Source organism: Choloepus didactylus, chromosome 2 (genome assembly GCF_015220235.1).
Source record: "Choloepus didactylus isolate mChoDid1 chromosome 2, mChoDid1.pri, whole genome shotgun sequence".
Lineage (NCBI taxonomy): Eukaryota > Metazoa > Chordata > Mammalia > Pilosa > Megalonychidae > Choloepus > Choloepus didactylus.
Window position 1 is genome coordinate 153,558,500 of NC_051308.1, and position 72,089 is coordinate 153,630,588.

General features: G+C 37.3%; 1 protein-coding gene across 2 annotated transcripts; it reads left to right on the plus strand.

Annotated features, from left to right (window-relative positions):
- The first annotated feature begins 9,741 nt into the window (after positions 1 to 9,741).
- On the plus strand, positions 9,742 to 49,630 carry LOC119527059 (guanylate-binding protein 6-like). 2 transcript variants are annotated; one of them, XM_037826693.1, is made up of 11 exons: positions 9,742 to 9,907; positions 13,250 to 13,445; positions 16,688 to 16,818; positions 18,574 to 18,683; positions 18,856 to 19,052; positions 30,688 to 30,933; positions 31,666 to 31,946; positions 32,630 to 32,842; positions 45,477 to 45,579; positions 45,916 to 46,109; positions 47,617 to 49,630. In XM_037826693.1, the coding sequence occupies exons 2-11, from the start codon at positions 13,256 to 13,258 to the stop codon at positions 47,836 to 47,838; spliced, it is 1,887 nt and encodes a 628-aa protein (XP_037682621.1). In that variant the 5' UTR covers positions 9,742 to 9,907; positions 13,250 to 13,255; the 3' UTR covers positions 47,839 to 49,630. The 2 variants fall into 2 exon arrangements, with proteins under 2 accessions (XP_037682621.1, XP_037682622.1); XM_037826694.1 differs by having other exon boundaries at positions 9,748 to 9,907; positions 16,691 to 16,818.
- The last annotated feature ends 22,459 nt before the right edge of the window (positions 49,631 to 72,089 follow it).

The following is a 72,089-nucleotide window of genomic DNA, read 5'->3' on the forward strand; positions in this document are numbered from 1 at the left end:
AAACCTTTATAAAATCTTATACTTATAGATATCTCTTGTTGGTTCTGTTTTCCTAGAGAACCCTAACTAATACAGTACCAGTGTGGGTAATTATAAATGCCTGCAGTATTGTACTGTATTGTTTGTTATGTAACTCCACTTCTTGCTTCATACAGGCGCTAAAATGCAAGTGTATAAAAAGAATGATATACTGATGGTTTTGGACATACAATAAACATACAAAGTTATCATTGTCACAACTACATAAAAAGGTGGAGGGATTTGAGGTAGAGGAACAGTGTATGTGTATGTTATTGAAGAAAAGCTGATATCAAATCAAATATGATTTAGGATGTCATATATATGTTTTAAGGCATTTTTATTGTGAACTTTAACATATATATATACAATAATGATATCTTTCAAAGTATGATTTAACAAGTAGTTAGAGAACAAATTTCAAAGAATGTCATGGGTCACAGTTCCACAACTTCAATATTTCCATTATTGTAAAATATAACATACACACAGAAAAGTGGTAACTTTCGATGTACAGCTCAATAAGAAGTTATATAGGTAATTTCAAAAATTGTTACAGGTTACAGTTCCACAGCTTCAGTTCTTTCCTTATTATGCAATATAGGGTATATACAGAAAGGCAGAAGACTTTCAAAGCATAATTCAACGAGTAGCTATAAAGCAAATTTCAAAGGATGTTATAGGTTACAGTTCCACCATGTCTTTTGGTCAAGTAGGCATTTTCAATACCTTGTTGCCAGGGCCAGGCTCATTCCTGGGAGTCATGTCCCATGTTGCCAGGGAGATTCATTCCCCTGGGAGTCATGTCCCTTGTGTGGTGGGGTGGTTTATGAAACCTTCTAGGTATTTCAACGCCCCAGCATATATATACATATGTGTGTGTGTGTGTGTGTGTGTGTGTGTGTTTCAGTATTCATAGGCCTTTGTTAAATATTATCCTGTTTGTTACTACCCCTTCCTCTCACTTAATCTCTTTCTCCATCTTCAGGGATGTCTAGGCAGTGAGCACCCTAACTTGTTTATATTGAAAGGGGGTGTCAACAGTTTTGGGAAGGAGGCTGCATCTGATTGTTGTTCTTAAAGAGGCTGTTGTCTCTGGGTTTTAGGACTTGTCTGGCATAGGACCACTCCGGTGAATTTAAGTTTCCAAGAGATAGAACTTAGTGAGTGAATATTTTATACAATCTCAGGTAGGTACTTAGGTTTTGGGGACTAATTTTGCTAAGGTCATGGCATATTGTGACCATTTTGGATGTCTAGCTGGAGCTTGCATAAGAGACACTTCCAGGATAGCTGCTCAACTCTATTTGGGATCTCTCAGTCACTGTGAAATTAGTGTGTTACCTTTCTTTTTTCCCCTCTTTTGGTCAAGTAGGCATTTTCAATACCTTGCTGCCAGGGCCAGGCTCATTCCTGGAAGTCATGTCCCATGTTGGCAGGGAGATTCATTCCCCTGGCAGTCATGTCCCTTGGTGGCGGGGGGGGGGGGGAGGTTAATGAATTTATTTGCTGAGTTGGGCTTAGAGAGAGAAAGGCCACAACTGAGCAACAAAAGAGGTTCCCTGGAGGTGCCTCTTAGGCATAATTATAGGAGGGCTTAGCCTCCCATTTACAACCCTAAGTTTCAAAAGAGCAAGCTGCAAGTCAAAGGCTTGATTTATTAAGTAGTGGGTTCCTAATTTCACTTAATACATATTCTATCCCAAGGTAAACAGTTTGTTACATTATCTTCATTTAGTTGTACAATCCTCATCACTCTCAACTTTAAACAATTATCATAATATAATACATCCCAGAGCTCTTATCAGCTGCTAATTATTCATCCCTAGTATTAGTGTCTGTTGGTAAGATATTCCTATTAAATACAGTCTTTAATATGTAATGGGTAGTTTTTCCATATACCACTCTGTTGTTAACCCTCTGCACCAAATTCATACCTTGTAAGTATATCATACTAACACTTATTTAGGTTTGTGGTGCTACTCTGTGGGTTATATACCTTTAGACAACCATTTATGACCATGTTCACCTTCAATGTGTCGCTGATACTTATAATGCCATTAATGAACCATAGACACACCTGACCATTCCCATATCATTAAGTTCACCCTCATTATCATATCTGTGCATATTAGATTATCATTCCCTCTTCAAAAACTTCTGTCTATCTCTAGATCCCATATATTCTACCTTATAAGATACTTATTTTACATTTTTCATGGAGTTCACATTAGTGGTAACATACAATATCTCCTTTTGTGTCTGGCTTGTTTCACTCAGTATTATGTCCTCAAGTCTCATCCATACTGTCATATGTTTCATTACCTCATTCCTTCTTACTGCTATGTAGTATTCCATGGTATGTATACACCACATTTTATTTATCCACTATATGTCAAAGGACATTTGGATTGCTTCCATCTCTTGGCAGTTGTGAACAATGCTGCTATGAACATCGGTGTGCAAATATCTGTTCATGTCACTGCTTTCAGATCTTCTGGGTATATACTGAGAAGAGAAATTGATGGATCATAGGGTAATTCGATATCTAGTTTTCTGAGGAACTGCCAAACTGTCTTCCACAGTGTCTGTACCATTATTCAGTAGGATGTTATATTTTAACTATGGTAATCACAAAGAAAATACATAAAAAATATACTCAGAAAGAAATGAGAAGGGTCTCAAAATGGTACAATACCAAAAAGCCAAATAAATATGGAAGTAGTCACAATGGAATAATTGAAGCTCAATAAAGGTATAAGACTTACAAACACAAAATACCAAAATGGCAAAATAAAGACTGCATTATCCATAGTTATTTCAAATTTAAATAAATTAAACTCCTTAGTCAAAAGGCAGAGACTGGCAGAATGTATAAGAAAGCATGTCCCAATTATGTGCTGTTTACAAGAGAATCACCCTAATTCAAAGACACAATTATGTTAAAAGTGAAAGGATGGAAAAATATACAAAATAAGTAGTAATCAAAAGAGAGCTGGGGTAGCTATACTAATATCAGATAAAATAGACCTTAAGTCAAAAACTGTTATGAGAGATAAATAGGGTCACTATATATTGATAAAGGGTAAAGTCAACAAGAAGATGTAACAATTATAAATATATATGCACATAACAACAGAATCCCAAAGTATATGAAGCAAATATTGACAGATTTGAAGGGACAAATAGATGGCTCTATATTAATTGTGGGGATTTCAATACATTACTTTCAATAATGGATAAAACAAATAAACAGAAGATCAATAAGGAAGTAAAATACTGGAACACCACTCTAAACCAGCTAGACATAAAGACATATATAAATACTTCACCCAACAGCAGCAGAATACACATTCTTCTATGGGGCACATGGATCATTCTCCAAGATAGACTATAAGTTATGTTAAGAAACAAGTCTCAATAAATTCAAAATACTGAAATCATACAATGTATCTTCTCCAACCATTATGGAATGAAGCTAGAAATCAATAATGAAAGGAGAAATGGAAAATTCACAAATATGTGGAAATTAAACAATGTACTCTTAACCAATGGGTCAAGGAAGAAATTACAAAGGAAGTTAGGAATATCTTGACCCAAAAGAAAATGAAAATACAACATACCCAAATTTATGAGATACAGTAAAGGCAGTGCTGAGAGGGACATTTATAGCATTATAGTATATAAATGCTTACATTAAAAAGAAGAAGATCAAATCAAAGACCTAACTTCAAAACAAGAGGATCTAGAAAAAGAAGAAAAATCTAAACCCAAAGCAAGCAGTAGGAAGGAAAAAACAAAGATTAGAGCAGAAAAAAATGAGATTGAGAATTAACAAAACAGAGAGAATCAACAAAACCAAAAGTTGGTTCTTTGAAAAGATCAATGAAATAGATAAACCATTAACTGGAGTGACAAAGGAAAAAAGAGAGGAAACAAAAAACTGAAATCAGAAATGAAAAGGGGGACACTATTACTGACCCCACAGAAATAAAAGAACTCTAAGAGGATGCTGAGAACTGCATGCCAACAAATCAGATAACATAGATGAAATGGAACAAAGTCCTAGAAACTCTCGAACTACCTACACTGATTCAAGAAGAAATATAAGATCTCAACAACCAATAACTAGTGGAGATGAACTAGTAATCAAAAACCTCCCAACAACAAAAAAATCCAGGACCAGATGGTGAATTTTACAAAAATTCCAAGAGGAATTAACATCTATCCTTCAAAGTCTTCCAGAAAAACAGGAGGAGAGAATACTTTCTAACTCATTGTATCAGGTCAACATAACCCATATACCAAAGGTAGATAAAGACCACAAGAAAAGAAAACTACAGACCAATACTCCTTATGAATATAGATGCAGAATTCCTCAACAGAATACTAACAACCCAAATCCAATAGCATATCAAAAGAATTATTCATCAAAATCAAGTAAGATTCATCCCAGATATGAAAGAGCAATTCACATAGGAGAATCAATAAATGTAATATGCCACATTAATAGAGAAAAGGGAAAAATGATTATCTCAAGTGAAACGACATTTGAAAAATCCAGCACCCTTCTTGATAAAAAGAAAAACATTTAGAAAAATAGGAATAGAAGGAAACTTCCTTAATATGATAAAGGGCATTTATGAAAAGCCACAGCTAGCTTCATATTCAATGATGAAAGACTGAAAATTTTCCCTCTAAGATCAGGAGCAAGACAAGGATGCCCACTGTCACCCTTGTTATTCAACATTGTACTGGGAGTTCTAGTCAGAGAAATTAGGCAAGAGAAAGAAAGAAAAGGCATCCAAATTGGAAAGGAAAAAGGAAAACTTTCCCTATTTGTAGGTGACATGATCCTATATAAAGAAAATCCTGAAAAATACACAACAAAGCTACTGGGACTAATAAATGATGTCAATCATCCGGTGGGATACAAGATCAACACCTCAAATCAGTAGCATTTCTGTATATTACTAATGAATAATCTGAAGTAGAAATCAATGAAATAATTCCATTTAGAATTATAGCTAAATAATCAAATATCTCTAAATAAATCTAAACAATGATGTAAAGGACTTATACACAGAAAACTATGACATTGCTAAAATAAACCAAAGAAGACCTAAATAAATAGAAAAGTAGTCAGTGTTCATGGATTGGAAGACTAAATATTGTTAAGATCATAAACCTACCCAAGGCAATTTACAGATTCAATGCAATCCCAATCAAAATTCCAACAACCTTCTTTGCAGAAATGGAAAAGCCAGTCATGAAATTTATATGGAAAGGCAAGGGGCCCTGAACAGCCAAAACCATCTTAAAAAAGAGGAACTCTCACTTCCGTATCTTAAAAACTTATTATAAAACCATAATAATCAAAACAGCATGGTACTGGCACAAAGACAGACATATAGGCCAATGGAATCAAATTAAGAGTTCAGAAATCAATGATCACATTTACAGCCAACTGATTTTTGACAAGGGTGACAAGTCCACTCCATGGGGAAAGAATAGTCTCTTCAAATAATGGTGCTGGGAAAACAGAATGTCCATGTGCAACAGAATGAAGAAGTACTCCAACCTCATATACAAAAATTAAATAAAAATGGATCAAAGATCTAAACATATGAAACAGAACTATAAACCTCCTATAAGAAAATGTGAGGAAGTATCTTCAGGATCCTGTGTTAGGCAATGGTTTCTTAGACTTTACAGCCAAAGCATAAGCAACAAAAGAAAAAAAATAGATAAAAGGGACCATATCAAAATTAAAAACTTTTGTGCATCAAAGGACTTTATCATGAAATGGAAAAGACAACCTACTCAATGGGAGAAAATATTTGGGAACCATGTAACTGATAAGAATTTAATATCCAGAATATATAAAAAAATCCTTCATCTCGACACTAGGAAAAAAAAAAAACAATCTATTTAAAAAATGCGCAAAGTACTGGAATAGACATTTCTCTAAAGAAGGTATATATATGGCCAAAACCCACATGAAACTATGCCCAACATTAGCTTTAAATACTGTATCATATTATTTTATAATAGGAGTTCATGATTACCCACCTAGAGATTATAATTTCTAGCTGCTCTTGCAACCAGGTGATTAAATTTGCATATGGAATATAGGCAGAAATACGTGCCACTTGTGGGTCTGGGCCAGAGAACTTTGAGTCTCTTCTCTCCCAGTCCCTCTTTTCCTTTCTAACTACCTGGATCACAGATGTGGCAGCAGTCAAGCTCTGACCTTGCAGATGAATACAATGCCGTAGAAGGTAGAGAACAAAAGGATGGAAGTAACCTGATTCCCTTCATGTCCCATGAAGCAATGCTTCCACATAAGCCTGGAGGGGTAAGACTGTAACATGTCTTCTCAGCTGAAGCAACCAATAGCCTCCTTTATGATCTCCACATCCAGTGTCCCCTCTCCCCTCCTGCCATCAGAGCAATGGAACTCAAGCACAGCTCTAAGCATGCCGAGTAACCTTCAAAGACTAACTGCCTGTGGCAAGAAAGAGCCCATGATCCATATCCTAAATGATTTTTTCAACCTCATCCTCAACGAGCCTGTTACACTGGTGATAGTGGACCCTATCTGATTCTAAGCATTAAGTCCTACCATTTTATATTTGTTCATTTACTTCTTTTGTTCTAATACATTTGCTCCAATCTCTTTTTGTTGAAATTGAAGTTACCCTCTAAGGGTGAAGAGAAATGGTTTCTCCCCAGTGAAGTCATTTATAACAAGCTTTCTGAATTTAATTAACATAATTATAAGAGAATTGTTTCTTTTGTACAGGCCACCCATATTATTTGTAACATCATTTTAATACCCATTACTTTATAAAATTTGACTCCTTCAAGATATATGTTTGCCAATTTGAGAACCTTGCTTTGTTCATCTTTAAATGTCCAATAGCAAAGGGTCTCACATTTGGAATACATGTATCAGTAAAGTGTACCCCAAAGTGTTGTCAAAAAAAAATTGCATTGCCCAAGTTTAATAATACAGAGTAAAGCCAATTTTAAAAACTGACCATATAATTTTACCATGGTTTCATAAAATCAGAGAACATTTTAACTGTTAAAATTAGAAAGAACAGGATAAAACCACTTATTATAAGACAAACTTTTTGTTGGAAAACATTGGGCAGCTATAAATAAACTTGGGTTTTAATATCTAATTTTCAGGTTTTATATTAGGTTTTAACAGTAGGAAAAAAGGCAAGCACAACTATAATTCTGAGGAGGAAGTGAAACAGGCTGGGTATGAATATGGCCTCTGCTGTGGAAACAAAAACAAAAACAAAAGCTTCCCAATAAAAATAGTAGCATTACATCATCACATATCAAAGAGAATGTGGGGATTTAGAATTTTCAATTAGAAATTTATTTTCTGACTCATATTCTATGTAACACCTTTCTTAATACAAGTTTCTCATTTTAGGAACCTATTTTTTGATAGTGAGGCAGGCTAGAATAGGGCACTCTGGGCAGGCCAGGGGCATCGGTCAGTTCAAGTGGAGAGTCAGCCTCAGGCCATAGCTGAGATAGCCAGATGGAGAGCAGGAAGGAGGGGACTGAGCAAAAGGAAAAGCAAACCCTTATTTTCAGAACCAGCTGAGATAGACAGGCAGAGGGAGAAAGGAGGGGCTGGGTGGAAGGAGAACCAGATCCTAATTCCCAGAATCAGCTGAGATAGCCAGATGGAGGAAAAGGAGGGGTTAAGCCAGGGTGAGGGAGAATGGGAATTTCCATCCCCAACCCTGTCCTAAAGCATTACAACAGGCTAACATATAAAGCCTGGACATAGCTCAACCTGGTGCAGCCCTTCTCTTGGAGCCCTCCCGCGCTGACCTCTCAAGCACGTATTCCTTCTTACCAACCTTTGCTATTTCCCTGTGTGTGCTGGCTTTTTCAAACAAACTTTACTGCTTGCTACCATCCCTCTTGTCCCTGAATTCTTTCTTGAGACAAGAAAATGAGCCCGTGACAGAGCTCACCTTGGGTGGCAACAGGCTCTGGCAACACTAGTGGTATAAAAAGTGAATCCAACTCTTGGTACTTGTTCCAGTTTGGATGTAGTATGTCCCCCAAAATGCCATGCTCTTTAATGCAATCTTGTTGTGGCAGACATATTAATGTTGATTAGGTTGGAATCTTTTGATTGAGTGTTTCCATGGAGATGTGACTCAATCAACTGAACTGAAATGTTTGATTGCAATATTTCCATGGAGATATGGGCCCCACCCATACAGGATGGGTCTTGATTTAATCACTGGTGTCCTATTAGAAGAGCTCACAAACAGAAGTTGTTCAGAACAGCTCAGAGAGACATTTTGGAAACATCCATTAAAAGCAGACTTTTGCTGAAGCTTTGGAAATGCTAACCCAGAGTTTGTTCCAGAGAAGCTGAGAGAGGACAAAACGCCCCAAGAGCAACATTTTGAAGAACACACAGGAGAAGGAACACAACCTGGGATCAGCAGACACCAGCCACATGACTTCCCAGCTAACAGAAGTTTTCCGGACACCATTGGCCTTCCTTCAGTGAAGGTATACTCGTGTTCATGCCTTAATTTGGATGTTTTCATGGCCTTCAGACTGTGAATTTGTAACTGAATAAAGCCCCTTTGTAAAACCAATCCATTTCTGGTATTTTGCATAATAGCAGCATTAGCAAACCAGAACAGTACTTAAAAATTTTATCACTGTTATTGTCAAAAAGCCCATTTCAAACAAACATATTGGTGAAATGGAATTAAAGCTCTTAACTCTTTTCAACTAAGAACATTTATGTTGAGAAATGCAGCCAATGAAAGAAAGTTTACAGGTGTTCCAGTAACACAGCTCCTATCTGTAGCCACCCAGAAGGCAAAAGATGTAGCTAAAGAATAATTTGATTATACAATTTTAGTTCTGTAGCTCAATATAACGGAATGCCTTTCAATTCATGCTTTTTTTCCCCAGAATTATTGCTTATTCTAAAATTCAAATATGATAGGAAGTACTCTAACAGAAGAAAAAAAAACGCTAGCTTTTAAAATACTGTTACTAATGCTTTCTTTACTCCTTTAAAATAAATATTCCCTTTTGAATTTTGAATTCTTATTTTTATATTATTTTACTTAGAGCAGCCCGCCCCCCTCCCAAATATAAAACTGAGGGTCTGGGTAATCTGTATCTACCCCAGAAAAACAATTGGAAGAATATGCTACAACATAATAGTGACTATCTCTGGAATATAAAATTATGAGGGTCTACACATTTACACATGCACACATATGTATTTTTACTGCTAAGGAATAAAGTACTTATGTTAACAAGCACACTTTTAAAAAGAAAAGAAATAAGCAAGTGAATGATGGAAGCCAACAAAATCCTCTTGCCTGACAAAAGTACCCATAAGAGGTTATTGAAATATTCCCAACCTATTGTAACCTTACTAACATTTACCCCTGGTGCTCTGTATTCATTGTAGGAGACAAGGAAACTATGCCAACTGCGAAAAGAGGGACAAGCCTGTGTTTCAGCAGCAAAGTGTGGAACAAAGGCGACCTTTACACCTCTCCTCAGCCCACACCCTCCGTCTCTTGCCTCTGTGAAAACAGTGAATATCCTCAACAATTACTAATTCAAAAAGCGCGTATACCTTCGATTCTGGTTCTCTCTATCCTGCCCCTTACTTGCGTGATTGCATATCCGGTTACAGAGTTCAGTTTGTAGAACAGTCCGGTTTCCCAACGCAGGAGTTGAGCGCAATGAGTGAGCAAGACGCGGGAGGAGAGCGCAAGGAGTGAGCAAGACGCGGGAGGAGAGCGCAAGCAGCAAGCAAAAGCAGCTGAGAAACCCTCCTGTCCCTAGTCGGTAGAGCCCGCGCCAGGTAAATTCGCTACTAAACTTTGTTTTCCATGCAGATTTCCGTTAAACAAACAGACTGACCGACTAGCGGTACCAACACATTTTCAAGAGCAGACTCTGGCGCAGGGGAGCGAGAGGAGCGGGAACACTACCCGGGGGGCCATACGCCGTCTGCCCCGCGGGTCTGTTCAGGCTGCTCTGCGTCTCCGCTTGGATCGGGGGGTGGCTGGGTAGGCAGTATGTAGTTCCAACTGTATCCCATGGATCCATACTGGAGTGGAGATGTGTTGGGTGGATTTAAATCCAAAGTACTCAGGGAAAATCAGAAGTGCTTCTAAACTGATGTTTTAAAAGGGAAGCTCAGTAATCTTCAAGTATCTCAATTATCAAATACCATTTCTTTCCTAGAGATGGTAGCTTGTGGATACAGAAGGCAAAGATAGGCTTCGTCTAAGAGTTCACAGACAACTGTCATTGGAAGAAATATTTTCTTATTCATCTATTAGTCATGCTTTATTTATAGAGAGCTCTATAAATCTTTATGTAGGAATGGATTTAGTCTCGTTTAGTACATCACTGAACTTTATTTAATGGTTGAAAAAAACGACTCTTTAGTCAGCACTGATCTGGATTCTCAGGTACATCAAAATTTGAAAACCTCTTCTAGAAAGGATTAAACGGCACCAAATAGTTAATTTGAAGTTAAAAGTTTGTGGTTTAACCACAGCTGAGACAGGACTGGTCTGGTTTTTATGGATAAATTTTGCAGTAAAATTCACACCTTCTTCCAGTTTTCCTTAATTTTAATCTCTGAAGAGGAGACTAGAAATCCAGTGATTATAATGTGGCTGTTAAGGGCTCATGTTTTACCCCCATATTCCTAGTTCTCCAAAGCCTGAAGAATCCAACAAAGGGAGGTTGAACAGAAGCTGTGTATTTTCAGCTGATCACTGTTCTGTTCTGATGAAGAATTATTTTCATACCTTGCATCTTTGTAATTTATAATTTACAGATTGATATATACTATCTAATGGACCAATATGCTCATTGTAGTTATCATAAACTAATCTTCATTTAATTCAACAGTTACTGCAAGTGTATTTTGGGTTGGACTCTGCTAAGTTAAAAGCTCAAGATGAAAAGAAAAAGATTTTGCTTGAAAACTTTGAATTTAAATTTAAAACATCTTATTTAAACCTTAAAACAACCTCTAGGTCTGTAACAATGATTTTATCCATAATACTCATTTAATTACTCAAAAATGTAACTTAGCCATCTTTGGCTCCTTTATGGTCACATGGTCAATTGTAGAGCAGCAAAGTTTTTAAAGCAATAGATACATCTTAAATATTTAACATATAAACTATAAAAATTAATATTTGAGACCTTTTAACCTAATGTTATGCTTGTATATTCTTATAAAATATAGTGATATCATAGAGAAACATTTTAATTTAATGGTAATCAAATATTTTCCAAGAGACCCATGAAATAATTGTACTTTCAATCTTAACTATTTCAAATTAAATCTTAATTTTGAAGATAAAGTAAGCCAGACACAAAAGGACAAATACTGTGTGATCTCCCTGATTTGAACTAATTATAATAAACAGACTCGTAAAGTTATAATCTAGAATATAGATTACCAGGGGATAGATTGGGGTAGGGAATGGGGCGTTTATGCTTAATTTGTAGAGAATTTCTATTTAAATTGATGATAAAGGTTTGGAAATGGATGGTGGTGATTGTAGCACATTACTGTGAGTGTAATTTATGGTGCTAAATTATGTATGTGAATGTGATTGAAAGGAGAAGTTTTGTGATTGAAAGGAAAGTCAGAAGGTAAAACATGGGACTGTATAACACAGTGATCCCTGTTGTGGATAATGAACTGGGTTAACAGTACAAATGTAAGAATGCTCTTTCATGAATTGTAACAAATTTATGACACTAATACAAGGAGTTAATAATAGAATGGTATGTGGGAAAAATACACCTAATGTAAACAACGGCCTATAGTTAATAGCACTATTTAAATGTTCTTTCATCAATTGTAACAAAGGTTACAATTACAAAGTGTCAACAATGGGGGGGGGGATATGGGAACATTGTGTTAATTACATGAATTTTCCATAAGCCTACAACTTCTCTAATTAAAAAAGGACAGTATTGGGACATATGAAAAAAATGGAATATAGACTATAAAATTTATAGCAATGGTAAATTTTTAGAACTTGTTATCTGCACTTAAGGTGGTTATAAAAGTAAATATCCTTGTTGTTAGGAAATGTATATGGCATTATTTAGTGTTCAGAGAGCAGGATATGTACAACCTACTCTCAACTGTTCAGAAAACGGATTAATAAATAGATATATAAATGGATGAATGGATAGATATATAGATAGATACAATGATACAACAAATTTGGCAAAATGTTGAAATTGGTGGATCTGGGTTTCTGGTGGGGAAGTTAGGGTATATTGCGGTTGTCTGTATGGGGAGTGTATTATTTTTGTAACTCTTCTGTAAGCTTGAAAATATTTCAAAATAGAAGGTTTTTTAAAAGTAACACCAAAAAAAGGGTGCTCATCTAATGCACTTAAGTAAGTAAAAGACAATATTAATAGGACTGGATATCAAGGAATAGAAACATGAAAGCATGTTTCTCAAGATACAAAGTGGTCTGGTGTCCCCGATGAGGTGATGGCCATCAAAGAGAGAACCTGGTCTAGAAACTGCTCATTGGTTTGTAGGATGAGGATCTGACTCTGAAGAAATAAGAGCAGCCCATCTGATGACATTAATATATTATAGAGTGCACTGTAGGTATAGGATAGTCAATAGAAAGCTCCTGCAGTTTCCTGACCAAGGAGTACTAGGGTAATCAATGCCACAGAGGAAGGTTTTTTTTGTCAGATAAATGAGTGTAAGGCATGGCATTGTGAAACAGACCATCAAGGTTTCAAAACCTGGGCTTACCACTTATTCACTGTATACATTTGAGCAAATCCCTCAGCTTTTCTGAACTTCTTCTGCAAAGTGGCTATAATAAACCCAAGAATTTTGCACATATCAATGAGGTCAGGTATGCAGAGCTCAGCATGTAGTAGACTCTCACTGAATGATAAGCATTGCTTGAAATTTATGTTTATCATGGAAATAAAAGTTTGGAGAGTGGTAATTACCCCTGTGTCATCGCTACCATCATCAGAGATTATGATGAGTAAATGCCCTGTGTGGCCTGCCAATGCTAGCCTACATATTGTGCCATAGAAAAGTAAAGACATTCCACCAGTCTTCAGCTGGTGTACACATATTTTGAGGCAGAGAATGAATTTGTGAGCAGTTCTTTTGGATTTGCAGGTTACCATGGCATCTGGACCCACCATGTTGGTCCCCCAGTGTCTGGTGGAAAATAAGAATGAGCAGCTGTCTGTGAACCGGAAAGCCTTAAAGATTCTTTACAAGATTTCTCAGCCCGTGGTGGTTGTGGCTATTGCAGGGCTGTATCGTACAGGAAAATCCTACTTGATGAACCGTCTGGCAAGAGAGAACATTGGTGAGTGTTGTGCTGGTGCGGGGGCCATTTGTTTTATCAAACAAACCTAATTCTAATTCTCACCAGAAAAATTGAAAACTTACCTTTTTTCCGTTCCCATATGTTTTTTATTTACTTCTATTATTTCTGCTTCCCATGAGAGAAAAAGCTCCCATATTAGTGCTCACAATCCATTGTTTTCTAATCTACTCAACCTCTAAGCTCTTGCGGATATGCCTGCTCTCTCTTGCTTTATGTGTTGCTTTCTCTAGTGAGTCATTTCAATCAATGAACAAACATGTTCAAATAACTTAAAAACAATCCCTGTACTTCTATCTCATTGTGTCTACCCCTGCCACCCCCATTTTTTCTTCTTTTCAAGGCAAAAATCTATTGTCACAATTTCCTATTTGCACTTCTCTTCCCAAATCTCTCTTTGTTGGACTCCTCTCTATTTTAAACCCCACCTTCTCTATTTATGCCCTCTTTTAAAGTGATATCATCCCAAACTCTGGTCTTTAAATGTCATTTTTATTCTGATACCTTTCTAATTTATATATTTTTGCCTTAATCTCTCTTCTGAGATTCAGACTCATAAACCCAGAACCAACTTAATTTTGCTTTTAAAAAGTTGTCATCTTAAAGTTGTCATGTTCTCAAAAGAACTCATGATCAATCTCCACTCCCCAAACCAAGCCAACTGAGCAAAATAACAATATGCCCTCTGCATTCTCACTCATCTTCTTCTCAGCAATGTATATCATCAACCTCCTAGTCTCAAGCTACACACCTAGGAGGCATCCTTCAAACTTCATTTGATGTATCGCTTACATCCAATTCATTAATTAGTTAGTGTTCTTATTCCGCCTACTAAATGTGGTAGACTGAATTATGTACCAAATTTTGACATGTTCTTAATCTTAATCTGTATTCCCGTGGCTGTGAACTCGTTGTAAATGAAACCTTTTAAAGATGCTATTTTAGTTAAGGTGTGGCCCAGTTGAATGAGAATGGGCCTTAATCTGGTTAACTGGAATCCTTTATAAGAAGAAGAAATTCATACAGAGAGAAAGCCACGGGGAGGCTATTTCATTTGTACCTTAGTCTAATCTACCATCATTTTTGGTAGCATCCTAAGTGGCTTCCTTATTTCCACTTTGAACCTCTCTAATCAATTCTTTTCAAAGCAACCAGGATGATATTTACTATAAATGCTTTTAATACCTTCCTTGAGCTTCCATTACACTTGTATAAAACGCATACTTCTTGGAGCCCAATATGATCTAGTCTTGCTTATTTCTCCAAAATCATCCATTTTATTTTCTCTATATGGTTCATCTACAGCCACACTGGCCTCTTTTTTATTTTTGTTAAATGCTGGTCCTTTATTATCCACAGGTCTTTGCATCTGTTTTTCCTTCTGTCTGCTTCCCAGTGCTTACTGATCCTTCACAGAGTTAGCTCCTTTTCTTCCGTCAAGGCTCTGCACAAATGTCCATCCTGTCTCATGTTGTCCCTCCTATTAAACTAAATGGAAGATGCAAATATTTTGTATATTTTATATTTCTACTCATTTATTGTTTGTCTTTTTATATTAAAATACAAACCTATAGAATTAGAAAACTTATCTGGAATTTTTGGCTGCTAGGTTTTCAGCAATAGGAACAGTGTGTAGAACTTAGTAGGCACTCAATAAATGCTTCTTTACTTGATTATAAGAAAAACTAACCAGCATATTGGTATTTTAACTCATTGTTATCTTTATATGGGTTTAGCTAGCCTTCATGAAAAGTCTTACTAAGGTGTAGTCTCTTGGTGTTGCAGAATGTCTGGTAGACTAGGATATCCAAATCTTATCAGTCTCTTGCATGTGGTTCAATGCACAGAGTTCTTGACACCATGCATGTAAAAGTGAAATGTTAGGGAAAATATAGGACATTGTGGTACTAGGTTGAATTATGTACCCCAATTTTAGATGTATTCTTTATCTTACTCTATGTCCTTATGAACCTATTCTAAATAGGACCTCTTGAAGATGGTATTTGTGGTTAAGGTGTGCCCAACAGAATGAAGGTGGGTCTTAAGCTGGATTGCTGGAGGCCTTATAAGGAGAAAGCCATAGGGAGAAGGAGAAAGTCAGGGGAACCCATTAGAGAAAGGAGAGGACATCACCATGTGAAGAGAAAGCCAAGGAACCCCGAGGATTTCTGGCATGCCAGCACCAGAGCACCACAGTCTTTGGGGAGAAAGTGGGTCTTGCCAATATTTAGATTTTGGACTTCCAGCCTCAAAACAGTGAGTCAATAAATTCCAGTATGAAAGCCAACCCATTGTATGGTATTTGTCATAGCAGCCTGGCAAACAGAGACAAATGTAGTGATCATTATGGGCATACAATGAGAATATAGAAGTGGCATCTATCACTCACCAGCACCTCTTCTATCCTGGTCCCACAGCAAGGCTTAAAGAAGTTCTGTTTTGCCTCAACAGAAGAAACTGACTATGAATGTAATATTAATGTTCCTCTTATAATACATTTTAAATGGTGATGAAACCTCTTGAATTAGTTAAGTTCTAAAGCTTCTTCAGAACAAGGAAGAAGTGAGATGCAGCAGCCACAGCTTTTAATGGTATACTTTTCTATCCATTCCTCCTTCTCCATACTCTTGTCCATCAAGATCAGACCACACCAGGCTGGCCCATAAACTTACAAATTAGCAGGTTAACATGCATTGACTGTAAGAACCGAAAGGCAGGTTTTTCTGTCTATTTTAGTTACTGCTCTATCTCTTTAGCTTTGAACCTATCCCAAATACTTGGAACATAATGGGTACTTAATAAATAATTATTGAGTGAATTGTCGTGTTTATTGCTGAGTATTGAAAGACCCTGATCTAATTACAATAGGCTCAACTAGCTTAACTTGTTTAGGTGTCACAATTGTTGAAAAGTTAAAAATCAAAGCTTTCTTCTGTGCAGCCTACCTTTCCTCCTACCCGGCTCATTGATAGGCTACATAGATGTGAAAACAGGCTTTTTACTCTGTAAAATGGAATTAGCAGTTATAAATAAATAAAACTTTGTAATGTGGAAGAGTTTGTTAAAGGCAGGTGAATAGATGACACAAAAAGTAGGACATCCTTGATGAAATAGAGAAAGCACCATCTTATATCCTTGGGCAATTAAATCCTTACAAGTCAGACTTTGAAGTCCCTGGGCTTCCTGGCCTAGCTGCTGTCACTGTACATCACACTTTTCCCCAGCAGGCTTCCCTCTGGGCTCCACGGTGCAGTCTGAAACCAAGGGCATCTGGATGTGGTGTGTGCCCCACCCCTCCAAGCCGAACCACACCCTGGTCCTTCTGGACACCGAAGGCCTGGGGGATGTGGAAAAGGTAAGGCACAGTGCATGGAGAAATCCTTTTTACTCTGGATTTTCTCCTGAACTCTTCATGATCCTTTGTAATTTAAATACTGCTATCTATTCATGAAACCTCAAAATCCAACTACAGAGGATGAGGCACACTTTGGTCTCTTTGGGCCTCACTTTTAGGTAAGATTGGATAATGTGATATTTTAGGCAAAATCTTTTATTTCTGAGCACTGAAGGGAATAATTTCATCCAAATTAATAAATCTTTTATTGAGCAGCTGTGTTCCAGGCCCTTGGGCTTAGTATTGGAGATATTACTGAGCAAGGTAAAGGCCCTGCCCTCAAACAGTCTGCAGTTCAATTGAGGAGACCACGTGAATGCAGTCTGATATAATGCCATGTGATCGGTGGTTTGATATGGAAAAGCAAGGTGGGATCCCTGGAAAGGGATGGTAGGTTGTTAATCTTTATATTATGGCTAAAATGAATAATCTCTCACTCTCTTACCTAACATGAAAAATAAATTGGAAATATATCTATATTTGTGTAAATCCCCATTTCAACCCAAGAGGAGACATACATTCTGTCCTTACTTTAAAAAATGATATATCAAACACAGATATATTCTTGGTGTCAAAATCTATTATGATTTTTTCATAAGTCCAGCTTCTTCTGTTCCTGATTACTTTTAAATTATTAGAATTTAGGAAATGGGTTATATCAGGAACATATTCTTTTCCAAATTAACATATAGAATCTCCTAGGTTTAGATTTAGAGTTTGCATTTCCTTGGGGACCCTCAAGCACATATGAGATTTTACTAAACTAATTGCTGACTTCTGCAATGATTTAGGTAATATACAAACAGTTTAGCCTGCCTTCAAGGCTCTTCATCATCCTCTACCAAAGCTTGCTTCTGAGCCTTATCTTCTGCTGCTGTGCTCCAGCTAGACCAAGGAACTCTGTGCTTATTGTAGTCTAACTCCAGAAAACTTGAGTTTGAATTCTGCAGGTCTTTCTACTTGCATGCTCCTTTCATTTCTCCAAGTTGAAATTCTACAAATCCTTTACACCCAGCTTAAATTTTCCAGGAAGTTTTCCTATCAGACACATACTCTTTCTCTAACATCAATCGCTTTTGTTCCACCTTGACAGACAGCATTTTTGTTCAATATAATGGCTATTGGTTTTACTGCTTAAATCCATTACAACATGTAAACCCTTTGCACATACTATCATCTTTGCTGCCATTTGTTTTTTAAATGTTTGTCAGTATCATGAGATAGCTATCTTGAGAGGAACTGTCATATGTATATTTGCTTCCATGTAACTAAGCAAGATGGGTAACATTTAGTAATAGCCTATACGTATTTAATTTAATTGCAAGTGAGTGCTTAATTGTGACTAGTGCTATACAAATCATGTAACACACTTAGTGTTAAATGAATATGTGATATCAGTACTGAACTATTAATTGCACATCAGGTGCTCTATTTTTTTTTCTACACTTATGAACTTATTTCATCCCATTCAAGGTGAAAAAAATCCCTTTGGGAAAATGTCATCAGAATCCTCTTATAGATGAAGAGACTGAAGTCACAAGAAATGTAAATGTAATTTCCAAAGCTGAAATATGCCTTTAATTTTTTTCAAAGGTTTTTTTTCTTTCTTCCAACATTATACTATTCGAAATAATAAATGAAAAAATGATAGAACAAATAACTGAATGAGTTTCTGAAGAGTGCATTGCTAAGTGCTTGCTCTAATACATTCCCTAGAGTGACCCCAAGAACGACTCATGGATCTTCGCGCTGGCCGTGCTCCTGAGCAGCTGCTTCGTCTACAACAGCATGAGCACCATCAACAATGATGCCTTGGAGCAGCTGCAGTATCCTTCATGTTTTATTGAGGACTTTATAGGAATGGAGACCAAATCAGATTCTTACTCCTTGTGGCTGAGTTGCCTTTGGTAGAGGAGGGGACACGGGGCAAAGAGAGTCTTTGTAATAAATTTTATAAGGGAATTGTTGGTAGGAATTTTTTCCTTAGCCAAGTCCTAGCTATGTGACAGAGCTCACAGAACTAATCAGGGCAAAGTCCTCCCCAAACCCTGGTAGAGTAGAAGATGCCCCAGAGTTTGCAAATTTCTTTCCAGACTTTATTTGGGCTGTACGGGATTTCACCCTGGAACTGAAGTTACACGGCCATCCTATCAGCGAAGATGAGTACCTGGAGAATGCCTTGAAGCTGATTCCTGGTATGAGAGCTTGATCGGGGTAGGGGATGATCCAGTAGGGTTTGGTACCTGGCACTGTCCATCATCTCAGGGGCTCCTTATTTATTCGAGGACTGGATTGAGACCCATACAAATGGTGCCTGGGAGTCAGGTTGTTATTCCTTGGTAAGTTTTATTGAACTGTAGTTAATCTCAACCAGGAAGGGTAGGGCCTAATGTAGAGTGAAATTATTCAAAATCTATTTGCAACTAAGGTAATTTGTTTCTTAGTATTCACATTGCAATGGATGCTAAAGACCAACTAGTGTTGCTTATCACACTACTCCCTTTAAGCATTCAGGAAAACAAATAATTGTTAGACATGAAATCACAATAAAAAAAACATGTGTCACTCAGTTAGATCTTATTCTTAAGGAGGGATATAGCAGTCTCATACTTGGATAGTTGTATCTTCTACAGGAAGTGACTTTACATCCTAGATGTATTTCTAGTATATACTTTTACAATATTTCTAATGTCATAGAAAAAAACAGCACTGTATAATGTTAAACAGGCAAGGATAACTTTATTCAGGGGGTGGCTATAGTGGTGGAGAGAGTAGAACTCAGTTCTCAAGTATCAAAACAAAGATAGGAAGCTTTTTATTTATTATCTTTATTATTAGTGAAGTTGTACAGAAAAACTATGCATAAAATACAGAGTCCCCAAATGCCCCCACTCAGACTCAGCTGTCTCTATTATTAATAATTTGCATTAGTGTGGTACTTTTGTTAAAATTGATGAAGCAATATAATTGTAACTATAGTCCATAGTTTATATTATATTTATATTGTCCAGACCTATTTTTAATTTTTATTCTTTTAATATGTATGCACCCCCAAATTTCTCCTTTTAACCACGTTCAAATATAAATATCAATGATTATTATATTAACATTGTTGTGCTACCATCCCCATCATCCATTACCAAAACTTTTCCGTTATCCAAAATAGAAACTCTGTACCAATTGAAGATTAATTTCCCATTCCCTGCTTTCACTGTGTCTCCTTGTAACAAGGTTTCTAGTTTCTGACTCTATGAATTTGCTTTTTCTAACAATTCCATATCAGTGAAATCATGCAATATTTATGCTTTTGTGTCTGGTTTATTTCATTGAACATATGTATTCAACTTTGTTCCACATTGTCATATATAGCTGACTTCATTCCTTTTTACAGATGAATAATATTCCATTGTATGCACATACCAAACTTTATTTGTCCATTCATCCAAGGATGGTCACTTGGGTTGCTTCCATCTTTTGTTAATTGTAAATAATGTTGCAATGAGAACATTGGTCTGCAAATATCTGTTCAATTCCTTTAGATCTTACCTAGAAGTGGGATTGCAGGGTCCTATTGCAATTCTATATTTATCTTTCTGAGGAACTGCCAAATTGTCTTCCACAGCAACTGCACCATTTTATATTTCCACCAACAATGATCAAGTGTTCCTATTTCTCCACATCTTCTCCAACACTTGTAATTTTCTGTTTTTTTTTGTTTGTTTGTTTTTGTTTTTTTAATAGTAGCCATTCTAAAGGTGTAAAATGGCATCTCATTTTGGTATTGATTTTTATTTCCCTAATGGCTGATGATGTTGAGCACCTCTTCATGTACTTTTTGGTCATATGTATGTATTCTTGAGATAAATATCTATTCAGGTCTTTTGCCCATTTTTAAATTGGGTTGTCCTTTTGTTTTGAGTTGTAGAGTTTCTTTTATATTCTGGATATTAAATCCTTGTTGAGTAGCTAGTTTTGACATATTTTCTCCAAATTTGTAAGTAGGATCTTTTCAGGAGGCTACTTCAGTTAAGGTGTGACTTCCCTCATTCAGTATGGGGCTTAATCCTATTACCAGAATCCTTTATAAGCAGAAAGAATACAGAGAGAGAAAGAGAAAGCCAGGGATGGAATCAAGAAGCTGAAAGCAATAAAACCCAGAAAATAAGGAAGAGACCAGCAGATGCCTCCATGTGTCTTGCTAGGTGGCAACGGAGCCAAGGATGGCCAGCAACCAGCCTTCAGGAAGAAAGCATTGCCTTTATGATAGCTTGGTATGGACATTTTCTCAGCCTCAAACTTCAAGCTAATAAATTCCTGTTGTTTAAGCCAATGCATTTCATATCATGGCTTTAAACAGCTTAAGAAACTTGTAAAACAGGTTTTGGTACCAGGAGAGTGGGGGGCTGCTATTGCAAATGTCAAGAATGTGGGAATGGCTTTGGAATTGCATGGTGGGTAGAGGCTGGAAGAATTTTGAGGCACTTTGTGCCAGTTTGGATGTATTATGTCCCCCAATAACTCCATGTTCTTTGATGCAATTTTGTGTGGGCAGACATATTAGTGTTGATTAAGTTGGAACCTTTGTATTAGGTTGTTTCCATGGAGATATGACCAACCCAACTGTAGGTGATAACTCTGATTATATAATTTCCATGGAGGTGTGGCCCCACCCTGCAGCGTGGGCCTTGATTAGTTTACTAGAGCCTTATATAAGCTCAGACAGAAGGAACTCGCTGCTGTAGCTGAGACAGACATTTTGAAGATGGCTGTTGGAAGCCAATTCTGACATTTTGAAGAACACCATTTTGAAATGCAACCTGGGAGCAAGCAGATGCCAGCCACATGTCTTCCCAGCTAACAGAGGTTTTCCAGTGCCAATGGCCTTTCTCCAATGAAGGTACCCTGTTATTGATGCCTTACCTTGGACACTTTATGGCCTTAAAACTGTAAGTTTGTAACCAAATAAACCCCCTTTATAGAAGCCAGTCTATTTCTAGTATTTTGCAAAATGACAGCCTTAGCAAACCGGAACACACTTGATAGAAAAAGTCTATATTGCTTTGAAGAGACTGTTGGTAGAAATACGGGTGCTAAAGGTACTTCTGATGAGATCTTGGACAGAAATGATAGAATGTGCTATTGGGAAGAAAGACGATCCTTGTTTTAAAATGGCAGAGAATTTGACAAAATTGAGTTCTAATGTTGGATGGGAGGAAGGATTTGAAAGTGATGAGCTTGGATTTTTAGTTGAGAATATTTCTAAGCTAAGTGTAGAAAGTACAGCCTGGTTTCTCCTTGAAGCGTATAGTAAAGTGTGAGAGGAAAGCAATAAGAGGAGAACTGAACTCCTGGGCACGAAGAAACCAGAAATTGATGTGGTGTCGATGATTCTGAGTTTTGCGAAAGTGAGTCCACAGAGGAAAGTTCTCTATGTGAGGGTTTAACTGAACATGGACCAGTCAGACATTTCAGTACAAGTCAGGATTGGAAATGCAATTATCCAGAAAGGATTTGTGGAAAGTTCTTTTGTTTGATGGTTTGGACCCCTGTGTACTACATGCAAAACACAAATTTTTTTGTGAGATATGTATGAATGGAACTACTGCCAGCCTGGACTAACAGAGACAGAAAAGGGACAGGTTGAAGGGAAAATCCCTTCAAGGGCAGAACCATGGAAGCTGAGGTCTGGACTGAAGACATCTTGGGGCCAAGAGAACGGGCCCACCCATGTGAGTGAAAAGGGTGAGTCTGCCCCAGAGTTTGGAGAGGGTGAGCCTTCGACCCCGTTATTCAGGAAAAGTGCTACCACCCCAGTGTTCTCAGAGGTTGGAGCCTTCACCCCAGTGTTTGGGGAGAGCATGCCTGCTGCACAAGCACTTGGAAAGGGTGGGGCTGCTACTCCATCAGGTCTTCAGAACAAAACATCATTCCCTAGATGACTCTCAGACTTTGAAATCTAATGGAGTTTACATGCAAAGTTTCGGAATTGTTTGGGATCTGTGACCCCTGTTTCCCTTCTATTTTATCCCTATGGGAGTGGGAATGTTTATCTTGTGCCTGTCCATCCTATGTATATTGGAAGCAGATAACTTATTCTCTAGGTTTCACAGGTCCATAGATAGAGGGGAATTGTGCCCCTTGACAGAGCACACCTATAACAATTTTGATGAGACTTTGTACTTAGTATTATTACTAAAATGACTCATGACTTTTCAAATATTGTGATGGAATACATTATTTGCATATGGAAAGAGCATATCTTCCTGGGGTCCAGAAGGTAGAAGGTGGTGGATTGAAGCTGTATGTACCCCAGAAAGATATGGTCTTAAATCTAATCCATTCCTGTGGGTGTAAACCCATTTTATATAGGATCATTTGATAAAGCTACCTCCGTTAAAGTGTGACTCTCCTCATTCAGGATGGAAGTTAATCCTATTACTGAATCCTTTACAAAAGGCATGAATGCAGAGAGAGAAATAAAAATCCATGTAATTAAGAAGCTGAAAGCAGTGAAACCTGGAAGAGAAGGGAGAGACCAGCAGGTGCTCCATATGCCTTGCTGTGTGGCAAAGGAGCCAAGGGCGGCCGGCAGCCAGTCTTCAGGAGACAAGCATCAACTCAATAATGCCTTGATTTGGACATTTTCTCAACCTCAAACTGTAAATGAATAAATTCCCATTGCTTAAGCTACCACATTTCATGGTTTCTGCTTTAAGCAGCCTAGGAATCTAGAACAGCCACATAGAATGAGTTAGGGAATGCTACTTCCTCTTCAATCTTTTGGAAGAGTTTGAGTAGGAATGGTGTTAATCCTTGTTGGAATGTTTGGTAAAATTCACCAGTGAAGTTGTCTGGTGCTCAACTTTTCTTTGTTGGATAGTTTTTGATTTCTTATTATTGCTCTGTTGAAATTTTCTATTTCTTCTCGAGTCAGTGTAGGTAGTTTGAATGTTTCTAGGGATTTGTCTGTTTAATCTAGGTTTTCTAAATTGTTGGCATACAGTTGTTCATAGTTTTCTCTTATAATCCTTTCTGTTTCTGTGGGGTCAGTAGTATTGCTTGTTCTGGTTTGCTAATGCTGCCAGAATGCAAAACAGGAGAAATGGATTGGCTTTTATATAAGGGGGCTTATTTGGTTACAGTTACGGTCTTAAGGCTTTGAAGTGTCCATCAACAAAGGGTACTTTCACTGGAGAAAGGCCATTGTCCTCTGGAAAACCTCTGTTAGCTGGGAAGGCACGTGGCTGGCATCTGCTTGCTCCCAGATTGCGTTTCAAAATGGCCTTCTCCAAAATGTCTGCATCAGCTTCCAACGGCTGTCTTCAAAATGTCTGTCTCAGCTACTGCTGCGAGCTCCTTATGTCTGAGCTTATATAAGGCTCTAGTAAACTAATCAAGGCCCAAGCTGAATGGATGGGGCCACACCTCCATGGAAATACTGAACCAATAGGTTCCAACCTAATCCACACTAATCCACAAGTTTTCTTTTGTGTGTTCTTTCTCTCTCTCTCTCTCTCTTTTTTTTTTTTTTTTGTTTGTTTGTCTGTTTTGTTTTGGCTCAGGCTAGCTGAAGATGTGTCAGTTTTATTGATCTTTTCTAAGATCCAAATTCTCTTTCATTGATTCTCCTTATTTCATTTATCTTTGCTATAATCTTTATTTCTTTCCTTCTGCTCACTTTGAGTTTAGTTTGCTCTTCTTTTTCTAGATCACCAGTCATGAGGTTAGGTCTCTGAATTGAGAATTTTCTACATTTTCATATAAGCATTTAAAGCTGTTAATTTCCCTATGAGCAATGTTTCTGTTACATCCCATAAGTTTTGGTATGTTGTGTATTCATTTTAATTTGCCTCAAACTCTTTCCTACTTTCCCTTGTAATTTTTTCTTTAGCCCATTGGTTGTTTAACAGTGCACTGTCTAATTTGCCCATATCTGTGAATTTCCTAGTGCTTCTGCTATTATTGATTTCTAACTTCATTCCCTAACTTCATGTGGTCAGACAAGATACATTATATTATTTCAATATTTTTAAATTTGTTTTGTGGCCTAACATATGGTCTATCCTGGAGAATTATCCATTTACAGTCATGAAGAATGTGTATTCTGATGCTGTTGGTTTTAGTGTTCTATATGTGTCTGTTAGGTCTCTTTGGTATCATATCATTCAAGTCTTTATTTCTTTGTTGATCATCTTTCTAGATGTTCTATATATTACTGAAAGAGGTGCACTGAAGTCCACTACTATTCACATAGGACCATTTATTTGCTCTTCAAATATATCAATAGTTGCTATATATATTTTGTGACTCCAATGTTATGTGTATATATAATTGTTACATCTTCTTGTTAAATTGACCACTTTATCAGTATATAGTTACATTTTTTATCCTTTGAGCAGTTTTTAATGCAATTTATTGAGATATATTCACATACCATAGTCAACCAAAAGTATAATCAGTTGTTCGCAGTGTCATCTTATAGTTGTGCATTCATCACCTTGATTTTTGAACATTTTCATTGCTCAAAAAAATAAAAATAAAAGTAAAAAGAGCACCCAAATCATCCCATCCACCCCATCCCCCATTATTCATTTACTTTTTGTCCCCATTTTTCTAGTCATCTGTCTGTATACATTGGATAAAGGGAGTGTGCCAGAAGGTTTTCACAATCACACGGTCACACCATATAAACTATATAGTTATACAGTCATCTTCAAGAATCAAGGCTACTGGATTACAGTTCAATAGTTTCAGGTATTTCCTTCTAGCTATTCTAATACACTAAAAACTAAAAAGGGATATCTATTTAATGCATAATAATAACCTCCAGAATGACCTCTTGACTCCATTTGAAATCTCTCAGCCACTGAAACTTTATTTTGTTTCATTTCTCTTCTCCGTTTTGGTCAAGAAGGTTTTCTCAATCCCACAATGCTGGGTCTAGGCTCATCCCCTGGAATCATGTCCCACATAACCAGGGAGATTTACACCCCGGGAGTCGTGTCCCACATAGTGGGGAGGGCACTGAGTGCACTTGCAGTGTTGGCTTAGAGAGAGAGGCCACATCTGAGCAACAAAAGAGATTCTCTGGGGGTGATTCTTAGACACAATTATAAGTAGGCTTAGCCTCTTCTTTGCTGTAACAAGCTTCATAAGAGCAAGCCCCAAGATCAAGGGCTCGGCCTTCCAAATTGGTAGTCCTCAATGCTTGCAAGAATATCAGGAATTCCCCAGGTGGGGAAGCTTAATATTTCCACATTTTCCCCCAGGCCCTCAAGGGGGCTTTGCAGATACTTTTTTATTTTCTGCCCAAATTACTCTGGGATTTGTCGGGGCTTCACCCAAACCAACCAGATCTCACTTCCTATTCAAGTTTCCATGTCATTGTGGTGTTTGAATAAACTGACTATGCAAGGTAAATTATGTAGTGTGGTACAGAAAATACAAATTTTACACCAAATGTGCATCTCTTCCTTTGGTCTCATGCAGAAGTTGAAGTTTTAAAACATAGTCAATATCATACTTTACCCTTTAGTCTGATTTACTTTAGTCCTAATGAAGTCCATTTTGTTCAGATCTCTAACTGAAGCCTGATCTCTTTTTCAGCTTCTTTAACAGTTGCTGTATGGGGTAATGCTGACATTCATAGCTGCCCAACTCTGGCTCTGAGTCTCAGGTGTCACACAGATACCTGAAGTTCTAAGGACCAGCAGGTTATACACAAAGAGCTCAGCATCTCAAATTTAGAAATATCTATTACAACTCAGGAATAGATGTGACTGCTGTAAGAGCTTGCAATCTAGGAACCTTTACAATACACCTTTGCTGATAACCTATGCACTCAGATACAATTCTCAAGAGTTTTCACATTATAGTTAGTCCATATTAATGAGGAGTTTTAATGTTTTTCTTTTCATTTCTGATTTATTTCACTCATCGTACTGTCTTCAAGGTACAGTCACCTAGTTGCATGCCTCACAACTTTATTCCTTCTTGCAGCCCTCAATATTCCATTGTATGCATACACCACGGTTCATCATTCTGTTCATCAGTCAATGTACCTTAGGCCACCTCCATCCATTGCAAATCATGAATAGTGCCACCATAAACACTAGTGTGCCAATGTCCATTTGTGCCCCTGATCTCAGTCCTTGAATAGTTTTTGACTTAAAGTCTATTTTATCTGATATTAATACAGCTACCCAGCTCTCTTTGGGTTACTATTTGGGTGGTATATTTTTTTCCATCCTTTCACTTTCAGCCTACTTGTGTTCTGGAATGAAGGGAAGTCTCTTGCAAACAAGATATAGTTGGATCATGGATTTTTACGCAGCTGCTAATCTCTGCTATTTGACTGGAGACTTTAATAATTTACATTAATGTAAATATTTAATGTATTTACAGTCATTCCTGATAATGCAGGACTTTCTTCTGCCATTTCAATGTTTTGTCTTTCTAAGTCTTATACATTTTTTATCCCTCAATTCCTTCATTCATGCCTACTTTGGTATTTATTTGATTTTTGTATTGTTTCATTTTGAAACCCTTCTCATTTCTTTCTGTATATGTTTTCATATATTTTATTTGTGGTTACCATGGAGCTTAAATTTACCATCCTAAAAATTGTAACAACCACATTTGATGTGATACCATCTTAACTTTAATATCATATACCTACCCTCTTCCTGTACTCCTCCTTCCCCACACCTTTTTGTTATACTTCTTAGAAAATTTATTCTCAAACATTTTATGTCCAAAATCTTAAATTTATTATTACTTTTTATGTATTTTTATTTTAGTACCTGAAAGAAGTATAAAATGGGGTTTCAAAACACAAAATAATATTATTGGCATTTATAATTACACTTATGGTTACCTGTACTAGAGGTCTTTATTTCTTTATGCCACTTCTATCCATTGTCTAGTGTCCTTTACTTTCAGTCAGAAGAACTCCCTTTAGCATGGCTTGTAGGGCAGGTCTAGTGGTAAAAAAAACTATCTCAGCATTTGTTTATCTGAGATTGTCTTACTCTCACCTTCATTTTTAAAAGACAGTTTCACTTAATATAAAATTCTTGGTTGGCAGTTGTTTCCTTCATCACTTTAAATATTTCATCCCATTGCCGTCTTACCTCCATGGTTTCTGATGAGATATCAGCACATAAACTTGATGGGACTCCTTTGTATGTAACACATTGTTTTTCTCTTGCAGTTTTCATAATCTCTCCTTGTCTTTGGCTTTTGACAGTTGGACTCATTTGGACATGGCTAGACATGGCTCTCTTCAAGTTTATACCTTTTGGGTCATTGGGCTTCTTGCATATGCATATTCTTGTCTTTTGTTAACTTTGGGAAGTTTTCTGCCATTATTTCTTTGAATATGCCTTCTGCACCTTTCCTTCTTTCTTCTCCTTCTGGGACTCTCCTCGGTATTCTTGATTGTATCCTACATGTCTGTTAGACTGTTCACTTTTTCCATTGTTTTTTCTTTCTGCTACTCAGCCTGAATCATTTCAATTTTGTCTTCTAGTTCACTGATTCTTTCTACTGTCAGTTCCAATTTACTGTTGAAACCCTCTAGGGAATTTTTCATTTCTGTTATGGTGATCTTCAACTCCAACATTCCTACTTGATTCCTTTTTAAAAATTCTTTTTCTTCATTAATGTTATCATATCTTCCATTCATTGTTTACCTATCATTTTGTTCCTTTCCTCTGTTTTCCTCATCTCCCTTAGCATGTTGAGTATCATTTTTTAAAAGACTTTGTCTTCATGTCCAAAGTCTGATCTTCATTGATGTTTTCTGTATTTTTATCATTTTCCTTTGGATAGGCCATCATTTCCTGTTTCTTTGTTTATCTTGTAATCTTTTGCTGCACACTGTACCCTTTAATTTAATAAAGTTTTAACTTTTGAATTTAGTCCCTGAGCTATATGTTCCTTATATTTGTATCCAGATATTGATATGGCAGATATTTCCTTGAGTGCCAGTAGCTAACAAAATCAAAATGCAAAAAACACCTTTCAGTCTGCAAACTGGCTTTGCATTGGCTGGTGCTCTCCTTTAGAGTTGCCTTCCTATCAGAAAGATCAGCTTGAGTCAAATATGAAGTGTAGCATCCTCTCCGTATTTTCTGAGTCTGTGTCTTGTCCTGGCCTTGTGCTTGCTCATGGCCTTAGGAATTCACCTGTTTACAGGAATTCAAATGCCCTCTCTACCCCCTCTTAAATAGACTTTCTCCCCCTCCCAGTTGCTCTATTGTATTACTTAAAGCAGGTAATCCTTTGCCCCAATCCACTTTTACTTCACTGATTTTTACATTGCTTCAGCTGTCTGTAAGCTCCTTCTGCCTGCAGGCAAGTTCTGGGAGGGCAAGCCAAAGATGAGTTTCCTGGTTCAGTCTTTCATATTGCCACAGAATGTATTGGCACTAACCTACAGGCACTCTGTTGTGCACGTAAGGCATAAGGGTTGCTCTAGTCCCTCTGGAAGAGACCCAAGAGACCCAAGACCTTTGTGAGCACGGTCTGGCACCCACCATGCCAGGGAGTGGTTGGAGGGGCCAGCAAGGGCCCTGCAAGCTTCTCCTGCCATTTTTAAAGCTGAGTTTTCTTCGTTCAGAACTTGCCCATTTACTACAACCCTTTAACTGTTTACCTAGTTTTGAGAAAGATGGCTCTTTCAGTTTTTGCTAATTATTCAGATCTGGTCTAGCAGAAGCCTGATTGCAATCTTTTTAAGGACTGTAAGTGGGTTTAGGGGAAAGCACTGGAAGATAGACATTGTTCACTGGAAGGGGTGAGTGATTTACTGAGGTTGCACTTAGGTTTGTTTGGTTTGCGATGGGTGAGGTATTTACTGAGCTGATGAGTACCCCTTGGTTCTGTGTGTTTTCTTTTGTGGTAATTAGGCCACTTGGAAAACAAACAACTACCCATTTAAGAGATTCTCATGCTCCTGGGTAGCTGGGGTGTGAAAGAGAGAATAGAGGAAGGTAGGGGGAAAGTTTGTTGTTTAGAATAGTCAGTGTCTGAAGTGGTCTTTTTCTTTTCTTTTTTTTTTTTCCTGCAGTCCAAATTATTTTCCTCTGCATTCCCACAGCTACAAGATTAGTTTCAATGTTCAGGATGGGGAGGGAGTAAGTAGAGGTGCCCAAATAGTAAGGCTGTCAGCTTGGTCAAGAGAAAACAATCAGTCTTCTTCACTGTTTACTAAATCCTTTGTTGTACTCTCCTATTTCCTGTAAGTGGGTGGCTGATAAAACCAATGAGTTTATAAAGTAGTGGCATGTTGTTCAAATTGCATTTGGGTAGTGCTTAGTCTTCAGAAGTTGCTATTGAAAAATACCTAATCCTATTTTTAGTCTGTCAACTCTTGTTTGCACTGATCAAAAAATTTTTCCTTAGCTGAACAAGCTGTCATCTGTCCTATGCTAATCATTGTTCCAGTATCCTTGTTTATAGCTCCTCTTCATTTTGGTCCTATAGTTTACTTCCAACATGGGTGCAGATAGACCTGAAATTGATATTTGACTATTAATTCATTCAATCTTTCATTTGATAAACATCAAATTATCTAGGCACCATGCTTGTTTCTAAGGATACCAGCCATAGGTTTCTTTACCTGGGGCAGATATTTCTCAAAATTTCTCTTCAGAAAGATGTCACTGATGTAAGTTAGATCTGTAATAAGCTATTACATGAATACGTTAAGGGAGTTCCTAAAGCACAGCAAACTCCAAATATTGAAAATTCCTAGTGATAAAAATCTTTAGCTGCCTTGGCCCAAGATTGTGCTTACTGTAATCCCTGTTTTTTTCTTTTCCTCAGGTGAGAATCCCAAAGTTAAGAATTCCAACAAATCCAGGGAGTGCATCAGGCATTTCTTTCCAAAACAGAAGTGTTTTGTCTTTGACCGGCCAAAATATGAAAAAGAGTTCCTAGCCCATATTGAATATGTATTAGAAAACCAACTGGATCCTAAATTCCAGGAACAATCAAATAATTTCTGTTCATATGTCTTCACCCATGCAAGGACTAAAACCCTCAGGGAGGGAGTCAGGGTCACCGGGAATCGTGAGTTTCCTTTTACAAAATCATATTTTATGTAGCTTAATATGTAGCAGGTGTCAAATATTTAATTTTAATTCATGTTCCTCAATAATGTGTTTCATTTTATATATAAAAGTATATAGAGAATATTCATAAACTTAAGAGAAATTTGTGTATTTTAGTAATTATTTCCCTTCAAGGGATTGATAAATCCCTCTCGAAAACACCAAGCATGTCTTGGGCTCTACATGTATGAGGTACCCCATCATTGATGGCAAAAGCACTAACTGTTCTAAAAACAGATACACTGTCTTTTCAGAGAAAGCTTATATGTAATGTTTTCTTCACAGGAAGAATACTTAGGAATTTAAAGCAGTCCAAAATAAATATTAACTTTGAGTCTCTTGAAAGCTTAAGAACTGGGAATAAATATTGTCTAAATTATCCTGCTTCATCTGTTTAGCTGTATAGTCTGTTTTCATCTTAATTTGTGTTAATATGAAATAAGCTTTCCCGACACCCCCAGTTAACATCAGATGAGAGTAGTTATTTAAATTTTTTCTTATTTTTTTAAGATACAGGAAAATGAAAGTGATAATAAAAAATGAAGGTGATAGTAGAAATATGTAGGGTGTGTGTGTGCGTGTGTGTGTGTGTGTGTGTGTCTGCATGTGGTTTTAGAATCTTAATCTCAGAATGTTTGATTTTTGTGAGTGAGAACCTGATATTTATCTCCTAAATTTCCTGCCTCATCAGGGCTGGGCACTCTGGTGGTGACCTACGTGGATGCGATCAACAGTGGAGCGGTGCCTTGTTTGGAGAACGCAGTGACAACGCTGGCCCAGCGTGAGAACTCGGCGGCCGTGCAGAAGGCAGCCGACCACTACAAGGAGCAGATGACCCAGAGAGTGTGGTTCCCCACAGACACGCTCCAGGCACTGCTGGATGTCCATGCAGACTGTGAGAGGGAAGCTGTGGCAGTCTTTATGGAGCACTCCTTCAAGGACGAAAACCAGGAGTTCCAGAAGAAACTCATGGTACTTTTCCTTAGCATTTATTCTTTCTGATATGTACCCTTCTGGAACAATGCATAACATCCACATAATTGACCCCATGGCTCATCTTCAGGTTAAAATAGTCTGGATACTCAGGAGAAAGAGAATTCTAGAGGACAGTACTTCCCTCTTTTTTAAACCAAAGCTTAGGAAATTTATTCAGAATCTGTCAAATCCCAGAAGCAAAATCAGCACTGATTCCTCCTTAAATGAATACTGGCATAGTTTCCAAGCCTGAATAGAACTGCCCTGAGTTATTAGTCAGCTGGTCAATCTTCTTGTGCACTCACTCCCATTTCTAGCAACCCAGTTTCCTTGAGAAGAATCTCCTAAGAGGTCATTCTTTATATTTATATTGCTTTTATCTGTAACATGTTATTGAAGATAGATTCACTGAATCCTACAGCTGCTAGAAACTATAGAAATTATTTAATGCAACCCTAACATTTCAAAGATGAGGAACCAGAAGCCCAGCCTAGGGAGGTCAAGAGAGTTTCAGAGTTGGTTGTAAATCAAGTCTGATTTTGGCTTATTGCATGCCCTATTTCGCTAGAATTCTTTCCTCAAAAGTACCAGAGTTAGTTCAACTCTTCTACTACATTCTTTGAGATTTGACTCCCCCAGTTCCTGTCTCCTGGTGATTTGCCTCTACATTTCCCTTGTAGGAAATCATAAAGAATAAGAAGGAAGATTTTATACTGCATAATGAGAAGGCATCTGTTGATTACTGCCAGGCTATACTGAATCGCCTTTCAGAGGCTCTGATGGAAAATATTGCAGCAGGAACTTTCAATGTCCCTGGAGGCCACAAACTCTACCTAGAAGCGAAGAAAAGGATTGAACGGCAATATTGGCAAGTTTCCAGGAAAGGAGGAAAGGTGAGGAATAAGGGGAGCGTGGGGAAGGCGACAGAGCCGAGTCAAGGGGGTCCCCTGAAAATCTAAGAACAGCAACAATTGTGGAGAATGGGGAATAAGAGAGCATTGGACTATCATGACACCTTTAGCTTTTAATGTCCGGTATTTGCTATTTATCCCTTAGGAGAGTAGAAATGTTCACTACCAAAGAAAGAGCATGGATATCAGAAACTTTAAAGGGAAAGAACAGAAATTGTTTATTCCTTCTTCAAATTACTGGGCAGGCATTGTACCATGTGCTAAGGATTTTCAAGTTAAAGTGAGAGTCTCTGCATGCAAGGCTTATCAAAAGTGAGAGTGAGTCAAAGAAATAGAAAATTGTGCACAGAACTATAATGCTATGAATCTGTGATCCTGGATTACACTGGTGGCAGTAATAATACTAACAGTACTACTACTAATAATAATAAAATGGGTATACTGAATGCTTTTTGCCTATATGATAGGCATAGTATTATGTTCTTTCCCTAAATGCTTTAATTTAATTCTCTAAATAATATTACAAAGCATTTCTCCTTATTACCCACATTTTGCAGATGTGAACTGAGAGGCGCAGGCAGGTTACTTAACTTGCCTAAGGTTACGTATCCAGGCAGTGGAAGAGGAGAACAGAAGTTCAGATTAGAGGCAGCATTTCACATTGAAAAGATGGTCTAGAACCCTTCCAAGAAGAGGAATGTGATGTAGATTTTAAAGCATTTGTTTCGGTTTGCTTAAAGCTGCCACTTTAATACACTGGTGGCAATATACCAGATATGGTTGCCTTTTTCAATGGTGTTTCATTAGGTTACAAATTTACAGTTCTGAGTCCAGGAAAATGTCCAAATGAAGGCATCAAGAGGAAGATAACCTTCTCTGAGGAAAGACTGCGGGCACCCAGCGTTCCTTTGTCACATGGGAAGACACATAGCAACATCTTGGTCCTTCTCTCCTGGTTCTGGTTTCAATGGCTATCTCCAAATATCTCTGGGTGTTTCTCTTTCTCTGCCCCCTCTCTTTGTGTTTCTACCTTTTATCCTCTTGTAAAGGGCTCCAGTAACAGACTTAGACCCACCTTGAATTGGGTGGGTAACATCCCAATTGAAACAACCTAATCAAAAGTTCCCACCTACATTAGGTATGTGCCCACAAGAATGGATTAAAAGAACATGGCAATTTCTGGGGTACATAACAGTTTCAAACCAGCACAATATTTAAAAGTTATCCAGTTTGAGATGTTATCTGAAGGAAAAAGACCCAGGTAGATGTGCAAAAATTAAAAAAAAAATCATAGTTTGTGTGCTTATAGAACTGCACATAATTCTGAGTTTTGAACCTAAGGTGTATGATATGAAGAAGTGCTGGGAGACAGATAAGAAGGAGATATAAGATGGTGGAGATATGGAGGTTCTCTGGTCACAATAAGCAGCTTGGACACTTTGTAGGGAACTACTGGAGTGTTTTTGTTTTGTTTTGCTTTGTCTGAGAGGTTATACATTTACAGAAAAATCATGCAGAAAGTATAGAGCTCACATATACCTCACCTCATGCACACAGTTTTCCCTATTAACATTTTGCATTAGTGGTATCTTTGTTACAACTAATGAAACATTATTGTAACTGTGCTATTAACTATACTCCATAGATTACATTAGTGTTCACTGTATGTGTTGTACAAGCCTATGTTTTTCTAAAAACATTTATTCTAGTAATATTTATATACTCTAAAATTTCCCCTTTTAACCACATTCAAATATCTAATTCAGTGGTGTTAATTACATTCACATTTTTGTGCTACTATCACCACTGTCCATTACCAAAACTTTTCTGTCACCCAAAACAGAACTCTATATTAATTGAAGAAACTCCCCATTTCTTAACTCCAATGTGGCCCCTGATACCCTCTATTTTAGTTTCTGACTATAGAATTTACTTATTCTAATTATTTCATATTAGTGACATCAAATTGTGAAGTATTTGTACTTTTGTGTGTGGTTTATTTGAATCAATGTGATGCCTTCAAGGATTTGATTTCCATGTGTCATATGTGTCAGAACTTCATTGTACAGCTGAATAAATATTCCACTGTATATGTTTATATACCACATTTTGTTTATCCATTCATCTGTGGATGGACACTTGGATTGCCTCCATATCTTGGTAATTGTGAATAATGCCGCTATGAACACCAGTGTGAAAATATGTTTGAGTCCCTGCTTTCAATTCCTTTGGGCATACCCTAGAAGTGACATTACTGGGTCATATGGTAATTTTATACTTAACTTTCTGATGAACCACCGCACTTTTCCACAGTGGTTGCACCATTTTGCATTCCCACCAGCAATGAATGTGGGTTCCTGTTTCTCCACATCCTTCTATTCCTAGTTTTCTAAGTGTTTTTATCAAGAAAAGGTGCTGGATTTTGTGAAATGTGTTTTTGCATCTATTGAGATGATCATGTATTCCTTTTTCCTTGTCCTATTAATATGGAGTATCACAATAATTGATTTCCTTATTAAACCATTCTTATATATGTGGGATAAATTCTCCTTACTTATGGTGTATAATTTTTTAATATGCTATTGGATTCAGTTTGCTCATATTTTTAGAGGATTTGTGCATCGATATTCAGAAGGGGTATCTTTTAGTTTCCTAGGCTGCTGAAGCAAATATAATGAAATGGTTCAGCTTAAGCAATGGGAATTTATTAGCTTACAGTTTGAGGCTGGGAAAATGTCCAAATCAAAGTATCATCAAGGCGATGATTTCTTTCTGACTGGCATTCTTGGGCTGGCTGCCAGCGATCCTAGCTCCTCTGTCACATGGCAAGGAACATGGTGGCGTCTTCTGGTCTCTCCCTTCTCTCTGGGTTTCATTGATTTCAGTTTCTTAGTTCCATGGTTTTCTCTTTTTCTCTCTTGTATTCATTGCATTTATAAAGGACTCCAGTAATAGGATTAAGACCCATCCTGAATGAGGTGGGTCATGCCTTAACTGAGGTAGCCCCATCAAAAGGTTCTATTTACAGTGTGTTTTCACCCACAGAAGTGGATTAGCTAAAACTATGTTTTTCTGAAGTATATACAGCTTCAAACCACCACATATATTGTTCTACAAGTTTTTTTTCTTGTGATATCTTTATCTGACTTTAGTATTAGGGTGATGCTGGCTTCATATAATTAACTAGGAAGTATTCCCTTTTCTTCAATTTTTGGATGAGTTTGAGCAAGTTTGGTGTTAATTCTTGGAATATTTGGTAGAATTCACCAGTGAAGCCATCTGGTCTTAGACATTTCCTTATGAGGTGGTTTAGGTTGCAGGTTCTGTTTCTTTATTTGTTATTGGTCTGTTGAGATCTTCTGTTTCCTTTCAGGTCTCTTTAGGGAATTTGTGTGTTTCTAGTAATTTGTTCTTTTTATCTAGGTTGTCTAATTTGTTGGTGTACAATTATTCTGTAATACTTTTATTTTTGTAAGGTCAATAGCAATGTCTCCTCTTTTATTTCTGATTTTTGTTTTTCTCCCTCCTCTCATTTTTCATTGTAATTCTAGCTTAAATTTTGTCAATTTTATTGGTCTATTCAAATAATTGACTTTTGGTTTCATTGATATTTCTTTTCTTTTTCTGTTCTTTATTTCACTTATCGCTAATCTTTATTGTTTCTTTTTCTGCTCACTTTCGGTGTAGTTCATTGTTTTTCCAGTTCCTGCAGCTAAAGGTTAGTTTATTCATTTGAGATTTTTTTTCTGTTTCTTTATTGGAGAAGTTGTGGGTTTTCAGAACAATCATGCATGAAATACAGGATTCCCATATACCACACTATTATTAACACCTTGCATTGGTGTAGAATAATTTGATACAATTGATGGTATCACATTTTTATAATTGTACTATTAGCTATAATCCATGGTTTAACTTAGGGGTCACTGTTTGTGTAGTGTAGTTCCACAGATTTATTTTTAAATTTTTATTTTGTTACCATATATTCAATCTAGTATTTCCCCTTTTAATCATATTCAGATCTATATATTTCAGTGCTGTTACTTGCATTCACAGTGTTGAGCTACAATCACCACAATCCATTACAGAAACATTTCCATCATTCCAAATGGGAACCCTGTATATTTTAAGCCTTAACTTCCCATTCCCCATCTCCATCCCACCCAGTGGTAGTCTGTATTCTATATTCTGACTCCAAGGGTTTGCTCATTCTAATTATTTCAAATCAGTGAGATCATACAATATTTCTCCCATGAGATCATACAATATTTCTCCCAGTGTGTCTGCCTTATTTCACTCAACATGATATCTTCTAAGTTTGTCCATGCTATTGTAAGTATCAGGACTTCATTTTTATGGCTGAATAATAATTCTTTGCATGTATATACAACATTTTATGTATCCATTATCGGTTGCTTCCATCATTTTGGTAATTGTGAAAAATACTGCTATGAACATCAGTGTGCAAATATCTGTTCAAATCCCTGCTTTCAGTTGTTTAGGGTATATACTTAGCTTTCTGAGGAACCGCCAAAATGTCTTCCACAGTGGCTGCACCATTTAAATTGACACCAGAAATAATGAGTGTTCCTATTTTTCTATATCCTCTCCAGCACTTGTTATTTTCTGTTTTGTTAATAGCTGCCTTTCAAATGGGTGGGAAATGTTTTTTTTTCAGTGTGGTTTGATTTGCATTTTCCTGATGGTTAATGATGTTGAGAATCTTTTCATTTGCTTTCTGTTCATTTTTATAAGTTCTTTGGAGAAATGTCTGTTCAAGTCTTTTACCTGCTTTTTAAATTGGGTTGTTTGTCTTTTTGTTGTTAAGTTTAAGGATTCCTTTATATATTCTGGAAATTAAACCTGTATCAAATGTGTGGTTTCAAAATATTTTCTCAGATTGAGTAGGTTGACATTTTAGTTTAATGATAAAGTCCTTTGGTGCACAAAAGTTTTTTTAATTTTGATTAGTTTCCATTTATCTATTTTGTCTTTTGTTGCTTGGGCTTTGGGTGTAAAGTGTAAGAAATCATTGCCAAATACCACATCCTGAATATGCTTCTGTTTCAATTTGCTAAAGCTGCTGAATATACCAGAAAATGGGTTGGCCTTTAACAATTAGGATTTATTAAGTTACAAGTTACAATTCTTAGGCTGTGAAAATTTCCAAATTAAGGTATCAACAAGAGGATACCTTCTCTGAAGAAAGGCTGTTGGCATCTGGGGTTCTTCTGTCACATGGGAAGGCACATGGCAACATATGTTGATCCTTCTCTCCTGGGTTCTGGTTTCAGTGGCTCTTTCTGTTAGCTCCTGTGGGTCCTTCTTGCTTCTCTGGACATATTTCTCTCTCCTCTCTCCAAATGTCTCTGCCTTTTATCCTATCATAATAGACTCCACTAAAGGATTAAGACCTACCTTGAATGGGCTGGGTCACATCTTAATTGAAACAACCTAAGGAAAAGGTCCCACCCACAAGAGGTCTGCACCCACAAGAATGGATTAAAAGAGCATGGTGTTTTCTGGGGTACATAACAGCTCCAAATCAGCACAGCTTCTTTACATTTTCTTCTAGGAGTTTGATAGCTCTGGCTCTTATATTTAGGTCTTTGATCCATCTTGAGTTTATTTTTAAATACAGTGTGAGGTGAGGGTCCTAGTTCTTTTTTTTTTTTTTTTTTTGAAAATGGATATCTAGTTTTCCCAGCACCATTTGTTGAAGAGACTATTCTTTCCCAATAGCAAGGACTTGGCATCCTTGTCAAAAATCAGTTGGCTATAAATGTGAGGGTTGATTTCTGAGCTCTCAGGTTGATTCCACTAGTCTATATGTCTGCCCTTGTGCAAAGACCATGCTGTTTTAATTACTGTGGCTTTGTAATGAGTTTTGAGATTGGGACATGTGAGTCCTCAAACTTTATTCTTCTTTTTCAAGATGCATTAGCTATTTGGGGCCCCTTGCACTTCCATACAAATTTCATGATTAGCTTTTCCACTTCTTCAAAGAATGTTGGAATTTTGATTGGGATTGCACTGTATTTACAAACTGCATTGTGTAGGATTGACATCTTAATGGTATTTAGTCTTCCAATCCATGAACATGGAATATCTTTCCATTTATTTAGGTCTTCTTTTATTTCTTTTAGCATTATTTTGTAGTTTTCTGTGTACAAGTCCTTTACATCCTTGGTTAGATTTATTCCCAAATATTTTATTCTTTTTGTTGCTATTGTGAGTGGAATTTTTTAAAAATTTCTTCTCATGGTTCATTGTTTGTATATATAAACACTAGAGATTTTGGGATTATGACTTTGTACCCCCACCACTTTGCTGAATTCATTTATTAGCTATAGGAGCTTTGTTGTGATTTTTCAGACTATTCTGAATATAGGATCATGTCATCTGCCAATAGAGAAAGTTTTACCTCCTTTCCAATTTGGATACCTTTTATTTCTTTGCATTATCTAATCATCTGGCAAGAACTTCCAGTACAATGTTGAATAACAGTGGTGACAGTGGGCATCTTTCTCTTCTTCCTGATGTTAGAGGGAAAGTTTCAGTCTTTCACCATTAAGTAGGATGTTAAATATGGTCTTTTCATATAGGCCTTTTATTACGTTGAGGAAATGTCCTTGTATTTCTAGTGTTCTAAGTGTTTTTATCAAGAAGGGATGCTGGGTTTTGTCAAATGCCTTTTATGAATCAATTGAGATGATTTTGTGGTTTTTTTCCTTCATTGTGTTAAGGTGATGTATTTCATTAAGTGATTTTCTTACGTTGAATCAACCTTGCATACAAGGGATAAATTCCACTTGGTTGTGGTGTATAATTCTTTTTTATGCTGTTGGGTTTGGTTTGCTAGTGTTTTGTTGAGGATTTTTACATCTGTATTCATATGAGATATCTGTCTGTAGTTTTCTTTTCTTGTGGTATCTTTATATGGCTTTAGTATGAGGATGATGTTGAACTCATTGAATGAATTAGGGAGTGTTCCCTCATCTTCAATTTTTTCAGAGTTTGAGCAGAATTGGAATTAAGTCTTCTTGGAAACTTTGGTAGAATTCCCCTGAGAAGCCATCTGATCCTGGGCTTTTCATTGTTGGAAGGTTTTTGGTTACTGATTCAATCTCATTACTAGTAACTCGTTTGTTAAGATCTTCTGTTTCTTCTTGAATCCATGTAAGTAGTTTGCGTGTTTCTAAGAATTTGTTCATTTCATCTAGGTTATCTAATTTATTGGCATACCTTTTAAAGCCAGCAAGCCTTTGCCACTGTCCACCTCTATATTTCTTCACTCCTTTCATTCTCTCAAGCTGCTTTTGCAATGAGTGCAAAGTCTGGGAGGAAGGGCATGCCAAAAAGGACTTTCCCAAGTCAGTCCTCCCTGCTAAATCAAGGTCAGGGACCCATGAAGAGGGCACAGACCTGCTGTAAAGTGTCCTGGGAGGGATTTAGGAAGGGCACCAAGAGCTTTTTCCTTGGATCCCTTCAATGAGCTCTCCCCCACAGGCCTGAGGTAGCCTAGCCTCTTTAAGTCTCCTCTCCCCACCTGGGGCAGGTTGAAACAGTGGCCATTCTCACAGCCTGGCCCCCAGCAATCCAAGGTCACTAATCAATAGCCATGAATAGCGATTGGCTGTGCCCACACCTGATCTTAGAGAAGAGGCTTTTTATTTTTTTTATTTTTTTTTATTTTTTTTTATTTTTTTTATCTTCATTTTATTGAGATATATTCATATACCACGCAGTCATACAAAACAAATCGTACTTTCGATTGTTCACAGTACCATTACATAGTTGTACATTCATCACCCAAATCAATCCCTGACACCTTCATTAGCACACACACAAGAATAACAAGAATAATAATTAGAGTGAAAAAGAGCAATTGAAGTAAAAAAGAACACTGGGTACCTTTGTCTGTTTGTTTCCTTCCCCTATTTTTCTACTCATCCATCCATAAACTAGACAAAGTGGAGTGTGGTCCTTATGGCTTTCCCAATCCCATTGTCACCCCTCATAAGCTACATTTTTATACAACTGTCTTCGAGATTCATGGGTTCTGGGTTGTAGTTTGATAGTTTCAGGTATCCACCACCAGCTACCCCAGTTCTTTAGAACCTAAAAAGGGTTGTCTAAAGTGTGCGTAAGAGTGCCCACCAGAGTGACCTCTCGGCTCCTTTTGGAATCTCTCTGCCACTGAAGCTTATTTCATTTCCTTTCACATCCCCCTTTGGTCAAGAAGATGTTCTCCGTCCCACGATGCCGGGTCTACATTCCTCCCCGGGAGTCATATTCCACGTTGCCAGGGAGATTCACTCCCCTGGGTGTCTGATCCCACGTAGGGGGGAGGGCAGTGATTTCACCTTTCAAGTTGGCTTAGCTAGAGAGACAGGGAGAAGAGGCTTTTTATATTCCTTTATGTCAGTATGCCAAAAGAGTGAGGGGTGGTGCTGGGAGCCACTGTGCAGAGAAAGCAATTTGGTATTCAGCCTCTTCCTCCTGCTCTTCTCTAGAAGCTGTACAGTGTTCTTCTGGCCTCCAGAGTTTCAAAACCATTGTTTCAGACAGTTTCTGGTGGAGGACTGAGTCCCAGAAATCCCTACCCTGCCGTCTTCCCATAATCCTTCCTTTCTTCTTTTTAACATAAGCATTTAGAACTATAAGTCTCCACATGAGCAGTGCCTTTGTTGCATGCGTAAGTTTTTGTGTGTTGTTTTTGTTTTTATTTCTCTGAAGATGTTTCCTAATTTACCTTATGATTTCTTCTTTTATCTATTGTTTGTTTATGTGTGTATTGTTTAATTTGCATATATTCATGATTTTTCCTTTTCTCCCTCTGTTATTAATTTCTGCTCTCATTCCATTGTCACTGGAAAAGATACTTTGTATAATTTCCATCTTTTAATGTTCGTCAAACTCTTTTTGTGTCCTAACATATTTTCTATCCTGGAGAATGATCCATCTGTACTTGAGAAGAATGTGTAGTCTGCTGTTGATGCATGAACTCTTCTATACATGTCTATTAGGTCTAGCTTGTTCATAGTATTGTTCAAGCCCTCTATTTCCTTATTGAAGTTCTGGATAGATATTCTATACATTACTGAATGTGGTGTACTGAAGTCTCCTATTAATGTAGAAGCTGTCAATGTTTGCTTCATATATTTTGGGGACTTTGTTGTTAGGGGCATTGTTCTGGTTTGCTAATGCTGCCTTTATGCAAAATACCAAAAATGGATTGGCTTTTATAAAGGGGGTTTATATGGTTACACAGTTACAGTCTTAAGGCCATAAAGTGTCCAAGGTAAGACATCAACAATAGAGTAACTTCACTGAAGGATGGCCATTGGCATCTGGAGAACCTCTGTTAGGAAGGCACATGGATTACATCTGCTTGCTCCCAAGTTGCATTTCAAAATGGCTTTCTCTCAGGACGTTTCTTTTTAGACATCTGGGGGGTGTTCTCTTAGTTTCTCTCAGGTAAATTCTGGACTAGCAACAGTCTACTTTCAATGGCCATCTTCAAAATGTCTGTCTCAGCTGCAGCTGCTCCAAAATGTTACTCTTAGCTGCTCTCCAAAATGTCACTCTCAGTTGCTCTGAGGTCCTTCTGTCTGTGAACTCCTTCATAGGACTCCAGTGATCCAATTAACACCCACCCTGAATGGGCAGGGTAACACTTCCATGAAAATTATCCAATCAAATGTTCACTCACAGTTGATTAAGTCACATTTCTTAGAAACACTCAATCAAAGGATTCCAATCTAATCAACACTAATACATCTGTCCCCACAAGATTGCATTACAGAATATAGCTTTTTCTGGGGGACACAATATATACAAACCAACACAGGCATATATATTTATAATCATTATATCTTCTTGATATATTGACCCTTTTATCAATAATGTATTTTCCTTCTTTCCCCCTTTTAACAATGTTTAACTTAAAATCTAATTTGCATTATATTTGTTTAGCCATCCTTGCTCTCTTTTGTGACTATTTGCTTGGGATATTTTTTCCATCTTTTCACTTTAAACCTATTTGCCTTTAAATTTAAGGTGAGACTCTTGTAAACAGCATATAGCTGGATCATGCCCTATTATCCATTCTCCTTTTGACTGGAGAGTTTAACCCATTTACATTAAAAGTAACTACTGATAATTCAGGACTTATTTCTGCCATTTTTCTGTTGGGTTTTTGTTAGTCTTATTACAGTTTTGTCCCTCAATTCTTTCAATACTACCTATCAATGTATTTAGTTAATCTTTTGTAGTGAGCCCTTTAGAATCTCTTCTAGTTTCCTCATGTGCATATATTTCAGTATTTTCCTTTTTATTCCCAAAGGGCTTAAACGTAACATCCTAAGTCTATAACAATCTTATTGCACTTGATACCAACTTAACTTCAATAACATACACAAGCTATGTTGCTATACACCTCCATTCACCAAAACTTATGTAATTCTTGTTACAAATGACATCTTTATACATCATGTGTCCAAAACCACAGATTTATCACTAATTCTTATGTATTTGGATTTTAGATACTGCAGGAACTAAAAATTTGAGTTACAAACCAAAACTACAATAATATTGGCGTATATATTTACCCATGTAGTTACCTTTACTTGAAATCTTTAGTTCTTCATGCAGCTTTGATGTATTGCTTAGTGTTTTTTCCTTTCAACCTGACTAAACTCCCTTTGGCATTTCAGGTAAGGACAGTCTTGTGGCATTGAATCTCCTCAGTTATTGTTTATCTGGAAATGTCTGAATCTCTCTTTCATTTTTGAATGGCAGTTTTGCCAGATATGGAATTTTTGTTTGGCATTTTTATTTCTTTCACCACTTTAAATATGTCATCCCATTGCCTTCTTGCCTCCATAGTATCTGAAGAGAAATTGACACTTAATCTTACTGAGGCTCCCTTGTGCCTCTTTTTTGCAATGTTCAGGATTCTCTTTTTCTTTAGCATTCACCAGTTGGATTATTGTGTGTCTTGGTATGGTTCTGTTCATCCTGTTTGGAGTTTGTTGGACATCTTGGATGTGTATATTCATATCTTTTGTTTAATTTGAGAATTTTTCAGTCATTATTTCTCTGAATTTTCTCTCTGTCCTTTTCTTCTCCTTCTGAGACTTCTCTTCTGCATATATTACTACACTTTATGGTGTTCCAAAAGTTTTAGGCTCTGTTCCCTTTTTTTCATTCTTGTTGTTGTCTGCTCCTTGGACTGCATAATTTCTATGGTCTTATCTTCAAGCTGACTGACTCTTTCTTCTGCCAGTTATCATCTGCTGTTGATCTTCTCTAGGGAATTTTTAAAATTTCAGTTACTGTGGTTTTCATCTCCAGTATTTCTGACTGTTTCCATTTTATGATTTCTACCTCTTTATTAAAAGTCTCTTTTTGTTTATCTATTATTTCCTCTGACTTCCTTAAGTTATTTGTCCATGTTCACCTTTAGCTTTTTGAGCCTATTTAAGACAATTATTTAAAAGTTTTTGTCTGCCTTGTTCAAAATATGATCTTCCTCATTGACTGTTCCTAATTCTTTCTGTTGCTCCTTTGCCTGGGCCATTGTTTCCTGTTTCCTCGCTTGCCTAGTAATCTTGTGTTGAACACTGGACATTTAATATTTTAATGTGTTATCTCTGCAATTTAATCTCTGAGTGGCTATTCCTTAAACTTATATCCAGCTATTGTTATGACAGAGATATCTTTGAATGCAGGAGCTAAAAGCACCCCTCCCTCCAAAAGGGAGAGAAACACATTTCCCAGTCTTTGCAGATTATCCTGTCTAACTGCCTTCCTTTTGTACTTGGGCTGCATAATAATGCATCTAAGGAACAGCTTGAGGCAAAATCACAGGGCCCTGCCAGGCCTTTTCTGCATGTGCATCATGTCCTGGACTTGAAAGCATCACCCTGGAAATTTCCTATCCACTCAGATCCAAATTACCTTCTCCAGCAAATAGTGTTTCTTCCCTGATCCTGGGTACCACACTAGATGTCTCCAAACCCCCAATCCTTTGCTCCAGATTCCTGAGACTTGATCACTATCCTGCAATGCTCCTGTACCCCAAAAGCCACCTCCACATGCAGGACAATGTCTGGGATGGCAAGCCTGTGACAAGTGTCCTGATTCATTCCTTCAGGCTTCTACTAGAAGATTGGCACAGATAGACATGCATCCAGTTTGTCCATAAGAGTTACTCTGCTCCCTCTGGAAGTGGGATCAGGGATCTGCACTGGGCATGCCTACTGCCTCCCCACCAAGCTTTGAAGAGGGTGAGGGAAAGGCCCACAAAGGTGCCGTTAGAGTTTCCTATTATTTTTAGGTTGCCTTTTTCTTGATTCAGTACTTGCCCAGTTACTGCATACCTTTAACTGTTTTCCAGAGCTCTAACAAAGATCATCATGCTAGTTTTTGCTTGTTACTCAAAATTTATGTTGTTTGACAGAACCCAGGACATCTCACTTTGCCATCTTGGTCTGCCCCTTCTCAATAGTGTGCTTTATGCAGGATGCAAAAGTGACAGGGACAGACTTCATTGTGCATAACTAATCTCTTCAGTATTAATCTAAATTCTTTGCTCTTGTTTTGTTCCCAGGCTAATGAAGTCCTCCAGAACTTCCTGCAGTCACAGGCAGCAATAGAGAACTCGATCCTGCAGTCAGATAAAGCCCTCACCAAGGGAGAAAGGGCAATAGCAGGTACAGGTTCAGAGCTCAGCTCACAGCAGGGCAGGGAGGTTCCTACATTTCCTCTGACAGATGTAAGACAAAGGGCTTCCTGGAACAAGTAGCTTCTTCTGTGGAACACATATGCTGCTGAAATACTCTGAAAATAGTGAGGGATTTTAGTTTGTATGTCCAACCAGCCAGACAGACCTTTCCCACCACATTCTAAAACCTGCTCTTGATGGTGTGATCACTGGAAGACTTGAGAGATTTCTCACTTTCCCTTCAAAATTTTGTTTGGTTTCTGATCAGGGCAATGCTCAGGTCTGACCTGTCATTTTCTTCTCTTTCAAAACTTTCATGGGGTAGTGGAGCGGGCCAAAAAGGAGGCAGCTGAAAAGGAAGAGGAGCTACTAAGACAGAAACAGAAGGAGCAGCAACAACAGATGGAGGCTCAAGAGAGGAGCCTCAAGGAAAACATAGCCCAACTAAAATACAAGTTGGAGAGGGAAAGAGACAACAGTTTGAGAGAGATGGAAAGGCTGCTGGATCATAAGTTGAAGGTAAGTCTGGCAGGGGCCTATGTAGTTCCTGAGCATCATTGTCTTGGTAACTTAGAAAGGGATGGATGAAGATTAAAGCAAAATCATAAAGAGACCACCATGTCCATTTACTATATTTGATTCACTAAAAACAAATCTTTCTGATTTTTAAAGAAACCCTTTGTTCTCTTCCACACTGAGGCTCTGGGGAGTCCAAGATGACTTTGGCCACCTCCAAGTCCTTGGAGAATATAAGCAACCTCTCCAAGATTTGAGCTGATTCTTAGGTGGGATTATAGGGTGATCTCATGGAAAGAAATTAAAAAGAGTTCCTTCTATATAAAGTAGATATTCCAACCAGATGAGTTTAATGTAGGCAGCAATTTATTGTTTTACCAAAGTCACAACCAATTATCAGGCACACTCAAAGTGCTTATATTCAATTTCTTGATCAGCTTAGAAGTTCCCATTATTTCTAAGATATGTTAGTCAGGCATTCCAAATGGGATTAAGAATTCATGAAATCAGACCAATGGCTCCTTCCCAACTGGCATTGTTTGGTTGGAACACATTATAGCATTTGTCCGCATGCCTGGCTTAGTACTCCAGCAAAACCCTAATGGTGGGTGAATATTAGTAAGGTTGTAAATGATGCTTTATCTAACAGTCCACAGCCAAGCCAAAAGATGGTCCCTGTATGAAATATTAATCACTCATGATCTGATATGAGAAACCACTTTTATGAATAAATTAGAGACAATTTGTCAAAATTCTTAAATATATAAAGCCTGATTCTTTTTTTTTTAAATTCAGTTTTATTGAAATATATTCACATACCATACAATCATCCATGGTATACAATCAGCTGTTCACAGTACGATCATATAGTTATATGTTCATCACCACAATCTATTTCTGAACATTTTCCTTGTATCAGAAAGAATCAGAATAAGAATAAAAAATAAAAGTGAAAAAAGAACACCCAAACATCCCCCCCATCCCACCCTATTTGTCATTTAGTTTTTATCCTCATTTTTCTACTCATCCATCCATCCACTAGATAAAGGGAGTGTGATCCACAAGGTTTTCACAATCACATTGTCACCCCTTGTAATCTACATTATTATATAATCGTCTTTAGGAGTCCAGACTACTGGGTTGGAGTTTGGTAGTTTCAGGTATTTACTTCTATCTATTCCAATACATTAAAACCTAAGAGGTGTTATCTGTATAGTGCATAAGAATGTCCACCAGAGTGACCTCTTGACTCCATTTGAAATCTCTCAGCCACTGAAGAGATTCATTTCATTTTGCATCACCCTTTTGGTCAAGAAGATATTCTCAATCCCATGATTCTGGGTCCAGATTCATCCCTGGGAGTCATATCCTGCATTGCCAGGGAGATTTACACCCCTGGGAGTCAGGTCCCACATAGAGGGGAGGGCAGTGAGTTCACCTGCTGAGTTGTAAAGCCTGATTTTTGATACAATGGAGATTTTAAAAAATTTCTTCCTCTGCCCCTTTTTAGATGCAAAAAGATATGCTTACTGAAGGATTTAGGAAGACATCTGAGAAGATGAATGCAGAGATAATTCATCTGAGAAAGGAAATTGAGGCTACCAGAAATGATAAAACTCCCTGGATTTCCAGGACCCTGGACAGACTTGCCATTGAAGCAACTTCAATCCTCTCTGTTCCTGCTAAAGTAGTTGGTCTCGGTCTGAAAGGCCTGAGCTCACTATTTAAATAGAATTATCTTCTCTTTTGAGGAAAGTATAGAATGTAGATATATGCTCTGACCTATTCTTAGTGTGTTTTTCACTTTTATTCAGCAGTTTTAAACATAAAAGTGCCTACTGGGGAGATCAGTGCCAGGCATACAGTAGATAGACTAAATGTTAAACTTTATTGTTTAGTTTAAAGGGAAAAATAAATGACCGTTTAGAACCAGGCTTGTCAAACTCCAGTCTATGGGCCAGATCTGGCCTAATGCATGTTTTTGTAGATAGTTTTATTGAAACATAGCCATGCTCATTTGTTTATGGCTGTTTTCATACCGCTGCAGCAGAGTTGAGTAGTTACAAAAACACACTGTATGTCCCTCAAAGTTCAAAATGTTTTATTTCTAGCTCTTGAGAGAAAAGGTTTACCACCCCTTGGTTTAGTAGTTAGAATGGAGAAAGAGATCAAATTTGCAATAGAAGTGAAAAAAAAAGATCTTGGAGTGAATTTTTCAAGAAGGCTATTGAAAGTCACAAAAGAAGAATTATACAGAATACACATATTCAGCTCAATTCTCCCTAAATTCATCTATAAATTTAATCTATTCTGAGATGTAAAGATGTTTTAATGGAGGTATGCAGTCTAGCTTCAGAAAAGTTTAAAATGAAGTGCTAAAATATTTTAAAACATTTAGGCTGTTCTGCCTTGATTACCAGTATAATATGGAAGAAGATAATTAAGAAGGACCACATTTGCTCCAAATGAAAACCTGTTATAGAGCTGCAATAATTAGACCATATAGCACTGAGGCATAACAATACAGGCAGAGCAACAAAACAGAGATACAAATAAACTTAAAAAAACTGTTAATCTTAAAGTTTTTTTTCAGGTCAGTATTAAATGATGAACTGTTCAATAAATTGTCTGAGTCAACTGACTAGTCATCTAGAGAAAATAGAGATTAGATTATATATTTTACAACAATGTGAATTTCAGATTGACCATAGACTTAAACATGAAGATTGAAACCATAAAATTGGTATATATCAGATCATTTAAAAAATAATCTTGAATGTGGATGTCCTTTCTAGTGTCACATAAAACACAGAACACATAAATACATACAACAGTGGATAATATGAAATAAATCCTTTATGTCAAAAGGCGGAAGACAAACAGCAATCTGAAAATATATTTACTACTTAAATAATATAAAAAGAGCTAATTTGTCTATATCCAGAAGGAAATCAAAACTCAGTATTTATGAACATATAGTTCATAGAATGTAAATAAAAATATTCAACCTCACTCATAATTAGAGAAATGAAATGAAAACTTTAAGATATAATCTGGCAATTCTCATATTTATGGGATCAATAAAATTGATAGCAAACTGTGTTTAAAAAGTTTGGAAAAAAGTCACTCTCTTATGGTAGCTGTAAGTTGTATAATAAATTGGGAGAAAAAGTCCTAATACTTATTATATTTTAATGGATGTATGCTTTGATCTATCATATTAATTTAGAAAATACACACTTGCAAAATTATATATAAATACCTACATCCATACACACGTATATCTAAGAGGTCCATTGCAGCATTGCTTTTAATGGCAAAAGACAGCAAACTACATATATGGACATTTATGTGGGTTTAGTGATACAAATAACTTTAGTGCATACATATAGTGAAATACCATGTAGCCAGTAAATAAGTTCACAAAGGTGCTTATATATAGTAATATAGAACAATGTTCAAGATATATTGTAAAGTAAAAAAAAAAAAAAAATGAAGTGCCAAAGAGTGTGTATAGTGTGATTTCTAGGAAAAGGAAAAGGATCCATGAGAAACTAGTAATGTTGTTTCCTTCTGGGGGGAGCTGGGTGGGATCAGGAAAGGGACAGAAATGCACTTTTTGTTATATACTTCATATTTTGAATTTTATAAAGAGAGCTCATATTACTGATTGATAGAGTAAGAAATAAAATGTAAAGTGTAATACTAATAATGATAATAATAAAAGGAGGAGAGATCCAAGATGGTGGATTGGAAGAGACAGAGCAAAATACTTCTGCGTGAAAACCACTAGATAAAAGACAGAAAGTGCTCCAGAATACCAGTTCCAGGGTTGTACTGGCCGGACAAGTTCCACTAGAGCCACGGTGACTGTGCATGTGGTGAAACCGAGAGTCTGCATTCAGAACTGAGTGAATGAGGCTGCTGGGGAAGTGGCAGCTGCACCGTGGTGGGGAGAGACCTGGGGTCAGCGTTTGGAGGTGGGTCGGTTTGGAAACCCCAAAAGCAGCTGTGGATCCAGCAGTAATTGCTGTACAGTTGAGCGTGGTGGGGAGTGCCTTCCACACCCCGGGCACCTGCCTCAGTATCTGGCATGGACAATAGCCTCTTGCACACCCACAGTTAATTGTCCCATAGCTAGGAATGGCCCGCTGCAGCAGGTGGAGGTCCACTGAAGTGGGAAATTACCATGCCCTGTACAGCCATCTTTTCAGTGGGCTGAGAGATGCTCTTTGCAGCACCAGGGCTGAGAGCTCCCCTTGGGGATTCCACTTGCCTGTGATGTTGCACAGTCTTCCTCTGCAGAGACCTGCAGAGTGCACAGCTGAGAGGTGGGGTCCCCCATGGAAGTCCCAAGGGCCCTACATGAATCCCAGGGACTTGTGGTCCCACAGCAGAATCTGAGCTGAAATGTTTGACTCTTGCAATAGCTTTAAAACTCCAAGAATGGCTGGGTGTTCTGGGTCTTAAAGCCATCTTCCTTGCCTAACTGCACAGGGCGCATCCCCCACCCTCAGTGCTGCGGCCCCAACTGCATACAGAAATTTGGTGCACGGAGTGAACCTACACAAGGTTTGGACCCCCACTCACTGCATAGACAAAGTTGGGGAGAACTGGCTTGATGGAAATAGGTGGCTCAGGGATGCCACCTGCTGGTAAGTCAGGAAAAGTGCACTCCACCAAGCTATAGATCAGACAAATTATAGATAATTGCTCAAACAAGACTGCATATCCTAAAAGAACACTATCAAGATGAGCAAATGCCAAGAGGCCAAAAGCACAGAAAATTTTAAAGCATATGAAGAAACCAGAAGATATGGATAACCCAAATACCCAATCAAAAAACCATACATAACTTTACTAAAAGATACTATTGAAGGGGACCTAAAAAGATGGAAAAATATTCCATGTTCATGGACAGGAAGGCTAAATGTCATTAAGATGTCAATTCTACCCAAACTCATCTACAGATTCAATGCAATTCCTATCAAAATTCCAACAATCTACTTTGCAGACTTGGAAAGGCTAGTTATCAAATTTATTTGGAAGGGAAATATGCCTTGAATTGCTAAAAACATTCTACAAAAGAAAAATGAAGCAGGAGGACTTACACTCCCTGGCTTTGAAGATTATTATAAAACCATAGTAGTCAAAAGAGCATGGTATGGGCACAAAGATAGATATATTGATCAATGGAATTGAATTGAGAATTCAGAGACCCCCAGATCTACAGTTGGCTGATCTTTGATAAGGCCCCCAAAACCACTGAACTAGGACATAACAGTCTATTCAACAAATGGGGCTGGGAAAGGATATCCATATCCAGAAGAATGAAAGAGGACTCCTACCTCACACCCTACACAAAAATTAACTCAAAATGATTTGAAGACCTCAATATAAGACACAGTACCATAAAACTCCTAGAAGATAATGTAGGGAAACATCTTCAAGATTAGGAGGTCACTTCTTAGACCTTACACCTAAAGCACAAGCAACAAAAGAAAAAATAGATAAATGGGAACTCCTCAAATATAAAACCTTTTGTACCGCAAAGGAATTTTTCAAAAAAGTGAAGAGGCAGCCAACTAAATGGGAAAAAATATTTGGAAGCCATATATCTGAGAAAAGACTGATATCTTACATATATAAAGAAATCCTATGACTCAATGACAATAGTACAAACAGCCCAATTATAAAATGGGTGAAAGATATGAAAAGACATTTCTCTGAAGAGGAAATACAAATGGCCAAAAAACACATGAAAAAAATGTTCGTCTTCACTAGCTATTAGGGAGAAGCAAATTAAGACCAAAATGAGATATCATCTCACACCAATTAGGTTGGCTGCCATTAAACAGGCAACTACAAATGCTGGAGAGGATGTGGAGAAATTGGAAGTCTAATTCATTGTTGGTGGGACTGTATAATGGTACAGCCACTCTGGAACACAGTTCTGGTGGTTCCTTAGAAAAACAAGATATAGAGCTAACCTTCAGTCCAGCAATTTCACTTCTTGGTATATACCCAGAAGATCTGAAAGCAGTGATGTGAACATATATTTGCATACTGATTTTCACAGCAGCATTATTCACAATTGCCAAGAGATGGAAACAACCCAAATTTCCTTCAACAGATGAGTGGATAAAAAAATGTGATACATTCACATGATGGAATACTACTTGGCAGTAAGAAGGAGCAATATCATGAAACATATGACAACATGGATCAACCTTGAAGACATAATGCTGAGCAAAATAAGCCAGCCACAAAAAGAGAGATATTGTATGTTACCACTAATGTGAACTCTGTGAAAAATGTAAAATAAATAGTTTATGTTGTAGGACATAGAGGACCTAGCAATAGACAGTAAATAGTGAAGGGGGAACAATAATCTAATAAGAACAGATAAGTTATGGAGGGTGAACTTAATGTTCTGGGAATGCTCAGGAGTGACTATGATTTCTTAATTTCTGGGGGGTATGGTAGGAACATGTTTGCAGAAATGTAGTTATTTTAGGATATTTGTTTTTCTTATTCCTTTGTTGGGTTATAGTTTATTTTCTTGGGGTAGGATAGAAACATGTTTGAAGCAATGCAGTTTGTTTATTTGTTTTTCTTATTCCCTTATTTGGTTATGTTTTTTTATTTTTGGGGGGTATAGTAGGAACACGTTGGAAGCAATGTAGTTATTTTAGGTTATTTGTTTTTTCTTATTCCTTTGTTTTGGTTTTGTTTTGAAATGTTTTTTTATTGTTTGTTTTTTTAATTTTTTGATAAAGTTAAAAAAACAAAGAATGAGTGTTAAAACAAGTAAATGAACAATGGGGGAGGAGGTGAATAAAATTTTTTGGATGTTCTCTTTTATTTTAATTTTAATTTTTTTTGGAGTAATGAAAATGTTCAAAGATTGATTGTGGTGATGAATGCACAACTATATGATGCTACTATGAACAACTGGTTGTATACTTTGAAGGGTTGTATGTTATGTGAACTTATCTCAATAAAACTGCATTAAAAAATAATGAAAGGAATGTGAAATTGGCCAGGAGATGATGACATTGGTCATTGCTCTTAGAAAAGGCATCAGTCAGTTAAATGAGGTATCTAAGAATAACATCAGAGTACTAGAAAGCACAAAATTTACATCCTAATCTTGTGTTTATCTTTGCCTTGTTTTTTTCATTCAACAAATTAATTAGTTAAGTTTTAAATGCAATTTTATTGAGATATATTCACATACCATATAATCCATCCAAAGTATACAATCAGTGGCTCATAGTATCATATATATGTGCATTCATCACCACAATTTTAGAACATTTTCATTACTCTAAAAAACAATAAAACAATAAAAAATAAAAAGTAAAAAAGAACACCGAAAACATCCTATACTCCTTATTCCCCTATTATTTATTTATATTTATTTTTTGTGTTTATTTTTTACTCATCTACCCATACACTGGATAAAGAGAGTGTCAGTCACAAAGTATTCACAATCATACAGTCACATGATGAAAGCTCTATAGTTATACCATCATCATCAAGAATCAAGGCTACTTACTGCACTACAGTTCAATAGTTTCAGGTATTTCCTTCTGGCTATTCTAATACACTAGAAACTTAAAGGAACGTCTATATAATGCATAAGAATAACCTCCAGAATGACCTCTTGACTCTATTTGAAATCTCTGAGCCACTGAAACTTTGTCTTGTTTAATTTCTTTCCCCTCTTTTGGTCAGGAAGGCATTCTCAATCCCGTGATGCCAGGGCCAGACTCACCCCTGTGAGTCATTCCCATGTTTCCAGGGAGACTTATATCCCTAGGAGTCATTTCTTACATGGGGAAGTTAGTGACTTTATTTGCAGAGTTGACTTAGACAAAGAGACCACATCTGAGCAACAAAAGAAGTTCTCTGGGGGTTACTCTTAGGCATAGTTATAAATAAGCTCAGCTTCACCATTGGGTAGATAAGTTTCATAAGGCAAGCCTCTAGACTGAGGGCTTAGCTTGTTAGATTGGGAGCCCCTATTGCTTAAGAGAATAGCAGGAATTCCCCAGATGATGAAGCTTAATTGTTCCATAATTTTCCCCAGTCCCTCAAGGGAACTTTGAAAATACTTTTTTATTTTCTGCCCCATATATCCTGGGATGTATTGGGGTATTACATTAGCCTACACAGACTAACAAGTTCTCATTCCCTATTCTAGGTTCCATGTAATTACATTGTTTAAATAAATTGACCAGACAGATTAAATCAGGTAGTGTGCTACAGAAAATATAAATTTTTTTAATCAAATAAATCTCTCTTTTGTCTCACACAGAAGTCAAAATCATCCTTTACCCTGTATTCAAATTACTTTAGTCCTAACCAAGTCCATTTCATTCATATTTCTATTTGTAGTCTGATCTTTTTTTTTACCTTCTTTAACAGTTACCATATAGAGTAATGCTGATTTTCAAAGCTTCAGAATTCTAACTCTGAGTCCCAGGTGTCACACAGATACCCCAATTTCTAGGGAACTACCAGGTTACACAGAAAGAGCTTGGCATCTCAGAATTTAGAAATATCAGTTAAAACACAAGAACAGATATGACTGTTGTAAGAGCTTACAATCTAGGAACCTTATTGACCATTCTGTACTCCTTAATCCTCAATTGCCTGATCTCTGCCCACGGTGTATCCCCTGATAACCAATGCTCTCAAATTCAGTTTTCAGCATTTGCTATTATAGTTAGTTTATAGTTAGTGAGACCTTACAATATTTGTCCCTTCATTTTTGGCTTATTTCACTAAATATAATGTCCTCAAGACTCATTCACCTAATTGCATGCCTCATGACTTCAGTCCTTCTTGCAGCCACTTGATATTCCATTGTATGTATATACCACAGTTCTCCCCTCTGTTCATTCATTGATGTACCCTTGGGCCACTTCCATCCATTGTAAATTGTGAATAATGCTGCCATAAATATCAGCATGCAAATGTCTATTTGTGTCCCTGCTTTCAGTTTTTTGAAGTATACACCACATGGGGTTGCTGTATCATATGGAAACCCTACACTCAGCTTCTTGTGGAACCACCATACTGCCCTCCAGATGAGCTGCACCATTCCACTTCCTTACCAACTGTGAAAAGTTATATCTCTCTTTCCATGTCTACTCCATCACTTGCGTCTTTCTGTTTTATTTTTTTAAACAGTTTTATTCACACACCATACAATCCATTCTAAGTGAACTATCAATGGGTCCCGGTATAAGAACAAATTTACCCATTCACCACTACAATCTATATGAGAATATTTCCATTTCTTTTGCAAAGACAGAAGAGGGAAAAATTTAAAAATAAAGAATAATCTAAAAATAAAAAGGAGAGACAATCACCACCACCACAAGAATCCCATACCCCTCCCTTATATCCCCCTCTTACTGACATTTAGCTTTGGTTTATTGCCTTGTTACAATTAATGGAAAAATATTATACCATTATTGTTAACTACAGACCCTAATTTGCATTGATTTTATTTTTCCATATATCATCCCATTTTCAACCCTTTTTATGGTGACATTCATTTGTTCTCCCTTATGTAAAAACTTTCTTATATTTGTATATTTAGTCACCATCATTCTCCACTCTAGGTTTTGCTAAATTATACAGTTCAAGTTTTTATCCTCAATATATCTTTCTGGAGACATACATGACCCTAGCCTTCCTCTTTCAACCACATTCACACTCAGCTTTGTTCATTATACTTACAGTATTGTGCTACCATCAGATGGTATTGTGCTATCCATTTCTTTAAAAGCAATCCTGTTGAACATTCTGTACAACCTCAGTTTCAAATGTCCAATCTCCACCCTCTTTCTAGCTCCTGGTAACCTGTTTTCTTAACTTTTAAAGGCAATACTTTCTTCTAACATTTTGTCTTTTGGATTTTACATGTTATTAAGTTTGCTAATGCTGCTGGAATGCAAAACACCAGAAACGGATTGGCTGTTATAAAAAGGGGGTTTATTTGGTTACACAGTTATAGTCTTAAGGCCATAAATTGTCCAAGGTAATGCATCAACAATTGGGTACCTTCACTGGAGGATGGCCAATGGTGTCCAGAAAACCTCTGTTAGCTGGGAAGGCACATGGCTGGTGTCTGCTCTGGAGTTCTGGTTTCAAAATGGCTTTCTCCCAGGATGTTCCTCTCTAGCCTTCAGCGTCTCTCCAAAATGTCACTCTCAGTTGCTCTTGGGGCATTTGCCCTCTCTTAGCTTCTCTGGAGCAAAAGTTTGCATTCAAGGCCATCTCCAAATGTCTCTGTAAACTACAGTTCCTCTCTCAGCTCCTATGCACTCTTCAAAGTGTCCCTCTTGGCTGTAGTAAGCTTGCTCCTTCTGTCTGAGCTTATATAGTGCTCCAGTAAACTAATCAAGTCCCATGCTGAACAGGTGGGGCCACACCTCCATGGAAACTATCCAGTTAGAGTCATCACCCACAGTTGAGTGGGTCACATCTCCATGGAAACATTCAAAGAATTACAATCTAATCAACACTGATACATCTGCCCACACAAGATTACATCAAAGATAATGGCATTTTGGGGGACATAATACATTCAAACCAGCACATACATCATACCCTATTTTTTCTTTCTTTTTACCTTTACTGATAATCTCCATTTCTATACTATTCTACCAACCTCTCTTGTTTTTTTCATATTTACCTATAGCACTCCCTTTATTTTATTTTTCCCTATAATTTTATTGAGATGTAGTCATATATCAAACAATCATTCATGTTCACAGTATCATCATATAATTGTGCATTCACCACCGCAATCAGTTTTTGAACATTTTTGTTACTCCAAAAATTAATAAAAATAAAAATAGAAACAGGAATAAAAATAAAAATAAAAGTAAAAAAGAACACCCAAAACCTCACATCTCCCATCCACCCCCATTATTCATTGTATCACTCCCTTTAGTATTTCTTGTAAAGCACAAACTCTCTGTGTTTGTTTGTCTGAAAATATTTTAAACTCTCCCTCATTTTTGAAGGACTGTTTTGCCAGATATAGAATTCTTGATTGGCAGTTTTTCTTTTTCAGTGTCTTAAATATATCATACTACTGCCTTCTCATCTCCATGGTTTCTGCTGAGAAATCCACACATAGTGCTTCCCTTGTATGTGATGGATCCCTTTTGTCTTGCTGCTTTCAGAATTCCCTTTTTGTATTTGACATTTGACAGTCTGATTAGTAAGTGTCTTGGAGTAGATCTATTCATATCTATTCTGTTTGGAGTATGCTGCACTTCTTGGATCTGCAATTTTATGTCTTTCATAAGCATTGGGAAATTTTCAGTGATTATTTCCTCCATTATACTTTCTGCCCCCTTTCCCTTCTCTTCTCCTTCTGGGCCACCCATAACACATATATTCATGCACTTCTTGTTGTCATTCCATTCCCTAAGACTCTGCTCTTATTTTTCCATTCTTGTCCCCATCTATTTTTTTGGATGTAGGATTTCAGATATTTTCTATTCTAGTTCACTAATCCTTTCTTCAGCCTGTTCAAATCTGCTGTTGCATGTCTCCATTGTGTTTTTCAGCTCTTCTTTCTTTCTTTTCCATAAGTTCTGTCATTTGTTTTTTCAAACTTTTGCATTCTTCTTTACTAACACTCTGTGTCTTCTTTATATCCTTCAACTCTTTGGCCATGCTTCCCTTCAATTGATTTATAGGACTTTTTTGAATATCTTTTATTAGTTGTTTCAACTCCTGTATCTCAGTTGATGGATTAGTTTGTTCCTTTGTCTGAGCTATATCTTCATGCTTCCTGGAATGACTTATGATTTTTTTTGCTGGTGTCTAGAGATCTGATTTCCTTGATTTGTTTATGCTGAAGGTTGTTTTCTCTCTTTTGCCTAGGTTTTTCTTGTTGGTTGGCTTTGTTCTCTATCTGTTCTGTGACATTCAGTTCAACTTATTCTTGACTTCTAGCATAGCTTCTGTTTAACTGATCAGAATTTCTCAGCTCTTGTTTTTCTGGTTATTGCCCTGTCTATATGGAAAGTTTTTGAGGAGAGTCTCCTCAGATAGGACCTACCTCTTCCCAGGCGGATTTCCCAGACAAGACAAACCAAGGACTAAGGAAGAGGGTGTAATCAGTATCAATGTTCCCTTGGGAGGAGACCCTGCAGGGTGCCAGCTTTTCCTATGAAACCCTTATTCTGTGCTTTTCCTATCCTGCTCAGGAGGTGGTGCTTGTCAGCCTGCAGCTCCTCACTGGCATAAAGTAGTATAGTGCGTTTAATTCTCAGCAGACCCTGTCCCTGCCCAGGGGCATGGTTGACCCAGAGGCTGAGGTATGGGATGGGCTTAAACTATGTCTGTTTTCCAGCCCTTGGGATCTGAGTCCTCTGAATGAGAGCAGGCACTTGTGCTGGACCCTGACCTACCCTCTTTCTTAAAGAAGACAAGCCCTTCAGGGAATTACCTCCTTCATCTGACTAGTTATTTTTTCTCTCAGATGTACCTTAGCTCTGCACTTGCCCGAGGCAGTGCTGACAACTGAAAAAGACTGCTGCTTTATTTATGCTAAAAAGTGAAAAAAAAAATCTTTTTCAGACCAAGTCCCCAACCCTGCCATTTGCCAGTCAAAAGCTGGAGTTGGTAGCCAGCTCTATGTGCCCCACTTTCTGTAGACACAGCCATTTTCCAGTATTCTGAGCTCATCCAACTCCAAAAGACCCTTTTTCCTTTTTTTTTTTTTTTTTTTTTTCCTATCAGCCTTGCCTCCTCTCTGTGAAGGAGCTACCTTTGTTTTCCTTTTGTGCTTGCTCTGGGTTTATCTATATCTGCAGCTTGTATTCAGTGATCCAAATTTGATAAATCCACAAATGGAGCTTGATTGAGCTCTCCTTCCCTTACTCCTAGTATAGACTGCTGCTTTTCCCCCTGGGAAGTGACTCCAAAGCAGCCTTCAATGTCAGTGGGGGAGGGGCACCAGTCTCAAACTTGAGAAACTTACTTACAGTTCTGCACTGTGATCTTGGCCCTTCCACTCATTTCAGACTCGTGTACAATGTGGATCTGGTCATGGAAGTCCTTTAAACAGTTCCAGACAGTTCTTGGTTATTTACTAGTTGCCCTAGAGGACAAACTAAATTCCACATCTCCCCATGTCACAATCTTGCCCCACCTTCCACCTGTACTGGGTATTTTAAACTGTTCTTTCTGTTATGACTTCAAGAATTCAAAGAAAATAGTGGCTTTTCATCTTAATGAGGGAAACATACAATAGTGAATATGTGGACAATAAATGTGAGAGTTTCTTTAAAGAGCAAGCTGTCCTGTTCAAATACCTGTTCCAACTATGAGCTTAAATTAAACTGGTGGTCTAATCACTTAGACTGGAGATACCATGTGCAGTAAGCTGAATAATTCTCCCACCAAATGTGTCAAGAGGGCATTGTCAGTCCCACAATGACAGAACCAAGCTTATCCCTGGGAGTTATGTCCCATGTTGCCAGGGAGTCACCCCTGGAAGTTGTGTCCCATGTAGGGGGTAGGATAACAAGTTTATTTGCAGAGTTTGGCTTAGAGAGAGAGAGGCCACATCTGAGCAACAAAAGAGGTTCTCTGGAAGTGACTCTTAGGCACAATTATAGGTAGACTTAGTTTCCACTTACAGAAATATGTTTCAAAAGAACAGGCCTCAATTTTGAGAGCTTAGCTTATTAAATTGGGAATCCTTAATGCTTCAGAGAGTATCAGAAATTTCCCAGGTCGGGAAGTTTAATAGTTCCATATTTTTTCTCCTGTACCTCAAGGGACTTTGCAAATACATTTTTATTATCTGCCCAACATACTCTGGAATGTATTACATTAAGCTATATAGAATTATAAGGTCTCATTCTATGTTCTAGGCTCCATGTGTTTGGATTGTTTAAATGAACTGGCCAGACAGGTTAAGTCAGATTGTGTGCTATGGAAAATTTAAGTTTTGTACAGAATAAACATCTCTTCCTTTGGTCTCACACAGGATGTGAAGTTTTAAAATGTAGACATGGTCATTCTTACCCTGTATTCTGATTTACCTTAGTCCCAATCTGTTTAGTTTTGTTCATATCTCTAATTGAAGTCTGATCTCTTTTTCAGCTTCCTTAAGAGTTGCTGTATGAAATAACGCTGAATTTCAGAGCTGCAGAACTATAACACTGAGTTTTAGGTGTCACACAGGTACCCAAAGTTCCAGAGAAATACCAGGTTATAAACATGGAGCACAGCATTGCAGAATTTAGAAATAACATTTAAAACTCAAAAAATGTAACTACTATAAGAGCTTACAATCTAGGCCCTAATTTTCCTATAAGTATTTTCTAAATAAGTCTGTACAGTATTTGTCCTTTTGTTTCTGACTAACTTTGCTCAACATAATGTCCTCTTGGTTCATTCACTTCATTGCATGCCTCATGACTTCATTCCTTTCTGTAGATGCACAATATTCCATCATATGTATACACCACAGTTCACCCTTCCACTCCTCAGTTGAAATAACTTTCAGCCACCTCCATCCACTGGCTTTTGTGAATAATGTCACCATAAACATTAGTGCACAAGTATCTATTTGAGTTCCTTCTTTCAGTTCTTCCAAGTATATTCCTAGCAATAATATTATTTAATCATATGGTGACCCTATACTTAGCCTCTTGTGGATCTACAACATTACCCTCTGGAGGGGCTGCACCATTCTGCTACCCTACTAAACTTGAATAGGTATAACACTCTCTCCACATTTTCTATAACACTTGAATCCCTCTCTCTCTCTCTCTCTCTCTCTCTCTCTCTGTCTCTCTCTCTTGAATCTACAGATTTTTTGAGATATATTCACATAACATATATTCTATCCAAAATAAGCAATCAATGTCTCACATTGTCTTCACTTATTGTACAATCATCACTCTCAATTTTAGACAATTTTCATTGCTTCAAAGAGAAAAATAACAGATAGATACTCTAACTCTAACACTAACATATAACTCTAGCCACACCAAAAAGAAAACGCAAAACACCCTGTAACTCTTATTCCCCCCCTCCAATTATTTTCCCCTAGTATTCAGGTGGTACTGGTGAGGTATCCCTGTTCAACATAGTCCACAGCATGCAATAGGTAGTTTTTCCCATATGCCACTTGTGCCACTTTGGATATATTATGTCCCCCCAAAAAGCCATGGAAATCAAATTTTATATACTAAAGCAATATTAATATTATTCTAATATTAATATTAGAATGCATAGTATTTTTCCTCTCTAAATGGAAACATTGTTTCATTTCTATATCAAAATTTCCTGAAATTGGAGATGATATAACATCTTGTTGGATAACAATCTTGTGGGATATTTGGATTAGGTTGTTTGCATGGAGATGTGACTCACCCAACTGTAGGTGATATTTTTGATTAGATTATTTCCATGGAGGTGTGGCCCCACCCATTCAGCATGGGGCTTGATTAGTTTCCTGGAATCCTTTAAAAAGGGCCACACAGGCCCAGATGCTTGCTGATGCTTAGAGATGCTTGGAGAATGCCATTTTGAAATGCAACCTGGGGGCAAAGGAACAGCAGATGCCAGCATGTGCCTTCTCAGCTGACACAGTGTTCCAGATGCCATTGGCCACTCTTCAGAAAGGTATCCTCTTGTTGATGCCTTGGTTTGGACACTTTTATGGCTGTAGAAATGTAAATTTGTAGCCAAATAAATTCCCTTTACAAAAGCTAATCCATTTCTGGTATTTTTGCATTCCAGCAATATTAGCAAACTGGAATACCACTCTATTATTAACTGTTTGCACAAGTGTCATACCTTTGAAGTATTCATACAAGAATTTATTTATATTTTTAGTGCTAATCAGTTAGATACATAACTAAACAACCCTTTTCAATCATATTCATCTTCAATATGGCACTGTTACTTATAACACTAATGAACTGTCATCATCTCTATCCATTCCCATACATTTAAGTTCAAACTTGTTAACAAGTCTATATATATTAGGTAACCACTGTCCCTTCTATAGATTCTGTCTCTCTCTAGGTCCCCTTTATTCTACATTTTAAGACTCTGAGTTTACATTTTTAAGGGGTTCATATTAGTAAACTCATACAATATCTACCCTTTTGTGTCTGGCTTATTTAACTCAGCATTATGTCCTCAAGTTTCATCCATGTTGTCACATGCTTCAGGACCTCATTAATCCTTCCTGCTACATAATATTCCATCATATGTATATACCATATTTTGTTTATCCTTTTTGTTGATGGACACTTGGATTGTTTCCTCTTTTGACAATCGAGAATGATGCTGTTATGGACATTGGTACACAAATGTCTGTTCATGTCACTGCTTTCAGATCTTCTGGGAATATACTGAGTAGCAGAATTGCCAGGTCATAGGGCAATTCAATATTTAGTTTTCTGAGGAACTGCCAAGCTCTCTCCCACAGCGACTGTACCATTATACATTCCCACCAGCAGTGAAAAATTGTTCCAATTTCTCCACATCCTCTCCACATTTGTAGTATCCTATTTGTTTAATGGCAGCCTTTCTTATAGGTGTGAGATAATATCTCACTGTGGTTTTGATTTTCATTTCCCTAAAAGCTAATGAAGATGAACATCTTTTCATGTGCTTTTTAGCTATTTGTATTTCCTCTTCAGAAAAATGTCTATTTATATCTTGTGATTAATTTATAATTGGCTTGTTTGTTCTTGTGTGGTTGAGTTGTAGGATTTCTTTGTATATACTTCATATCAAACCCTTATTCAATATGAGGTTTACAAATATTTTCTCCCATTGAGTTGGCTGCCTCTTCACCTTCTTGAGAAAGTTCTTTGAGGCACAGATGCTCTCAATTTTGAGGAGTTCCTATTCATCTATTTTTTTTTCTTTCATTGCTTATGCTTTGAGTGTAAGGTCTAAGAAGCTACCTCCTACGTCTTGAAGATACTTCCCTATATTTTATTCTAGGAGTTTCGTGGTACTGGCTCTTATATTTAGGTCTTTGACACCCTTTGAGTTAATTTTTGTATAGGGCATGAAGTAGGGGTCCTCTTTCATTCCTTGGATATGGCTACCCATTTCTCCCAGCCCCCTTTGGTGAGGAGACTATTCTGTCCCAGTTCAGTGGATTTGGAGGCCTCGTCAATGTCAAAAATCAACTGACCATAGATCTGGGGATCTATTTCTGAACCCTCAATTAAATCCCACTGATCAATTTTTGTGCCAATACCATGCCATTTTGAAAACTCTGACTTTATAATAAGCTTTAAAGTCAGGAAGTGTAAGTCCTCTCACTTTGTTCTTCTTTTTTAGGATATTTTTTGCAATTCAAGTTCCATTTCCCTTCCAAATAAATTTGAAAGTTAGCTTTTTCAAGTCTGCAAAGTAGGTTGATGTAATTTTGATTGGTACTGTGTTTAATCTGTAGTTCAACTTTGGCAGAATTGACATGTTAATGACGTTTAGCCTTCCTATCCATGAACACAGAATATCTTTCTATCTATTTAGGTCTTCTTCGATTTCTTTTAGCAACATTTTGTAAATTTTATTTTGTGTGTGTAGAGGTCCTTTACATCTTTGATTAAGTTTATTCCTGGATACTTGATTCTTTAAGTTGCTATTGTAAATGGAATATTTTTCTCAACTGCCTCCTCAGTAAGGTCATTACTCATGTACAGGAACATTAATGACTTTTCACATTAATCTTTTATTCCACCATTCTGCTGAATTTGTCTATTAGCTCAAGCAGTTTTGTCATCAATTTCTCAGGATTTTCCAAATATAAAAACATATTATCTGCAAATAATGACAGTTTTACTTCTTCCTTTCGAACTTGGATGCCTTTTATTTCTTTGTCATGCCAAATTATTCTGGGTAGAACTTCTAGCACAATATTGAGTGATAGTTGTGACAATGGGCATCCTTGTCTTATTCCCAATCTTAGAGGAAGATTTCAGTCTCTCACCATTGAGTACTATGCTGGTTGTGGGTTTTTCATAAATGCCCTTTATCATATTGAGGAAGTTTCCTTCATTTCCTATGCTTACTAGTATATAGAAACAATACTGATTTTTGTGCATTAATCCTGTTTCCTGCCACTTTGCTGAATTTGTTTATTAGCTTAAGTAGCTCTGTCATGGATTTCTCATGATATTCCATATATAGGATCATGTCATCTGCAAATAATGAAAGTTTTACTTCTTTCTTTCTGATTTGGATGCTTTTTACTTCTTTTTCTTTCCTAATTGCTATAGCTAGAAGTTCTAGCACAATATTGAATAATAATGGTGACAGTGGGCATCCTTGTCTTGTTCCCTATCTTAGGGGGAAGGCTTTCATTCTGTCACTGTTGAGTGTGCTGTTGGCTGTGGGCTTTTCATGTATGCCTTTTATCATATTGAGGAAGTTTCCTTCAGTTCCTACCTTTTGAAGTGCTTTTATCAGAAAAGGATGTTGAATTTTGTTGAATGCTTTTTCAGCATCAATCGAGGTGATAATGTGATTTTTCCCTTTTGATTTGTTAATGTGTTCTATTACATTGACTGATTTTTTTATGTTGAAACACCTTTGCATGCCTGGAATGAACCCCACTTGGTCATGGTGTATAATTCTTTTAATGTGTCTTTGGACTCAATTTGCAAGTATTTTGTTTAGAATTTTTGCATCTATAGACCTTAGGGAGATTAGCCTATAGTTTTCCTTTCTTGTAGTATCTTTATCTGATTTTGGTATTAGATTGATGTTAGCTTCATAAAATGAGTTAAGTATTTTTCCCTTTTCTTCCATTTTTTTGGAAGAGTTTGAGCAGAAACTGTGTTAGTTCTTTTTGGAATGTTTGGTAAAATTGCCCTGTGAAGTCCTCTGGCCCTGGGCTTTTCTTTGAAGAATATTTTTGATGACCCACTGAATCTCTTTACTTGGGATTGGTTTGTTGAGGTCTTCCATTTCTTATAGAGTCAGTATGGGTTGTTCATGTGTTTCTAGGAAATTGTCCATTTCCTCTAAGTTGTCTAGTTTATTGGTATACAATTGTTTATAGTATCCTCTTATGATTTTTTTTTTTTATTTCTTAGGGATGCATAGTAACGGTCCCCCTCTCATTTTTTATTTTGCTTATTTGCATTTTCTCTCTTTTTGACTTTGTCAGTTAGCTAACGGTTTGTCAACCTTGTTGATCTTCTCAGAGAACTAACTTTTGGTTTTATTGGTTCTCTCTATTGTTTTGTTCTGTTTTCTTTTTTGTTGTTGTTCTCCAGATCATTTATTTCTGCTTCAATCTTTGTTATTTATTTTCTTCTACTCACTTTAGGGTTAGTTTGTTGTTCTTTCTCTAGCTTCTTCAGTTTTCAGTTAGGTCTTTGGTTTTAGCTCTTTCTTCCTTTTAAATGTATGCATTTAGAGCTATAAATTTCCCTCTCAGCACTGCTTTTGTTGCATCCCATAGGTTTTGATATGCTGTATTCTAGTTTTCATTCATCTCTAAATATTTATCAATTTCTCTTGCAATTTCTTCTTTATCCCATTGATTGTTTAAGAGTATTTTGTTTAACCTCCATATATTTGTGAAAGTTCTGGTTCTTTGGTGGTTGTTGATTTCCAGTTTCATTCCATTATGGTCAGAAAAAAGTGCCTTGAATAATTTCAATCTTTTAAAATTTATTAAGATCTGTTTTGTGCCCTGGTATATTATTTATCCTGGAGAATGTTCTTTGAGCACTAGAGAAGAATGTGTATCCTGGTATTGGGGATGCAATGATCTATATATGTCTGATAGGTGTAATTCATTTATCACATTGTTTAAGTTCTCTATTTCCTTATTGGTCCTCTGTCTGGTTGTTCTATCTATAGAAGAGAGTGGCATATTGAAGTCTCCCACTATTATTGTAGAAACATCTATTGCTCTCTTCAGTTTTGCCAATGTCTGCCTTATGAACTTTGGAGCTCCTTTGTTGTGTGCATAAACTTTTGGGTTGTTATTTTTTCTTGGTAAATTTTCCCTTTTATTAATATATAGTGTCCTTCCTTGTCTCTTATGACCTCTTTGCATTTAAAGTGTATTTTGTCTAATATTAGTATAGTTACCCCTGATTTGTTTAAGCTTGAATGGCATGTTTTTTTCCATCCTTTCACTTCCAATCTATTTATTCCTTGGGTCTAAGATGAGTCTCTTGTAAACAGCATATAGGTGGATCATACTTTGTAATCCTTTCTGCCAATCTGTACCTTTTAATCAGGGAGTTTAGTTTGTTCACATTCAAAATTATTACCTTAAAGGCAGTACTTGAACCAACCATCTTAACCTTTGGTTTTTATTCATCAGATCTATTTTCCCCCCTCTCTCTTTTTATCCTTTAAGTTATCCTTACTAATACCCTTCATTTCTGTGCCCTTCCAGACCTTTCTCTCCCATCTTTTTTTCCAGCTCACAGAACGCCCTTTAGTCATTCTTGCAGGTTAAATCTCTTGTTAACAAATTCTCTGAGCATTTGTTTGCCTGTAAAAATTTTAAACTCTCCCCCAGTTTTGAAGGACAGCTTTGCTGAATAAAGAATTCTTGGCTGGCAATTTTTCTCCTTCAGAATCTTAAATATGTCATATCACTAATTTCTCACCTCCATGGCACCTGTTGAGTAGTCAGTACTTAGACTTATGTGACCTCCCTTGTATGTGGTGAATCACTTTTCTCCTGCTGCTTTCAGGACTTTCTCCTTCTCTTCAATATTTGACAATCTGATTACCATGTGTTTTGGAGTGAGTCTATTCAGATTTATCCTCTTTGGAGTTCTTTGGGCTTCTTTGATTTGCATATTTATGTCTTTTATAAGATTTGGGAAGTTTTCTCCAATTATCTCCTCAAATCTTCTTTCTTGTCCTTTACTCTTCTCCTCTCCTTTTGGGATACCAATTATTTTTATATTTGTGTGTTTAATGTTGTCCATCATTTCCCTGAGTTCAAATTCAAATTTTTCTCTTTTTTTTTTACCATTTGTTCTTTTGTGCATTCATATTCAATTGTATGTCCTCTAGTTTGCTCATTCTTTTTTCTGCTTTTTCAAATCTGCTATTGTGTGTCACTAGTTGATTTTTAATTTGGTCTACAATATTTTTCATTTCCATAAGATCTTCTGTTTTTCTATTTATGTTTCAAATTCTTCTTTATGCTCTTCTAGTGTCTTCTTGATATACTTTATGTCTTTAGACAACCCACTGAAGCTATTTAGGAGATTTGTATGTACTTCTTTGATTAGTTGTTCTAACTTCTGTGTTTCATCCAGATTTTTAATTTGGTCATCTGTCTTGGCCATATCTTCTTGCATCTTCATGTGCTTTATGATTTTCTGCCAATTTTTTGGCATTTGATTATCTTGATATTGTTGTTTTGAAAGTTAATTTCCCTTGCTCACCTAAGAGTTTATAGTTGTTTGGGTTTGCACTGAAGGTCTCTTTAGCACTTGGTTTATCAGTAATTCCTTTCCAGACTCAAGACAAGGCTTCCTGCAGGAGAAGCAGGTCTATTTGGACATCTGCAGAGTATTTGCAGAACATTTTGCCAGAGTACACTTTCCCTGTCTTCCCAGTGGATGGTGCTCTTGGGCCACCTCTTCCCCTCAAGCCTACTCTTGTCTGACAATGGCAGTTTGCTGGGTGTGATCCAAACCAGGTGAAAAAAACAAGACAATGCAGCAGGTCTCCATGCATGCTGGAGATGGCCAGCCCTGGGGTTGGAAGGTGGGCACTGTGCACCTCCATGGAGAATCCACTTGAAAGCATATTGGGTCTTGTGATTTTCAGGCTTCTAAGTGGAATAGCATTGGGCTGGGGGACTGAGAGATTCATCTTCCTCAGCCCTCAGCCAGCTCAGAAGTACCCTATTTGTTGGCCTGCAAGATCCCTGCCTGCCATGCACCCATGGGGCTCTGGAGGGGGGAGGAGCTCTTAGTGCTTCCATGTGGCTTTCTCTCTTTCCCCACCTCTCTGCCCATGCATGCCTTTAGCCCTGCCAGCCTTCATGGAGAATGGATGCAGGCTGTGGAACAGAGTGTCTCTCATTTGCTAATTGTCAGATCAACTCTGTTGTACCCTTTGTCCCTTCTCCATCCTAGGGGAGGGCCCCAGTCTTTCCTTAAACCAGGCTTTCACAGGGTCCTGCCTCAGGGTTGGAGGGTAGGCACTGCACCCCACAGCATGGTTTCTGTGTGTGGCTAAGTCTGTTGGTTCCCAAGTTCTCACATGGGTGCTCCTGGTGTGGGGCTGAGAAGAGTGCTCTCCTGAGCTGGTTGTGGACATGAGAGTGCAGGAATGCACAGTTCCTCCCTCACCTGCTCTGGCCAGCATATAGCAGCCAGCCCCAGAAGCAGTTGCAATTAAATAAACTCACCCCTGCCTTTCAATTGTTATTTCTCCACTTTTTCATACAGGGGTCCCCTATGTAATGTAGAAGTCCCTCTCTGGTTGCCCATACCCTGGAGCCACTGTCCTGGTCATTTTCTGCCTTTTTCCTAGGCATTCCATGGTGGAGAAATTAGCTCTGCCTTTCATACTCTGCCATCTTCCTGAAAGCTTCTCTATGTGAGTTTTAAAAAAATTAAAGAGTAATTGAACTTCCAACTCATCTGGTAGCTAACAGGAGGTCACCTCCTCCCTCCCAGTGGCTGTGGGGGCAGAAGCATGCTAGCAAGTTTTATTATACATCCATTTTAATACTTATTAAGTAATGTATAGATTCACTGATTTGAATTGCTTGCTAAAATCTCATTCTGTACCTGTCATTGTTCTGGGCTTTTCAAAGAAAGAATAACGTGACAAGTAAAGCCCTTGTCCTTAAGAATCTTAACACTTTATAGTCTGCTTATTGGGGAGTTGCAGTCTATTTTGAGCAGTTAATATTAAAACCCCAGTTGGAGCTGGGCTAAGGTACACTCACTTGTTCAGAAAGTTCTGCTCTCTAGCACTGCAAGGCTTCCGTGAGGGATGGTGTTCTAGCTTGCTAATGCTGCCAGAATGCAAAACACCAGAATTGGATTGGCTTTTATAAAAGGGGGTTTATTTGGTTACACAGTTACAGTCTTAACGCCATAAAGTGTCCAAGGTAACACATCAGCAATCGGGTAACTTCACTGGAGGATGGCCACTGGTGTCCGGAAACCTCTGTTAGCTGGGAAGGTATGTGGCTGGCATCTGCTCCAAAGTTCTGGTTTCAAAATGGCTTTCTTCCAGGACATTCCTCTCTAGGCTGCAGTTCCTCAAAAATGTCACTCTTAGTTGCTCTTGGGGTGTTTTTCCTCTCACAGCTTCTCGGGAGCAAAAGTCTGCTTTCAACGTCTGTCTTCAAACTGTCCCATCATCTGCAGCAACTCTCTCAGTTCGTGTGCATTCTTCAAAGTGTCCCTCTGCCCATCAGCTCATTTATATAGCTCCACTGATCAAGGCCCACACAATGGGTGGGCCAACACTCCATGGAAATTATCCAACCAGAGTCACCACCCACAGCTGGGTGGGGCACATCCCCACAGAAACACTTCAAGAGTTACAATCTAATCAACACCGATAACATCCACCCACACAAGATTATATCAAAGATAATGGCATTTGGGGGACACACTATATTCAAACTGGCACAGAGGGACTCTTGGCTTTTGGCACGGGTCCGCAGTTTTTGCTTACAGATTTTATGCTGTGATCTCAGGCATTCCTCTCAATTCAGGTTGGTGTATGAAGAGTGGACGGTCACTTTGTCTTCCCACAGTTATTCCAGGTTATTTACTAATCTTTCTATCATTTATGAATTGTTCCAGGGGGGAGTAACTAGTTTCCACTCCTTTCTATGCTGCCATCTTAGCTCCTCCCTTTCACAAGTATGTTTTACTTTCTGATGCTACTTTAAATGGAATTCTTTTCTTTACCTAAAAACTTAATTCAGTGCTAGTGTATAGAAATACAACTGATTTTGAGTATTGATTTTGTATCCTGCAACCACTGATTTTGTTTATTAGCTCTAACAATTTTTTTGTGTGGATTCTTTAGGGTTTTCTACATGTAAGATCATATCATCTGAGAACAAAGATAATTTTTCTTCTTTACTTCCAATTTAGATGTCTTTTATTTCAATGACAATGCTGAATAGAAGTGGCAAAAGTGGGCATCTTTGTCTTCTTCCTGATCTTAAGAGGAATGTTTTCAATCTTTTGCCATTGAGTAAGCTGTTAATTGTGGGTTTTTCATATATGGCCTTTGTCATAAAGAGGAAGTTGCCTTCTATTCCAGGTTTATTGAGTGTTCTTAGGCATTGGATTTTGTTGAATTCTTTTCCTGCATCAATTGAGATGACTGGGTGGATTTTTACCTTTATTCTGTTAATGTGGTGTATTACATTGATTTTCATATGTAGAACCATCTGTGCATTCCAACAATAAATCCTGCTTGGTCATGGTGTATAAGACGATGCTGGATTTGATTTGATAGCATTTTGTTTAGGACATTTGCAACTCTCTTCATAAGTGATACTGGCCTGTCGTTTTCTTGTCTTGTGCTGTCTTTGTCTGACTTTAGTGTCATGACTTTAGTAATGCTGACCTCATAGAATGAGTTAAGAAATTTTTCATCTTCCATTTTTTGGAAGAGTTTGAGAAGAATTGGTACTAATTCTTCTTTAAATGTTTTATGGTATTCACCAGTGCTGCAGTAAAGTCATCTGGTCTTGGACTTTTCTTTGTTGTGAGGTTTCTGATTACTGATTTCATTTCCTTACTTGTTGTCAGTCTATTTAGATTTTCAGTTTCTTCCTAAATCAATTTTAGTAGTTTGTGTGTTTGTAGGAGTTTGTTCATTTCATCTATGTTATCATATTTTTTGATGTACAATTGTTCTTAGTGTTCTCTTTTAATCCTTTTATTTCTTTAAAATTGAAATAATGTCCCAAGTTTCATTTCTTATTTTAGTAATTGGAGATTTAGCTTTTTATTCTTGGTCAATCCAGCTGAACATTTGTCAATTTTGTTGGTCTTTTCAAAGAATCAACTTTTGGTTTTGCTTACTGTTCTGGTTTGCTAACGCTGCTGTTATGCAAAATACCAGAAATGGATTGGCTTTTATAAGGGAGATTTATTAAGTTACAAATTTACAGTTCTGAGGCCATAACAGTGTCCAAAGTAAGACATCAACAAGAGGATTCCTTCACTGAAGAATGGCCAGTGGAGTCTGGAACACCTCTGTCAGCTGGGAAGGCATGTGGCTGGCACCTGCTGGTCCTTTGCTCATGGGTTGTGTTTCAAAATGGCTTTCTCCAAAATGTCTCTGGGCATCTGTCTTAGCTCTACTCTCTCAGCTCCTCTGTGTCCTTGCTTCTTTGTACCAGGGCATTTCTCTTTAAGCATCTAGGGGTCCTCTATTGGCTTCTCAAAGGGAAACTTTGGGCTTCATCTCTTAGCTCAGCATCCCCAAACCTTATTCTGTCTGCATCTCCAATTGTCTCCAAGCATCAGCATCTCTATCAGCTCTTGAGCTCTCTTAAGTACTCTGGTGAAATAATCAAGACCCACCCTGAATGGGCGGGGCCACACCTCCATGGAAATAATCTAATCAAAAAGTCTTGCCCACAGCTGGGTGAGTCACATCTCCTTGGAAACATTCAATCAAGTTTCCACCCTAATAAAAGATGAATAAGTCTGCCCCCACAAGAGGAAATGGGATTCTTCAAACTGTAATTCCCAGACTTTGACTGGCCTGATGGTGCCAAGATGATAACATAGCATCTGGATCTGGCACAGCTGACTTTGATTTGCTTTTGAATTGAGTTCAAGGACAAAAATTTTCCTTGTTTATGTAGAGAGAAAGAATAATGCATTTATTATAGTAATTCGTAAGACTAAACCTTTGTAAAAAAATTTAAGGGTTTACTACTGCCCTAACAAAAGAGGAATTTTATTTTCTTAA

Excerpts from the sequence above, each read along its gene's own strand:
- LOC119527059 (XM_037826693.1), top strand. The coding sequence starts at position 13,256 with ATGGCATCTGGACCCACCATGTTGGTCCCCCAGTGTCTGGTGGAAAAT. Across the intron at positions 13,446-16,687 it reads TCTGGCAAGAGAGAACATTG|CAGGCTTCCCTCTGGGCTCC; the intron begins GTGAGTGTTGTG and ends ACTTTTCCCCAG. Across the intron at positions 32,843-45,476 it reads TTTCCAGGAAAGGAGGAAAG|GCTAATGAAGTCCTCCAGAA; the intron begins GTGAGGAATAAG and ends TTTTGTTCCCAG.